At 38.6% G+C, this 69,975-nt stretch overlaps 3 protein-coding genes and 1 pseudogene across 3 annotated transcripts; 1 reads left to right on the top strand and 3 right to left on the bottom strand.

The window, feature by feature from the left end:
• Positions 1–3,570: 3,570 nt before the first annotated feature.
• On the bottom strand, positions 3,571–4,509 carry LOC129641576 (olfactory receptor 6C2-like). Its single transcript, XM_055566254.1, has one exon. It carries the CDS (start codon positions 4,507–4,509, stop codon positions 3,571–3,573), a length of 939 nt encoding a protein of 312 aa, XP_055422229.1.
• A 17,763-nt stretch (positions 4,510–22,272) lies between these two features.
• Positions 22,273–23,211, bottom strand: LOC129641574 (olfactory receptor 6C2-like). Its single transcript, XM_055566253.1, has one exon. The coding sequence runs from the start codon at positions 23,209–23,211 to the stop codon at positions 22,273–22,275; it is 939 nt and encodes a 312-aa protein (XP_055422228.1).
• A 15,787-nt stretch (positions 23,212–38,998) lies between these two features.
• Positions 38,999–39,954, top strand: LOC129646768 (olfactory receptor 6C2-like; annotated as a pseudogene).
• Positions 39,955–50,244: 10,290 nt separating this feature from the next.
• LOC129641573 (olfactory receptor 6C68-like) lies at positions 50,245–51,180 on the bottom strand. Its single transcript, XM_055566252.1, has one exon. It carries the CDS (start codon positions 51,178–51,180, stop codon positions 50,245–50,247), a length of 936 nt encoding a protein of 311 aa, XP_055422227.1.
• Between the last annotated feature and the right edge of the window lie 18,795 nt (positions 51,181–69,975).

Genomic DNA, 69,975 nt, shown 5'->3' with positions numbered 1-69,975 from the left:
ATTTTCAAGGATTGTCTCCATTTGTTTTTTATTTTAATAAGATAGGAAATAGAAATTAGATTTTTTCAGTCTTAACTCACTGTTTGACTTTTGTTATTTCCATTAATGACTTATTCCTTATTCCTGTCTCAGATTTTCTAAGGGCAAAACCTGAACTCAGCCACTTATCCCAGAGAATGAAGAGTTCATGGTTATTACTGGGCAGGCTGTTTCTTGGAAAAGGAGAGAGACTTGCCAAAACAAAATGGTGTTACCCCATCTGCTGAAGTTTAGCTACTCCTAGTTTTCTTTACTTAAAACCCATAGGTTAAGGACACAATCATATCAGAGTGTTAGGAAAGAGTGTTCTGTTTATCACAGAAAGCACTAGAGTGTATGAAGCAAGGTACTCACTCTGGGCACAAATTTGAGGAGTGGGTGCCAGAAAACTCAGTATCAACATAAATTCATACTTTAATGCAATATTCATTAAAAAAAAACAAAATTAATGCAAAAATATATTAGGAACAAAATATTTAAAAATATTTGCAAACCCTATACCTAATAAGAAGTTGATTTTCAAAATGCATAAAAATTCCACAACTTAAATACAACAAAAGGACAAAAATGGGTAAAAAGGACTTGAATAAATATTTCTTCAAAGATAATATACAAATGGTCAACAAGAAAATAAAAAGATGTTCAACATGACCAATCAACATAGAAATATAGATAAAACATAATTATGTATAGATCAGATCAGATCAGTCGCTCAGTCGTGTCCGACTCTTTGCGATCCCATGAATCACAGCACACCAGGCCTCCCTGTCCATCACCAACTTCCGGAGTTCACTCAGACTCACGTCCATTGAGTCAGTGATGCCATCCAGCTATCTCATCCTCTGTCGTCCCCTTTTCCTCCTGCCCCCAATCCCTTCCAGCATCAGAGTCTTTTCTAATGAGTCAACTCTTCACATGAGGTGGCCAAAGTACTGGAGTTTCAGCTTTAACATCATTTCTTCCAAAGAAATCCCAGGGCTGATCTCCTTCAGAATGGACTGGGTGGATCTCCTTGCAGTCCAAGGGACTCTCAAGACTCTTCTCCAACACCACAGTTTAAAAGCATCAATTCTTCAGTGCTTAGCCTTCTTCACAGTCCAACTCGCACATCCATACATGACCACAGGAAAAACCATAGCCCTGACTAGACAAACCTTTGTTGGCAAAGTAATGTCTCTGCTTTTGAATATGCTATCTAGGTTGGTCAGAACTTTCCTTCCAAGGAGTAAGCGTCTCTTAATTTCAGGGCTGCAGGCACCATCTACAGTGATTTTGGAGCCCAGAAAAATAAAGTCTGACACTGTTTCCCCATCTATTTCCCATGAAGTGGTGGGACCGGATGCCATGATCTTCGTTTTGTGAATGTTGAGCTTTAAGCCAACTTTTTCACTCTCCACTTTCACTTTCATCAAGAGGCTTTTGAGTTCCTCTTCACTTTCTGCCATAGGGTGGTGTCATCTGCATATCTGAGGTTATTGATATTTCTCCCGGCAATCTTGATTCCAGCTTGTGTTTCTTCCAGTCCAGTGTTTCTCATGATGTACTCTGCATATAAGTTAAATAAACAGAGTGACAATATACAGCCTTGACGAACTCCTTTTCCTTTTTGGAACCAGTCTGTTGTTCCATGTCCAGTTCTATCTGTTGCTTCCTGATCTGCATACAAATTTCTCAAGAGGCAGATCAGGTGTTCTGGTATTCCCATCTCTTTCAGAATTTTCCACAGTTTATTGTGATCCACCTCACACCTATTAGGATGGATAGTTTTCAAAAAATCAGAAAATAACATGTGTTAGCAAGGATACAAAGAAACAAGACATTTTTACACAGTTGATGGAATTGTAGAAATGGTGAAGCCTCTTGGGAAAACAGTATTAAGATTTCTCAAAATGAAAATAAGCCTACCATATGATCAAGTGGGCTTCGAAGGTGGCATTAGTAGTAAAGAACCTGCCTGGCCAATGTGTGAGACATGAGGGTGGATTCGATCCCTAGATCAGGAAGATCCCCTAGAGGGGGGGCACAGCAAACCACTCTGGTATTCTTGCTTGGAGAATCCCAGGGACAGAGGAATCTGGTGGACTACAGTCCATAGGGTCACAAAGAGTCAGACAGGACTGAAATGACTTAGCACTCAAGCACGCACCATATGATCAAGCAGTCTTACTTCTGGACAGATATCAAAATAAAAAAAATTGAAAGAAGTGTCTGAAAGAGATATTTTCACACTATACTTGTAGGAGCACATCTTCCTTTGTAAAATATTAGTGAAGATCATACTTATGCTTTTGCAATATTAAAGATAATCATTGAGAAAACAATTATGCTTTCATAATGAATTCCTTGTCTATAACCCAGGTGTTCTTTGTATTTTGCTGGCTTAATTTTCTTGACCTCTAGAGCTTTAATTTGCTGAGATTTGCTTGCTCCAGTTCTTCTAATTTACTATATTTAGGACTTGCATTGTATTATATATTTCAGCACTAACTTGTTTTATTATGTCAGCAGATTATATCTGATCTTGGCCACCAGAGTGATTAATTAACAGAGAGGTTGTGCTTTAGAATTAACAGAGAACATTGGGATACACGTGTCTCTTTCAATTCTGGTTTCCTCAGTGTGTATGCCCAGCAGTGGGATTGCTGGGTCATAAGGCAGTTCTATTTCCAGTTTTGTAAGGAATCTCCACATCAAATCACCAGTCCAGGTTTGATGCAGGATACTGGATGCTTGGGGCTTGTGCACTGGGATGACCCAGAGGGATGGTACGGGGAGGGAGGTGGGAGGGGGGTTTGGAATGGGGAACACATGTATACCTGTGATGGATTCATGTTGATGTATGGCAAAACCAATACAATATTGTAAAGTAATTAATCTCCAATTAAAATAAATAAATTTATATTAAAAAAATTAACAGAGAGGTTTTCACTTTAGAGAGAATCCAATGAATCTAAACTTCAAGTCTTTGGGCTTTAAAGTTTCTTTTACAAGGTCAATGTGGATTTCCAGGCGTCTAAAGTCATATATTTTCCTTTTCATGGTTAAAATTTATTCCTTTTTTGCTCAAATGAACTCATTTTTATGTTGAATACTTAATTCCTTCTTGAGAAGAGTAACTATAATTATATAAATGCATTTTGGATGTTTGGCTTAAAAAACACAATGGATACTATTTCTCCACTATTTTCCCATCAGTTCAAGAATTCAATTTTTTCCCATGTAAGATTTCATAGTTCTTTTATTGATCAGAACCAAGTTAAAATTTCAGTAAGGTCCTTTACATTCTCTTGATATGAGATGTCATCTTGGAGAAAGTTTATTTTCAACAAAAGTTGAAATAACTCAAGTTGTTTATTTCAACAGGCATTGAAAAGATGATTTTAGGCCCAAGATTCAGTAATAACAGTGGTATAATCCTGTTGATATGAACAGACAATATACCAGGATTTAATAGTTCATAAATGAAGATTATGACCTTGAGGCCCATTGCTCTTTTTAAATTGATATTTTATGTTTAGTTTCAACATTTCTTTACTTCTTTGAGATCAATGAAATACTTTTGATTAAGTCTGTAAAAGCTTGTCTCACTTGCTTGTTCCTCAAGCTATAAATAAATGGGTTTAACATGGGGGCAATTGAAGTAGTAAGCAACGACACACACTTATTAATTGTCACTTCACCCTTTGCTGAAGGTTTGACATAGATGAAGATACAACTGCCATAAGTGATTGAAACCACAATCATGTGAGAAGAACAGGTAGAAAAGGCCTTCATCTTTTGCTGGGCAGAAGGGAACTTTGTGATGGTCTTGATGATGTATATATATGACAGAACTACACACAGAAATGTCCCAATGTCAGTCAACACAGAAAGGGCAACAACCATTTGTTCTATGAACCATGTGTCTGAACAAGAGATCTTCATCATAGGAGAAGCATCACAGAGAAAATGATCAATGACATTAGAATCACAGAATTCTATGTTTAAGCCCAGGCAGAGTGGTGGAAATATGACCAGCCAACCTGCTATCCAGCAACAGACAACAAGCCATCCACAGACTCTGGCGTTCATGATGGTTGCATAATGTAAGGGTTTGCAGATGGCCACATAACGGTCATAGGACATGATGGCCAGGAGGAAAAATTCTGTTATTGCAAAAAGAAAGACAAAAAATAGTTGACTAACACAAGCATTGTAAGAAATAGTCTTGTCCCCAGTTGATAAGCTATATAAGAATCTGGGAATGCACACCGTGGTGAATAAGTTTTCTAAAAAGGAGAAGTGTTTGAGGAAAAAGTACATGGCCGTATGAAGGCAAGAGTCTACTAAAGTGAGTATAATGATGGTTAGATTCCCAGTGACACTCAATAAGTAGGATATAAACAGAAATATAAAAATCAAAACCTGCATTGGAGGATCATCTGTCAGTCCCAGCAATATGAATGTAGGTAATGATGTATGGTTTCTCATTGCTGACTTATACTTATCAAACTCCTCAGAAACTCAAGTGACATTGAACTGAGAAAACTTGCATGAAATTATGAGGCCATGGCTATTGGGTGAAAATATCCAATCACAGCAATGAACAGTTATTTTCTTCTGTGTGTCATGCTAATGATGAGTCAAAACTTCAGAATTCTCAGCTATTTTGATGTGCATTATAGGAATCCTTATGATCATGTTTTTCTGATATGTTTTTACTAGTGTTCATATACCACCTTGCATGCTCTCACATCTCTATTTTTCAATTAATCTAAACTCTGTCCTTTATTCTCTGAAATATATTAAGCTATAGAATTAGAAATGTCATCCATGTGATACTATTTTGTAGATTTTATAATGTTCTTTTGCTCCTAATAATTCTTCACTATTCACAAGTTTGAATGAGCGCACATGTTTTTTGAAGTGTGGGTTCCTGTTAAATGCAAATAAATGGCTGAGTTTGACATTTTATACCGAGTCTGAAGGTCATGTGTGCAGTATCTGAATGTTTGCTGTTACTGCAATGACCAAAAAAGTTATTTCATTTTATATATTTAACTTTTGGTATCAGAATTGTCATCCAAATAATACCCATTTGCTTTCCAGTCTTGCTATTCATCCTGAAGTTTCTACATCAATATCCAACTTTCTTTCCATTTTTCACTCTAATAGAACACAGTATTTGATAAGTACTACATAAACAAGTTTCCTGCTGCTGTATTGGGTAAAAAAAACTATTATATGCCAAACTAAAAACCCTGAAGAATTTAACCTCAATTGTTAGTACTTGCAAGGTCACAAAGGACGAGAGGAGACAGGATGAGACACAGATTGGAGGAGACTTAAGGACACATGACATTTCCTTTTCAAATAGTAATTTGTATTGGATCCTGCAACAGAAAATGACATCAGTGGTAAAATTAGGAAAATCCAAATAAAATAATTTTTTAATTAATTTATCCTAGGTAATCCTTCTTTCCTCTGAGACCCTGAAATCTTATGATTCCCAATAAGTCTCTTCCTGTGCCTCTAGGGACTCACAGGCCCCAGTGATGGAGGCAGCACTTTGCACATGCTCAGTCTGAGGGATCCCAGATGGAGAGTCAGTAGCCAGCATGCAGCCCCAGCTCTAGGCGGTGGTAGCAGGTGGCCAGGGAGCACAAAGGACCTGCTGCAGCAGAAGCAGCAGCAACCTAGGTGCCTACCCTAGCCTGGCCATGAATTGGATCCATCCTTAAATCTCCATTTTAATTATTAACATTTGTATACCGTGTATACAATGCTGTTAAAGTGCTGCACTCAATATGCCAGAAAATTTGGAAAACTCAGCAGTGGCCACAGGACTGGAAAAGGTCAGTTTTCATTCCAATTCCAAAGAAAGGCAATGACAAAGAATGTTCAAACTACCGTGATTCACATTCACAATTACACTCAATTCACATGTTAGCAAAGTAATGCTCAAAATTCTCCAAACCAGGTTTCAACAGTACGTGAACTGAGAACTTTCACATGTTCAAGCTGAATTTAGAAAAGGCAGAGGAACCAGAGATTAAATTGCCAACATCTGTAGGATCATGGAAAAAAAAGCAAAATTCCAGAAATATCTACTTCTGCCTCATACACTATGTTAAAGCCTTTGACTATGTGGATTACTACAAACTGTGGAAAATTCCTCAAGAGATGGGAATATCAGATCACCTTATCTGCCTCCTGCAAAACCTGTATGTTCGTCGAGAAGCAACAGTTAGAACGGGACATAGATAACAGACTGGTTCCAAATTGGGAAAGGAGTATGTTAAGCCTGTATATCGTCACCCTGCTTATTTAACTGATACACAGAGAACATCATGTGAAATGCTGGGCTGTATGAAGCACAAAAGGGAATCATGATTGCCAGGAGAAATATCAATAACCTCAGATATACAGATGAATCACCCTTATGGCAGAAAGTGAAGAGGAAAAAAAGAACCTCTTGATGAAAGTGAAAGAGGAGAGTGAAAAAGCTGCCTTAAAACTCAATATTCAGAAAACTAAGATCATGGCATCTGGTCCTATCACTTCATGGCAAATAGATAGGGAAACAATGGAAACAGTAATAGACTTTATTTTCTTGGGCTCCAAAATCACTGCAGACAATGACTGCAGCCATGAAATTAAAAGACTCTAGATCCTTGGAAAAAAATCTATGACAAACCTAGATAGCGTATTAAAAAACAAACATTAGCTTGCTGACAAAGATTCATAGAGTCAAAACTATGGTTTTTCTGGTAACCATGTATGGATGTGAGAGTTGGACCATAAAGAAGGCTGAGGGCCAAAGAATTGATGCTTTTGAACTGTGGTGTTGGAGAAGACTCTTGAGAGTCCCTTGGACACCAAGGAGATCATACCAGTCAATCCTAAAGGAAATCCACCCTGAATATTCACTGGAAGGACTGATGATGAAAGTGAAGCTCCAATACTTTGGTCACCTGATGTGAAGGGCAGACTCATTAGAAAAGACGCTGATGCTGTGAAAGATTGAAGGAAGGAGTAAAAGGGGATGACAGAGGATGAGGTGGTTGGATGGCATCACTGACTCAATGGACATAAATTTAAGCAAGCTCTGGGATATGGTGAGGGACAGGGAAGCCTGGCATGCTGCAGTCCATAGGGTCACAAAAAGTTGGATACAACTGAGTGACTGAGGAACACAATACAATGTTAATTCCTTGGCAATAATTATTGCACTATGATTATGCAGGCTGCCACCTTTAGGAGGGCTGTGTGAAGGATATCTGGGAACTGTCAGCATTAGTATGTCAAATATTCTGCAAGTACAAAATTATTTCATAATTAAAAATTTACCAAATAGAAATAAAAAAAGAAAGCCAAAAAAAGCAACAGTATGCTGGAGCATCTTCACATGAATTATTTATTTGGTACAGCATGATTTCTCTTCCAGTGGTTTCTGCTTCTTGAGTTGTATTTTTGGTGATGTCCATTTTATTCTCTCCATAAGTAGATAGGATATAATTTGAAATCAACATTTACAGTTAAAATTATAGTTTAATATTAATCTGCAATACCTGAGTTGCATGGATTCTATCGTACCTAAAAGCATGAATTTTAGCATCAACTAAAGGATGCTTGCTCCTTAGAAGAAAAGTTATGACCAACCTAGACAGCATATTAAAAAGCAGAGACATTACTTTGTTAGCAAAGGTCCATTTAGTCAAAGCTATGGTTTTTTCAGTAGTCATCTATGGATGTGAGAGTTGGACTATAATGAAAGCTGAGCACTGAAGAATTGATGCTTTTACTCAGCCATTAAAAAGAATGCATTTGAATCAGTTCTAATGAGGTGGATGAAACTGGAGCCGATTATACAGAGTGAAGTAAGCCAGAAAGAAAAACACCAATACAGTATACTAACACATATATACGGAATTTAGAAAAAAGGTAACAATAACCCTGTATACGAGACAGCAAAAGAGACACTGATGTATAGAACAGTCTTTTGGACTCTGTGGGAGAGGGAGAGGGTGGGAAGATTTGGGAGAATGGCATTGAAATATGTATAATATCATATATGAAACGAGTCGCCAGTCCAGGTTCGATGCACAATACTGGATGCTTGGGGCTGGTGCACTGGGACGACCCAGAGGGATGGTAAGGGGAGGGAAGAGGGAGGAGGGTTCAGGATGGGGAACACGTGTATACCTGTGGCAGATTCATTTTGATATATGGCAAAACCAATACAATATTGTAAAGTTAAATAAAAAAATAAAAAATGAATGAACTGTGGTGTTGGAGAAGACTCTTGAGAGTCCCTTGGACAGCAAGGAGATCCAACCAGTTCATCCAAAAAGAAATCCGTCCTGAATATTCATTGGAAGGACTGATGCTGAAGCTGAAACTCCAATATTTTGGCCACCTGATGCAAAGAACTGTCTCATTTAAAAAGATCCTGATGCTGGGAAAGATTGAGGGCAGGATGAGAAGGGGACAACAGAGGATGAGATGGTTGGATGGCATCACTGACTCAATAGACATGAATTTGAGTAAACTCTTGGAGTTGGTGACGGACAGAGACCTGGTGTGTGGCAGTCCACGGGGTTGCAAAGAGTTGGACATGACTGAATGACTGAACTGAACTGAATAAGACCTGAAGTGCTTTTTTGACCCACTGATAGTACACTCCTGTGATGAGAATGTTCATGTTTAGAATGGAAAATTATGTCAAAGAGCTCTTCACTGTTTCCACCAAAGTACTCGTTCATTTTCCACAAACCAAAACAATGTCTTGACACGTTTGAGTGGAGTCTGTTTCCTGATACAACTCTGTTCATTACCAGTTTCCCACTGCTATTTTTGCCTTCACTAAAGTGATACTGATGTATATAGACTTTTCAAGTTTTGGCTTAGTTTGACTTCCTGAGAAAAGCTTTCTAGCCTACTATGCTTATCTCTTTGCTACCTCTAAATATGTGAGTGTAATTTTGTTAGCATTGGGCTATGTTTTGTTCATTGAGATTCCACAACAGCTAGCCTTATTCAAAGTTTAGGGAGTGCAATAAATATGTTTATTATAAAATTTACAAATTTTATATGTACATGTGACTCAGAACAAGCAGCTTGCTTTCTCAACTAATGAAATTTTCCTTCTCTTTTATAGTAATAAGACCTGAAGGGCTTGGAATTCTTTAATATTAGTATGTAATCTCACATGGATACCCCCAGTCTTCTTCTACAAAGGGCCAATTAGATGCTTTTGTGGTTTAGATTTAGTGAGGTATAAATGATATAAAAAGGTACATACTTAATATATATGCCATATATAATCTCTGTTGTCCACTCTCCTTAATTTTAAAAATGAGGTCTTTAAAATGTAAAAATCATTCTTTGCTTCCTTGCAATCAAAAAAAAAAAAAGGCTGTATGTCATATTTAGTCTTATGTTAAAAGAAATTCATTTAAAATTCTTGCTTCAATCAAAAAGATTATATATTTGGTCTTCTCTCTGATTATTTACATCGCAGCTAAGTCAAATATTGCTTATCCTTCCAGCATTGTCTGGATACCCTGTCATTTTTATATGTTGCTGAGCCAAAAGGCATTTGGCTTAGAAGTTTCAGTTAAACAGTTACTTGAAGTTTCATTTGGTTCCTTTAAAAATTATCTTCCTAATCATTAAGAAAGGCTGGGGCTTCCTTGGTGGCTCATGGTAAAGAATCCACCTGTCGATACAGGAGATAAAGGAGACAAGGGTTCCATCCCTGGGTTGCAAAGATCCCCTGGAGGAGGAAATGGCAATCCACTCCAGTATTCTTGCCAGGAGAATCCCATGGACAGTGGAGCTTGGTGAGTTACAGTCCCTGGGGTTGAAAAAGTGTCAGATATGACTTAGCGACTAAACAATAATGGTGCCTAGTCCCACAGTTTAGCCTTAAGTGTTTAAAGGAAAACAGAGTAAAGGAAGTACAGGGAATGTTTTGCCTAAATGTTAGCCTACCTACCTCAACACCAGGTTAAAGGTCATACAGAGAAAGCACTGAGTTTCAAGTGGTGGGACAGGAATGAATTGTCTCTGCAGCCCGGGTGCCTCTCCCTAGTCCTGTCACCACAATCCCAGGTATCCAACTCACCCAAGCACCTCAATCAGCCTGGGTGTCCTAAGGAGACTAACCTTCCAAAAATGCCACCATTTTCTTCAGTCATTCATATTCTACCTTCTTAAGAACACACTCATGAAATTAACTAACATTGACCTTGATATATACGTTAAAAAGTGAGTTTCCTTTAAAATGTGAAATACTATTAATGAATGGGGTCACTGAATGATAATACATAAGTAAATATGTCACTCAATGGACCTAGAATTCACATATTTTATATGTAATTTTTGTTTAAAATAAGGCTGAGGTTATGGCAGAGAATATATAGAGCATCTGTCTTAAATTCCATTGTATTTACATGAACTTCATTGTATTGATATATGAAAACTGCTTATCAATGACAGCCTTGTACTTGCTAATCACATTGAGAAGTCACACTTTAGAAGTGGTTGTTGAAACCTTCATAAACTATTAAAATGACAAACCATATCAGTTACTTTGATAGAGATACTTTTCTCAAGGAAAGCATCATTCTGGAGTTCAGAAAAGGTAAGGAAAATGACATTAAAAAACAAACGAGGGTTCAGGATGGGGAACACATGTATACCTGTGGCGGATTCATTTTGATATTTGGCAAAACTAATACAGTTATGTAAAGTTTAAAAATAAAATAAAATTAATTAAAAAAAAAACAAAAAACAAAAAACAAACAAACAAAAACTTCTCTGATAGTTATAACCTCTGATGGTCACTAAACCCCAAAGTTGCAAAGGGTGAAAAAAATCATCAGAACGGTCTTATGGTGGAGAGAAAGGAGGGTGGTCTCTGCTCATTCTTAGGAGCACAGAGTCATACTCACAGAGGGCTCTGCAGTTGGAGAGTATCACTAAGTCATCCTCTACCCACACAAGATGAAGATTTTCTCTACAGAGAGTCTGCCTTCCCCTGAGTCCAGGAAGTCTTTACCCTGGAACTACAGAGCTAACTAATTTAAATGGCTAGGTAGGGATCTCTCTCTGTTGTTGGGAAAGTTGATATTCTGATGTCTCTGGCAGAGGGGCATATTTCTATACAGATAGAATTTCCCCTTTAAAAATGGACCTAATTTTTAATTAAGTGAAACAAACAAATATGTCCTTGGTGGCCCTATCTTAAGCATTACTAATGAATCTCTGGTGTAATGCACCAGATCTGGGGATAGAGAGGGGAGCACAGACCTGGGGAAAATGTCTTCAGAGAGGTACCTGTAAATAACATTAGCATCAGAACAGGCCAAGTATGCAATAATTACTACCAGATTACAAGACAAAAGGCAACCTGTTTTTTTATTTTATCATTGTTAGGCATTTATAATATGATAAAGACAATTTTTCCAATGTAGTAATTCTGCAAAAATGTGATTAATGGTTGGTGTTAGTATCACTATTCAGATAATGGAGAAAAAATCTTTTATCAAAAGAAAAGGCAAATTGATAACTTACCGTTGACAGTTTTCAGAAATACCTCCCAGATATTTATAATTCTTTGGCTTTCACATTTCATGGGCCTTTTCTAAAAAAAATCAGGTATAGTTGATTTACAATGTTATGTTAATTTCTGCTATACAGCAAAGTGATTCAGTTATAAATACACATTCTTTTCTATATATTTTTTCCTTATGGTTTATCCACCAGAGATTGAATATATTTCTCTGTGCTATACATTAGGACCTTGTTGTTTATCCATACTATATACACTAATTTGCCTCTGCTAACCACAAATTCCCACTCATCCATCCTCCAATATGCCCCTTCTTGGCAACCACAAGTCTTTTCCCCATGTCTGTGAGTCTGTTTCTCTTTTGTAGATAAGTTCATTTTGAAGAAAGCTGAGCACCCAAGAATTGATGGTTTTAAACTGTGGTGTTGGAGAAGAGTCTTGAGAGTCCCTTGGACTGCAAGGAGATCCAACCAGTCCATTCTGAAGGAGATCAGCCCTGGGATTTCTTTGGAAGGAATGATGCTAAAGCTGAAACTCCAATACTTTGGCCACCTCATGCGAAGAGTTGACTCATTGGAAAAGACCCTGATGCTGGGAGGGATTGGGGGCAGGAGGAAAAGGGGACGACAGAGGATGAGATGACTGGATGGCATCACTGACTCGATGGATGTGAGTCTGAGTGAACTCCAGTAGTTGGTGATAGACAGGGAGGCCTGGTGTGCTGCGATTCATGGGATTGAAAAGAGTTGGATGTGACTGAGACACTGAACTGAACTGAACTGAATAGGCACATTTCAGAGAAGACAATGGCACCCCACTCCAGTACTCTTGCCTGGGAAATCCCATGGACAGAGGAGCCTGGTAGGCTATAGTCCGTGGGGTTGCAAAGAGTTGGACATGACTGAGCGACTTCACTTTGACTTTTCACTTTCATGCACTAGAGAAGGAAATGGCAACCCACTCCAGTATTCTTGCCTGGAGAATCCCAGGGAGGAAGGAGCCTGGTGGGCTGCCTTCTATGGGGTCGCACAGAGTCAGACATGACTGACATGACTTAGCAGCAGCATAGGCACATTTTAAAATGCTCTGTCTTTGCTGCATTTTAATATACCAATGTGTAGTCTTCTTTGACTATTGCTTTTATTAGCTGATTGAACTTTTTAAGTGTAAGAAGTGTATGAGTTGATTGGGAACTTCCTCCCCAATATTTGACAAGTTTCCAGCCATAAATTATTTCTCTCCCCGATTCTCTCTTTTGCTTCTTCTGTGATTCAAATTACATATTAGATAGATTTTAACATTGTGCCATAGATCCCAGAATCTCTGTAAATTAAAAATAATCTATTTTTCACTTTTTGAGAATTACATAATTCAAATCTAATTTCAAAATTGTTGGGTTTTGTTTCTGTAATCTCTATCCAGTGATTAAGCCCAAAGTGTGATTTTCTTCAGAAACAGATTATATTTTGCATTTCTAACATTTTTCTTTTAATACTATGTGTTTTCTCTTTCTCCTCTGGGACATCTTAACTTTTCATTATCTTCCTTTATTTCATAAAGCATGGTTGTGTAAGATTGATTTAAAGCATTTGTGCAATGCTACCAATATCTGAGTCATCTTGCCCTTGGTACCAAGAGATTGTCATTTTGGTAGAAGAATGTCTTTTGAAATGGGTCACATTTTACTGATTGTATATCCAGTGATTTTGGATTGTGTCCTCACACTGTGGATATTTCACTGTGTAAACTCTGGGTTGTTTTATTCACCTGAAAGGTATGAAACTTTATTCACCTGGCAGGCAATAAACCCTGAGAGATTCAAACTACAGCTCTGTCTTGTCTTCTTTAGTGTTGACTGAACTCTGTTTAACATGTTAAGCCTTTGCTAAAATTGCTTTTCTTATTTTGTTGTTTGGACCATAGTTATCTGGTTCAGGGTTCATTCTAAATAATATGCATACTTATATACATACTTAAAGTCTGATCTGCTGTGACTCTCTCAGGAATTCCTGCATCTGTCTCAGACCTGCCCAGATACTTTACCACGTATCCTGTTATTCTATCGAGTGTTCTATAAATGACAATTAATTTCAGTTGGTTGATGAGTTATGGGGATCTTTTATATCCTTCCTGGTTAACTGTCTGATATTTCTATATAATACTGAGTGAGGAGTGTTTAACGGTTCAGCTATGATTGTAGATTTTTCTTTTTTTTTTATTTGTTATCTCATTTTTTTGAAACCTATACTTTGAAGTTCTGTTGCTGGGGATTCCATTGCTTGGTTAGTTTCCTTCCATAAAAATGTAACATCAGATCAGATCAGATCAGATCAGTTGCTCAGTCGTGTCTGACTCTTTGTGACCCCATGAATCGCAGCTCGCCAGGCCTCCCTGTCCATCACCAACTCCCAGAGTTCACCCAGACTCACGTCCATCGAGTCATTGATGCCATTCAGCCATCTCATCCTCTGTCATCCCCTTCTCCTCTTGCCCCTAATCCCTCCCAGCATCAGAGACTTTTCCAATGAATCAACTCTTCGCATGAGGTGGCCAAAGTACTGGAGTTTCAGCTTTAGCATCATTCCTTCCAAAGAAATCTCAGGGCTGCTGATCTCCTTCAGAATGGACTGGTTGGATCTCCCAGCAGTCCAAGGGACTCTCAAGAGTCTTCTCCAACACCACAGTTCAAAACCATCAATTCTTCGGCACTCAGCCTTCTTCACAGTCCAACTCTCACATCATACATGACCACAGGAAAAACCATAGCCTTGACTAGACGAATCTTTGTTGGCAAAGTAATGTCTCTGCTTTTGAATATGCTATCTAGGTTGGTCAGAACTTTCCTTCCAAGGTGTAAGCATCTTTTAATTTCATGGCTGCAGTCACCATCTATAGTGATTTTGGAGCCTAGAAAAATAAAGTCTGACACTGTTTCCACTGTTTCCCCATCTATTTGCCATGAAGTGATGGGACCAGATGCCATGATCTTCGTTTTCTGAATATTGAGCTTTAAGCCAACTTTTTCATCAAGAGGCTTTTTAGTTCCTCCTCACTTTCTGCCATAAGAGTGGTGCCATCTGAGTATCTGAGGTTATTGATATTTCTCCTGGCAATCTTGATTCCAGCTTGTGTTTCTTCCAGTCCAGCTTTTCTCATGATGTACTCTGCATATAAGTTAAATAAACAGGGTGACAATATACAGCCTTGACGAACTCCTTTTCCTATTTGGAACCAGTCTGTTGTTCCATGTCCAGTTCTAACTGTTGCTTCCTGACCTGCATACAAAAATGTAACATATGGTGTAGTAAAACAACAGAAATTCATCGTCTAACAGTTATGGATGCAACAGTTCCAAAATCAAGATGTTGGTAGATTGGTTCCTTCTGAGGAAGAGGAAGCTGAGGAAGAATCCCTTCCATGCCTCTCTCTGAGCATCTGGTGTTGTCAGTATCCTTGCAGTGTTTTATCACTGCAGTTTCAGATCTCTAGTTTTTGCCTCCATTGACACCTGGCCATCTTCTTCCTCCATATGTCTGTCTTTACATCTTCTCACTCTTCACGTCTGTCTCTGCATCCAAATTACCTTTTAATAAGAGCATCTGTGATATTGGCACAGAGCCCATCCTAATGACATCATCTTAACTTGGTAGGAGGTAGGGCTGGAGATATAGGGGGCTAGGGCCAGAGCCAGTGTGAGATAGGGCTTCTCTTCTGCTCAGTGGCCATCACTGTCTATTGGGGGTTGGGTCAGATTCCCAAGTTGCTGGAGCAGAAGACATGAGGGTTGGGTCTGAGCTGATCTGTTCCTTTTAAGTTTGGGCTTGCTTCTTTCCCCTTTCTGCCCAGTTCCATGTGGATCTTTCTTGAAGCCTTGGTTGTACATGATTCCTGCCAGTCTCTAGTTAACTCTCAGTGACAACTGTTCTTCATGTGGCTGTATTTTTCATGTGTTTGTGGAGGGGGAGGTGAGTTCCATGTCCTCCTATTTTCACATCTTCTTTTTGGGTAGAGTATTCTTGTTTAGGTTTTCTTTTCCTTTCATTATTTTGAATATATCATGCTGCTCCCTGTAGCCTGTAAAGTTTCTGCTTATAAGTCAGTTATACTTCCTTTGTAACTTCTAATATGCTGTTGATTCCTTCTAGTGTATTTAAAAATTTCAGTTATTGTATTCTTTATATTGGGCTTCCCTGGTGGCTCAGTTGGTAAAGAATCTGCCTGCAATATGGAAGACATGGGTTTGGTCCCTGGGTTGGGAAGATCCCCAGGAGGAGGGCATGGCAACCCACTTCAGTATTCTTGCCTGGAGAATCCTGTGGACAGTGGAGGCTGGTGGGCTGCAGTCCTGGGGTTGCAAAGAGTTTGACATGACTGAATGACTAAGCACAGCACACAACTTTCTTCATCTCTGTTTCTTCTTTATATTTTCTCTTTATTAAACTTCTCACTGTGTTCATCCATTCTTTTACTGAGTTTGTTGAGCATCTTTGTGATCTTTACCTTGAATTCTTTATCTGGTAGATTACTTATCTCCACATTGTTAACTTCTTTCTGGGGTTTTGTCTTGTTCCTTACTTTGGAGTGTATTCCTCTGTCCCCCTTTTTTCCCCTAATTCTTTCTATTATTTCTATGTATTTGGTAGGTCAGTTATATTTCCAGATCTTGGAGAAATGATCTTATGTAGGAGACATACTATGGTATCCACTCTCCTCTGGTCACCAGAGAGATATGCTCTAGAGTTGCCCCCTAGGTGGGTTGTATGGACCCTTCTTGGATACTCTCACTGGTGCCTGCTTGCAGGTTGGCAGGATCTTCTATTGGGACAGTTAGGTGCAGGGGCTGTGGAAGTTTGAAGCTGCTAGCAGCCTCCTGGAGGTTGGGTTGAGTCCCAGGTGGATGATGGTGAGCCTCAGGGGTTTCTGGGGCTGGTACTGGCTTGCTGAAGGGCACAACTTTGTCTTCTTTCATCTGGCTACTCAGTTTGCCAGGTCCCAGAATTGGTGGTGACCTGCTGGTTGGTTAAGCCCTCTGCACTAATGGACTAAAGGGAGGATTTCAATTTGGCATTTGCCAGCACATGTGTCCTCGTGATAGAACAAGTTTTCAAAAATATCTGCTGCCTGCCTCTGTGTGTGTGTGTGTGTGTGTGTGTGTGTGTGTGTGTGTGTCCCCAGGGACAGTCCAGTAGTAGCCTTCTGCCTCTGGAGGTTCTCCAAGATCAGAGCAAGTGGAGATCACCCAGGTTCCTTTCAAATTACTACCTCTGCTTTGGGAGTCAGAGTATGTCCTTTAACACCTGAAACTGTCCCATACTCAAGTCCTGCTGGCCTTCAAAACAAAATCTTCTGGGAGCTCATCTTCTGGGTGTAGGATCCCCAGACTGGGGACATTGTTTTGTGGCTCAGACCCCTGACTCCCTGGGAGGATATGTGCATTTGTTGGTCACCTACCCTGGGTTGTGGGTCTTAACTATACCTCATCTCTGCCCTTACTACCATTGTTGTTTCTTCCTTATATCTCTATATCTGTACCTCTATCTATCTATCTAGAGAAATAACTAGAAGCAAACTCAGGGTCTTCCTATCCTGCTATCTTAGCTTCAGAATGATTTTTTTTTGATTCATGAATCATAATGACTAATGTAGTTTTGACAATTAAAAAGGGCGGGGGGGGGGGGCGCAGGGAGGGAGAAAGAGAGAGGAGAGAAGATGGGAACAGATATAGAGGATTTGATACCAGGCTGACTGCCAAATCATTTTTGGCATGAAGTGATGAAAATCTTTAGGAGCTGAGGGTTCAAATCTTAATAATAAAACTTAAAAGCAAATTAACAGAGGCCCAGAAAAACTAGGCAAAACAGAGAATACAAAGCATAATTGAAATTGGCAAAATATTCTATTCCTTCATCTCAAGGAAGAAGTTTGAGTAAAAGGTGAGAAAAATAAAGACTTTCCATTCCCTGGTGGCTCAGTTTGTAAAGAATTTGACTTCATTAGAGGAGACCAGTGTTTAATCCCTGGGTTAGGAAGGTCCCCTGGAGAAGGAAATGGCAACCCACTGCAGTATTTTTGCCTGGAGAATTCCATTGATGGAGAATTCTATTGACATAGAAGTCTGGCGGGCTACAGTACATGGGGTTGCAAGAGTCGGACATGACTGAAGTGACTGAGTACCATTTCCGGCAAAGCCTTCACATGCTTACATGGTCATTTGAAAAAAATTCATATATTTTCAAATGAACTCAGTTAAGACCATTCATTAACCTGGATGACAAATAGTCTGAGGTAATCATCAGATGACTAAAGATTCCAAAGGTATTCTTTTTTTTTTTTTTTTTTTTTTGCTGCACTGAGTGGCATGTGGGATGTTAGTTCCTGGAACAGGAATGGAACCTGTGCCTTCTACAGTGGAAGCATGGAGTCCTAATCATTGGACCTCCAGGGAATTCCCTCCAAAACTATTCTTTTAATGATTTAAAATGTTTTATGAAGAAATAACCGTGAAAGCTTAATAAATCTTTACTAGTGTGAATTCTTGGAATGAATAAAAAGAGATTACTTCATTAATTATAGATATGGCTGAAATAGAAGGAATTGTTTAGGTTAATGATCCAAGTTACTTCAAAGATTTGTGAGCAGAGCAGTCTGAGGTTATATTGGTGGAGTTATTAAATGGTTAATAGCAGAGATTATTCAGACCCTGAGAGGGATAATTCTTCTATTCCCTCTTTGACTCACAATTAAAATAGTTCTTTTGATATGGGGTATTAGAAATGCAGACAACTTTAGATAGAATTTATGATGACAAGAAAGGTCTAAGTTAGTATTGTTCAGGCCATAGCAGTTGCTGTAATAGATGAGGTTCCCAGTCATGGGAATCTTTTTATCAATTTAGTCTCAGAAAATTAAATGAATATTCAGGAGACTGTACTTGAATGACTAGCTCAGTTATCTCATAGGGTAAAAATAGCTATGATGGGGAAAAAAGAAGATTTATGTTATCCAAAAGAGAAGTAAAAAGGAAGAAGTGAAAGATGGAGTTGGACATAATAATTGGATAAATCAGTAAGCAGTTCAGACAGCTTTTGGAGAATAACATGAAAAAATGATGTTATTAGGATTCAGTAAATAATTAATAGTAAAATATAAATTGTAGGGTGTGAGAAGTCACTTTGGCTCCACACACACATCTTAAAAAGGTCATTCAGACTTACTGAATTTATTCTAGCCTGGAAGATTGTGACTGCAAATTTTTGTGTACAGGGCTAAGTTTAGTCCCTCAGTTAATTTTATAGAACCTAAAAAGAGATTGGCTGAGGACCAACATCTACTTGCACATACCCTTAAGGGTTTCTTGAATATATTTCCTCATTAAATAATATAATTCAGTGTACCATAATGACCAATGTACATAAAGTGGCAAGAAAAGCAAAATATTGCATAGACATGTTATAGTCTATAATGTCTTCATCACAGTGGACTGACTAAAAATTGGAAAGGGCAATTTAAACACTGGTTATTTAAAATAAGTGGTTGATGAATATTGAAAGGCTAGAATTTTATTTAAAAATTGCCTACTTACAGTGAAATGAGAGGAGGTAATACAAGTACTTCAGTGGAAAGTTTTATAGGACCAGAAGATAAAAAATAGGATAGGTAGTATTGCAGCTTTTCAACTTAGCATATAGTATTTTTCGTATGATTTTTCCTCATATGTTTGTGCTGGGCCAACTTTGAATCTATGTGCATCTGAATCTGAGGAGGAGGCTGCCAATAGTTAAACTATAATATCCATACCATTGAATTTACCTTCATGTACTTGTGATGATGGGCTTTCCTGGTGACTCAGATGGTAAAGAATCTGCCTGCAATGCAGAAGACCAGGGTTTTATCCCTGGGTCAGGAAGAACCCCTGGAGGAGGGCATGACAACCCACTCCAGTATTCTTGCCTGGAGAATCTCATGGAAAGAGAAGCCTGCTGCTGCTGCTGCTAAGTCGCTTCAGTCCTATCCAACTCTGTGTGACCCCATAGACGGAAGCCCATCAGGCTCCTATGTCCCTGGGATTCTCCAGGCAAGAACACTGGAGTAGGTTGCCATTTCCTTCTCCAATGCATGAAAGTGAAAAGTGAAAGTGAAGTCGCTCAGTCGGGCCCGACTCTTAGTGACCCCATGGACTGCAGGCTACCAGGCTCCTCCGTCCATGGGATTTTCCTGGCAAGAGTACTGGAGTGGGGTGCCATTGCCTTCTCCAACAGAGGAGCCTGGTAGGCTACAATCCGTGGGGTCACAAAGAGTCAGACACAAATGGTGACTTAGTATGCATTCACACGCTAAGTGGCAGGAATATTTCTGTGACACTTTACCTTTCAAATGTGATGACAACTCCTTGCACATGGGCCAGAGGAGAAGCGTCACCAAGCTGCTGTCATTGTGCATCCTGTGGGTGAAGACTATAGCTAACACAGAAAACCAGTCTCATTCATCATCCATGTGAAGCTTACAAGTCACTTTAAACATGGGCATCTAGCAGATAGGAGAGGAAAAAAGGGTGGGGTGGATGACATAATTGAGCATAATTATAGGCCAGGTCTGGGCTTCTCAGGTGATGCTAGTGGTAAAGAACCTCCCTGCCAATGTAGGAGACATAAGAGATGTGGGTTCAGTCCTTGGGTTGGGAAGATTCTCTGGAGGAGGGCTTGGCAACCCACTGTAAGTAGGCAATTTTTAAATAACATAGGATTCTTGCCTGGAGAATCCCATGGACAGAGGAACCTGGTGAGCTACTGTCCATGGGGTCACAAAGAGTCTGACATGACTTAAGTGACTGAGCACACACAGCACATAGGCAAGTTCTAAAAATGAACCACATATTTCCACACCCCTCTGTTAGCTATAAAGTGGCCTACATAGCCATACCTGACATCTCCCATATTTGAATATGGGAGAAAATGTGGTCTGTTGTGTTTCCAGGGATAACAATCAACCTGTTTGGAAATAGCAATTTCTGCAAGATTAGAGTAAACATCTTCAGAGTATATTGTTGTTGATTGTTGATTCTTGTTTCTTTCTTTTTTTTTTTTTTGGCCATGCCCAGTGGCATGTAGGATCTTAGTTCCCAGATCAATGACGGAATGAGTGCTCCTGCAGTGAAAGCACAGTCCTAACTGCCGGGAGCCGGTGAGAGACATTCCACTCATGACAAAGGTCATGAGGAAGGAGGCTCGGCATACGCAAAGGCGGGATCGAGCCTCGGGAGTGCCCCGGATATTCTCGAGCATCTACCCCCCCAAAAAAACCAGAGTCTGCCTACTTTATTGCTTTGTGCTCTCACCTCTGACTTTACTGGGGGCTGTCCCCCACCACCATCTCACTCTCTCTGTCAAAGAGTTAACTTACCCCTCCAATTAATAAAGTTCCTGGGCAATTAGGAGTGTTTAAATCCAAACCCCTCAGATGGCTCTCTAACTCGCCTGACAAGTTTACCCAGACACCTACAGCTATGCATACTATTGTTTACAGTCTCCCAGCCTCGAGAGGCACGGGAAGCTTAAGATATTCAAATAGCTTAGAGCCTCTCAGAGAGTTAGAAACTGTCAGAATAAAACTAGTAAAAGATTTCATTGATGAGCCAATGTTTGTAGCCAAGTTTTCACATCCCCTGAATTGTATCCTTGAATGTGTATTAATTAATATAGTTGGTATGTAGAAAAAATAAGTAGTGGCCTTGGTGTTAGTAACTTTAGACCCTTAAGGTAATAAATTCTTTCCTTTGTAAACCCATTACACCTCCGCCCTATAGGAAGGCAATTTTATCTTCGAAAGATGGCGCCAAACATTAAAATAATTACTCTTAGAGAAAATAAGTCTTTGTTGATAAGTCCTTGTCAAGAGTCATAAAATGTTAATAGGCCTTCTGGCCAGAAGATGATGTAAATCACCTAAACCATTTGTATATGATAAATTTGCAGGAAAGAAACCCTGGTTTTTGATAAGCATCAAAGACTGCTGACTTTGCATCCCCTATTATCCTCTATGTGTAACTTAGGGTATAAAAGCCCCTGTTGAAAATAAAGCTATGGGCCTTGCTCACCAACGCTTGGTCTCCCCATGTCATTCTTCCCTTTAACTTCCAGCTGAGTGTCCATCTGGAGCGCGGATATCCTCTGCGACCTTTTATTTGCCTGGGCTTCTAAGACCCACTCTAGAAGGTGTCTAAGGTGGGGCACCTTCCACTATTCGAGAGGGCGCCTGCGGCCTCTGTGGTCAGAGCTAACCTGGTGTCATGGGTTATATTGATTTTCCGCGTAAACCAAGCCACTCAGCTTCTTTTCTCCACTGAATTTTCCTACTAAGCTGTCCTCATTCTATTACTCTTTATTATCTCTAATTAACATTTGAATAGGTCGCCTAGCTGTCTCTCCTTCGAATACCCTGGGTCAGCCGGGGCTGGACCTCGGCACCTAACCACTGGGCAACCAGGGAAGGCCCAACGTTTAGTTTTAATGAAGAGTAAATGATGGAATAGACAACGTTCACAGTAAGCACGTTTAAAGAGAAGTGAGAATGTCAATATGACTGAGAATAAATTGTATAGAGACAAATAGTATCAGTAGCTTCAGATTTTGTGCCTGTTCACCCTTCCTTTTAACTGGATTCATTGACTTATTTTTTCTCTATATCTTTGAGCAGAATACAATGTTTTTAATTGAGTGAAAAAATGCTTGCTTCACTTGCTTGTTTCTCAGTGTATAAATAAAGGGATTCAACATGGGTGAAATAGAAGTAATAAGGAGCGAAATTCCTTTGTTAATAGCTACTTCACCCTTGGCAGAAGGTTTGACATAAATGAAGATGCAGCTACCATAAGTGATGGAAACAACAATCATGTGGGAAGAACAAGTGGAGAAGGCCTTCTTCCTTTGCAGGGCAGAGGGAAACCTTAGAATAGTACTGATGATATAAATGTAGGAAAGAACTACACATATGAGGGTGATGATGAAGGTCAACACAGCACACACAATAACCATCTGCTCTATCAGCCATGTGTCTGAGCAAGAGATCTTCAGGATAGGAGAAGCATCACAGCAAAAGTGATCAATGATATTAGAGTCACAGAATTCCAGTTCTAAGCCCAGCATAATTGGTGGGAGTATGATGATCAGTGCTGCTCCCCAACAGAAAAGGATGAAGTTCCTGCAGACTCTAATGCTAATGATGGTTGTGTAATGTAGGGGTTTGCAGATGGCCACATAGCGATCGTAGGACATGATGGCCAGGAGGAAAAATTCTGTCACTGCAAATAGATCTGTAAACAACAGTTGACTGGCACAAGCAGCATAGGTGATGGACTTATCCCCAGATGATATGCTGTACAGGAATCTGGGAACACAAGCAGTTGTGAATGAAATTTCTAATAAGGAGAAATTTTGGAGGAATAGATACATAGGTGTTTTAAGGTGTGAATCAATCAGAGTGAGGGTGATGATACTTAAGTTTCCAGATACACTCAAACTATAGGACAGAAATAGGAAAATGAAAAGCAAAATTTTCAGTCGAATGTCATCTGTCAACCCCAGCAAGATGAAGGTTGTTATTGAGGTTTGGTTTTTCATCTGTGATGGTTATCTCTTGCCCAATCTGCTTGAAAAAATAAAGACTTTGCATGAAGAACTTCAGCTTCCTGGCTGGTTTCTGATGTCAAGAGAAGTAAATCCGAGAGTGACTCTGATACAACTGGTCATTGGAGAAGCAAGCACATAGCACATGACAATGTTTCATCACCTCTTTGTGTCACATAAACTGCATATTCATTTTTAAATTGTGTTATTTCACACTACTGCTTCTAATGAATGTACACTTAGCTGCTAATTGGTCATTCAACATATAAATATCAATGGAAAAAATGCCTCTATCGATATACTGTTTGAGTATCAAGAAGTCTGTTTTCCTGAATGTCCTATCTCCATATATGCTTCTAAGTTAACACCCCTTTCAAAAAAAAAAAAAAAAAAAAAAGCAAAACTGTGGTCTTTAAGAAAATCCTAGCATTAAAGCTTACATGTGTGTTAGCTATTATACTGGCAATGAATTACTTATCACAGGATAGTTTATCCTGTTTCAGCTTATCCAGTCCAGCCTCTTCAAGGCATGTTTAAAACTTTTTTACTGGATATATTTTCTGAAAAATGTATTTAAATGTGTTACAATCCAAACACTAAGAGTTTTTCCTCATAGAAAATTTATTTCAAAGTATATTTGCAATATTTGCCTTTGACTGTGCTTTACAGCTACTGTTTGATTAAAATATATTATGTATTTTCATGCTTCCTAGGATATGCTTGTGCAACAAAAATTTCTCCCCAGTTTGCAAACTGTATTCTGGAACTGTATCATTGAGTGGATTACTTAATTTCTGATTCCCTTGCCAATGAAAATTAAAGCCTTCTAACTAGAGTCTACAGTTTCGTATTCTATGTGCTGTTCTGTGCTTAGTCGTTAATTTATGTCCAACTCTTTGTGATCCCATGGACTGTAGCCGGCCAGGCTCCTCTGTCTATGGGGATTCTCCAGGCAAGAATACTGGAACGGGTTGCCATGCCCTCCTTCAGGGGATCTTCCCAACTCAGGGATAGAACCCAGGTCTCCTGAATTACAGGAGGATTTTTTAACCATCTGAACTACCAGGGAAGGCTTAGCTCATGAGAATATTCACTTTTTCCATCAAAGGGGTCTCATTAAAAGCAATTTTTGATATTAAAATTATAAGCTGAATTCTATTATTTCTTTCTAAACACATTTGACAATGAAATCTGCCCACCATGTGTAATTTTTTTTTAGTAATATTTTGCTGCAAAATTTATTACAGAGAAAGGAGGGAATGTAAAAGTATGTTCATAGAGCTGAAAAACCATATCCATGACTTTTAATATGTTTTTGGTCAACCTTATTTCAGCTTGAAATACACTCAACCACATTATTATGAATGACATTTAGCAGTATCTAGTTTAACAAAACTTTGACAGTTCTTAATGATACTTCTACATTTGCCTTCCACCTATATGATAATTGTTTCCTCTGTCTTTTTAACCATTTATATATCAACTCATCTGATTTTTGCACTAATTAAACTATTCTTCACAAGGTCACCACTAGTCTGTCTCATTTCACTCATTAAACACAATTCAGTCTTCATTTCACTCAAGCTCTCAGCTTCATGATGATGGCATAATTTCCCCTATCTCATATTTTCCTGTTTCTTTCTACCATTCTGGTCTGTTTTCCAGTCTCCTTGATGGTGACTTCTCTTTTGATAACCATTCTGTTAATGGATTGACCTGCAATTTCTTTTCTAGGCAATCTGTTCTTTCACTCTGTTTTCTCTTGAAGAGATTCTCATAAATAAAGTGACTTCCTTTAGGTTTATAATTCCCAAATTTATATATGAAGGGAAAATGCTTCCTACAGTATTCGGACTTCAACATTAAACTTATTCTTGGACATATAGATCACACACAGAGGGTTTGAATTTAGACTTTTCCTTGGACAATTGACTTCTGTATCTTGTGCTTTTTTCAAGTGCAAATTGAGATGAAAATAATGTATACATTTTAGGATTGTACTGATAAATGTAGATAATACATACAATATCTACAATATCTATAGCTGTGACCGGAACATGGGGAACACTCATTACTATCTACTATATTAAGCATTCCTATTTCATTTCTTCATTATTTCCTTTTGAGTGACCTCTAGATGTGTCCATTTTGAGATTTTAAATATGGCACTCATTTAAATATCACAGAGAAGTATTTCCTTCTCTGTAAATCCCTAGTCTTATGAGGACATCTAATTCTTCCTCTTTCTTTACTCTCATCTTCAGTTTATTATCAAGTCTTGTGATTCCTTAAATTTTTCCTTGCATTTCTTACACACTTTTTCCTTTTTAGCCTGTTTCTCCCATGACAATTTTACCATGGGTATCTTTATCTCATAGCTGAAATATTGCAAAAGTATATTAACATATGCTCAGCATATATCATTACTTCTTCTGTTCAAGATTTTAAAAGCAACACAATCAGAATCACTTTTCTAAAGCCCAGAATATGAAAATTCTTTCCTAAGGGTTGTGAAAATAATGATCTGAAGTTACCCCATACTAGATATTTCCTTAAAGCTCATGGAAGTTAATTCATTTAGGCTCTAGCTGAGGTTTCTGAAGAGGAAGATACAGAACATATTCTTGTATTTTGAATTTCAAGTGCATAGCATTTAGGTTGTTTTAAGGTAATAAATATTTGAGTAAACAAATGAATATTATATTTGCCTTAAACATCAAACATAAAGTATTTTTCTTTAAAATGATTTAGTGGGTTTTTAGAGCGACTTTTAAGAAGATTTTTAAATTTTTATATGAGCCTAATTGGTAAAATTCAACTGATCTTTTGACTGCCTTTACTATTAAGCAGATATGAGTGACTCTCTGTTGCTTTCCTGTGGACTGATGTGTAGGGAGAGGAAGTTTACTTCCTGTGGTTTTTACACAGCTTGTGGAGTGAGATGCAGTGTTTTTATTTCCCCTTTTCTCTTTAGCCTGTTTCCCCCATGATGCCAAGTATATGGAGTTATTGTGCATACTGATTGAGATAATCCATGCAGAGTGACCGGTAGATGGTGAGTTAAAGTCACTTCCTCTACTTTTTCTCTCCTTCATTTTCTTCCTTCTTCTCATTTTCTTTTTGCTCCATAACTTATGCTAACTGTTACTTATATTGATGTATGATGACATTAGGGGCTTCCCTGGTAGCTCAGTTGGTAAAGAGTCTGTCTGTAATGCAGGAGACCTGGGTTTGATCCCTGAGTTGGGAATATCCCCTGGAGAAGGAAACGGCAACCCACCCCATTATTCCTGTTGGGAAATCCCATGGACAGAGGAGCCTGGTGGACTACAGTCCATGGGGTCGCAAAAGCTGGATATGACTTAGCAACTAAACCACCATGATGACATTAATCCATAGAGCTCTTGTGTTCCTTTCCTGTGTTCTGTCTAAAGTTATAAAGTTGGTGGACTTCCATGCCTCTGTCAACCTGTTCAGTGCTCTGTGGAGAAGTACTAAGGGCAGATTCCAGAGACCTAAAATTTTGAACACAAGGCAATAGATATTCCACATTTCTTTCTCAGCTATCATTGAGTAATTATTTGGGCAGCAGTTTTCTTTTGTAAATGTGGAGTTTATGCCATTTTCCCCCTTCATTCTAAGGAATAAAAGGACTTCCCATGGAAAGATTAATTCATTTGTTATGTGAATCATTTCACTTATTTTGCAGTCTATTCCACAAGAACCTAGAGATGTGTTCTGTTAAGGCCTAGTGAATGAAGGCTTGTTATTTCTATCAAGACAGTAACAAATAACATCATCAGACTGCAATAGATAGGAAATCACCTATGGTTAATAAGCATCTCTATAGAAAAGAGGCACTAATCTTGGCTTGAGAGGAGAAATAACTAGCTAGCAATCAGGTAAACTTTTTGATAGTATCATAAACGAATTGACACTCTGAACTAAGCTGAGAAAATTCTAAAGCTCTCAGTGCTTTGCTGTGGCATCCTAACTCAGACCATAGTTCAGGATTCCCAAACTCTCCTGCCTTTCTAGTTACTGATTCTTATCTTCTGTGATCCAGGTGTTAAGTGAATGCTCTGATAAATCGCTTTTGTTCATGTGAATTTTCTTTGTAATATATTTCAAGGATCATTTGCTTTTATAGTTAGCTCACTATAATTTGATCACTAATCACAACATTGCTGGGAATTTGGCACTTTAAGTATCTTATAGTTACATATGGGCATAAATGCGTATTGATTCATTAGAGTGACATAGTAGGATAGGTCACTTCTGTTTATCACCCTAGTTCTTATGAGCACTCATGAATTGATTTGAAACATATTTATTGAGACTTATGATTTGGCTGGTTCTACTGTAGATACTGATAAAAAAGAGGGAACAGATAAGTAACCCATCTCTATGATGTATGTAATTAGTATTTCCAGTGAGTCTAATCCCTTCATATTTCATTCTTCTGATACTAAAAAACATTCAATTCAGTCATTCAGTCGTGTCCGATTCTTTGCGACCCCATGGACTGCAGCCCACCAGGTCTCCCTGTCCATCACCAACTCCCAGAGTTTACTCAAACTCATGTCCATTAATTCAAAAACACTAGAAATAACTATTTTCTTTTTGGAGATATCCAAATTAATTCATTGCTATCTCTGATGCTTATTTAAATAGGTAAGTCTGATATTTTGCAGAAACTAAGGAACTAGTATGTTGAATGAAGAAAAAAAACTGATACTACCAAAGAAGAACATACTTACTCTAGAGGAAGGTAACCATGGCTTTAGTTGACTGTGTAATCTTCATTGTCCCCAAGATGAAACTGAAATTATAAGTGGTCTTAAATACATGCACAAATGCCCCTCTCATGAGGACATACACGTTCACCATTTTTGCAGTGGATAGTACTCTCTGAGTTGTCAACAAACTCTCATTAAGGATTCTATTCCACTTTAAATCTAGGAAACAATTTTTATGTCTCAAAGCTGAAATAAAAAGTCATTTATTTTTAATGTCTGAGAAATACATTTGTAGATTTGGAAAATATAATTTCTGATATCTCTTGGCAAAGATAGTTTTTTACACAGTGAAGTAAGATGAATGTTTTATTATCTTAGAGTCTTACGGATGTTCAGGTTTCCTCTCTGTGGATAAATAAAGTGTGACTAAAGCTCAAAAGTGACTAATGAGTCTAATATGTACTGAATTTTGGCAAAATATGTAACAGAGGCAGCAGTGGGAATTGGGTCCTTGGAGACAATAAGATGCACCAATTTTATTAGATACATTCTAAGTGTAAAACAATAATGTTTTGATGGAAAGATATTTCTGGGTACTCTTCAACTCATATAATAAAGCATTAAGAAAACAGACCAAAGTTGCTTTATGTCTATGTTTTCATGGGAAAATATTTACATATGTATATTTTATATATATGATAAGCTGTATACATAAAGTCAGTTTCTAATCAATATCTGTAATTATTTCCATGGTAAGACACATATTTGCATCACAGTTTTTCTGTATCATACTCTTTTAATGGCTAAGCCATTATTTAATATAGCTTCTGATATTTAATTACTATAAATATAATATTAAAAATTTTATATAAGCATCCTTATTTCCTTAGCTTAATATTATCAGAAGAGGAATTCCTGAGGCCTACATTTTAGAATTCTGAAGTGTATTGTTACATTTTGCTTCCAGTGTGTAATACAACTTGTTTATCATGAAAGCATTCGGGTCTTTCTTTGGTACTGCTGGGATTATGGGATCTGATGAATTTCACCCTTATTTCTTATTTGAGTTCTGAGTCAACTAAAGAGAGAAAGTAAGCAAGTAAATGAAGATTAAAATATCAGTTGTATTCTATAAGTATTGAAAAGATCGCTTTGAATATCCCAGTAAAAAAATCTCAAGTTATTGAGTTTTCTATTTCCCTAGATAGAGAGTACTAGAAATCTAATTCCACCCTACTACTTGGGACAGACCGTTTAAATGACTTTGAAGAGTCTGAAATATGTCTGTAGAAAAGGCAATGTAAAGAGGAAATGGAATAGGATGGATGTAATATATCACGTTGTTCAGTCACTAATTCATGTCTGACATTTTGTGCCCCCATGGACTGCAGCGCGCCAAGCTTCCATGTCCTTCACTATCTCCTGAAGTTTGTTCAAACTCACGTCCGTTGAGTCTGTGATGCCATCCAGCCATCTCGTCCTTTGTTGTCCCCTTCTCCTGCCTTCAATCTTTCCCAGAATCAGAGTATATCATGTGCTGTACTTAATTGCTCAGTCATGTCAGACTCTTTGCGACCTAAAGGACTGTAGACCGCCATGCTCCTCTGTCCTAGGGGATTCTCCAGTCAATAATACTGGAGTGAGTTGCCATGCCCTCCTCCACGGAGGTTATATCATATTCTTGTTCAAAATCCACCCATCTCAGGCAGAATAGGTAGAAGTCCAGAAATTGCACGAATAAATGATTGGAAGAAATGTCCAAATCTTAGCAATAAAATAGGAAAGTGTCTGCCTTTCTTTACAATCTAATTGTAAATATATTCATCTAAAATCATTTAATTATCAGGAAAATGAAATTACTTTCTCCTTCAAGTTCAGACACTGTGAAGTGATACATAAACTGGCGCGATTTAACATTTAAATAGTTAAATAGCTATTTAAATAAATAGCTATTTAAATAACATTAAATCCTTATGGCACTGTTTAATATTAATTAAATTCCGTTCAGTTTCTAATAGATACTGAATAGCAGTCTTTTCGGAGAAAGCAATGGCACCCTACTCCAGTACTCTTGCTTGGAAACTCCCATGGAGGGAGGAGCCTGGTGCTGCAGTCCCTGGGGTCACTGCGAGTCGGACACGACTGAGCAGCTTCACTTTCATTTTTCACTTTCATCATTGGAGAAGGAAATGGCAACCCACTCCAGTGTTCTTGCCTGGAGAATCCCAGGGACGGGGGAGCCTGGTGGGCTGCCGTCTATGGGGTCGCACAGAGTCGGACACGACTGAAGTGACTTAGCAGCAGCAGCAGCAGTCTTTTGATTATATGCTGTTCCTTGATTTCTCCTCTGAAACGGCAGTCATATGATTGCTTAAATTATTTTAAATTAGTAAAATAAAATACTGTACATGTGTTCATTGAATAATTGTATGACTCATGTATTTTCTAACTTCTGAAAATTATTATATAATAGGAAAAACCTCCACTTAGGGAGAATATGGAGAGTAGAGACCATATATTTCTTCCTAATATTTACCACATTTCCAGTAACTATTTTTCTTAATCAAATTGGCTTCATTTAAGCCAATGGTTAACAAATCATATGATTATACCCCTCAAGAGAGAAGATCAGTTCTCTTTAAGACTAAACAACTTCTACCTTTACCATTTTATTTTCGCATCATCAGTTCCTTTGAATATTTTTCTGAGTCTATGGTGGATATATTAGAATTTACTCCCAATAAGGGTACTAAATAAATTGCCAAGGCCACTCTAAACCCATCAATTAAAATTTGTGTCCTAATATCTTTCCAATGCCTAGTATTTCGATATTATATCTAATACACATCATCTAAGATCAAATGACAGTATAGATACTCTAGTGATGACCCCGAGGGATGGGATGGGGAGGGAGGTGGGAGGAGGGTTCAGGATGGGGGACACATGTACACCCATGACTGATTCGTGTCAATGTATGGCAAAAACCACTACAATATTTAAAGTAATTAGCCTCCAATTAATGTAAATAAATTAGTTAAAAACAACCTCCATAACGTTGATGTCCCAAGTTTAGAAGATTAAATATTCTTCCAGTGTATAGGTTCATACAACTTATAGGTACAGATTTCTTAGAAAATATTCCTAGAATGTTAATTTGTGAAATAAAATTATTTAGCACCAGTGCATTAAAAGGGTAAAGAAGATTACAAATTCTCCCCAAGTTTCAATTCTGCTTTTTTCAGCAGCTTTATTGGGAGGTATAATTGATGTACAAAAGTGTGCACATGTAACATATACAATTTGATGAGTTTGCACTTATGCATACATCTGTGAAACCATTGCCACAGTCAAGGTAGATGACACATCCATCAGCCTCATTTGTAAGGAGAGGGTAGCTGATGTTTGGGTAGAATTTGGATTTTTTTCTTTTCAAAGGTTAAAGCCTGGATTGGTATCTTCTAAACTGGATTAATTCCTTCAAGGACTTAAAAGATGTAAGTCTAACTTGTCCAGACTTAAAGAGTCTGAAGTGATAATAAAACAATGGAATATTATAGGACTCTTTCTATTCTTTATTTTCAGATAAAGGAAATTTACAGAAAAGAAAAACCTTAATCTTTTTAACTGTTATGCCAGGAAATATTACTTTTCCCCAGAAATTTTTCTTGTTTTAAAAGTTCTCTCTATATTTAAATACTGTAAGGTTTTATTATTATCACAGAAAATGTGTATTTAACTTTTTAATTTATTTTATCTTTTATGCTTTATTAATTACAGCACTTTCAAGAATACATATCATTATTTTTATTAGTTATAAAGGACACTTTATTACTTTTTTCTTTTAGTGTTGGTATACTGGTGATGAATTCACCTTGTTTTTGTTTTTCTGGAAATTTCTGTTTCACTTTTAACAATATATTGGTATATAGCACATTACTATCAGGGCAAAAAATTGAGTTTTACTGGTCAACTACTCTTTATAAATATAGACAACCATATAACCACCAACAATCAAAATAACTTTATTTTAACCTCTGCCAAGATTCAATCAAAAGTAGCTGCTATTCTAAGTTCTATTACCATATATTACATTGGCTTGCTTTTGAACTTCCTCTAAAATAATTAATACACTATGTATTTGTATGCATCTTGTTTTGTGCAATAAGTTTTGTTTGTGACATCCAAAATCCCTATCAAATTACCATGGTGTTTTTCACAGAACTAGAATGAAAAGTGTTACAAGTTGTATGGAAACACAAAAGACCCTGATTAGCCAAAGCATTACTGAGAAAGGAAAAAAAAAAAAAGGCTGGAGGAATCAACCTTCTTTACTTCAGACTATACTACAAAGCCACAGTAATCAAGACAGTATTATATTGGCAAAGAAGCCAGAAATATAGATCAATAGAACAAGACAGAAAGCTCAGAGATAAATCCATCCACTTAGGGGCACCTTATCTTTGACAAAGAATGGAAAAATATACAGTGGAGAAAAGACTGCCTCTTCAGTAAACGGTTCTGGGAAAAGTGGACAGCCATGTGTAAAAAAAAAAAAAAAAAAAAAAATGAAATTAGAGCACTTCTTAACACCATACACAAAAATAAACTCAAAATGGATTAAGGACCTAAATGTAAGACCAGAAACTATAAAACTTTTAGAGGAAAATATAGACAGGAAAGTTTGATGTAAATTGCAACAAGATCTTTTTACATTCATCTCTTAGACTAATGGAAACAAAAACAAAAGTAAACAGTTCAGTTCAGTTCAGTCGCTCAGTTGTGTTAGACTCTTTGCGACCCCATGAATCGCAGCATGCCAGGCCTCCCTGTCCATCACCAACTCCCAGAGTTCACCCAGACTCACGTCCATCGAGTCAGTGATGCCATCCAGCTATCTCATCCTCTGTCGTCCCCTTCTCCTCCTGCCCCCAATCCCTCCCAGCATCAGAGTCTTCTCCAATGAGTCAACTCTTCGCATGAGGTGGCCACAGTACTGGAGTTTCAGCTTTAGCATCATTCCCTCCAAAGAAATCCCAGAGCTGATCTCCTTCAGAATGGACTGGTTGGATCTCCTAGCAGTCCAAGGGACTCTCAACAGCCTTCCCCAACACCACAGTTCAAAAGCATCAATTCTTCGGCACTCAGCCTTCTTCACAGTCCAACTCTCACATCCATACATGACCACTGGAAACACCATAGCCTTGACTAGACGGACCTTTGTTGACAAAGTAATGTCTCTGCTTTTGAATATGCTATCTAAGTTGGTCATAACTTTCCTTCCAAGGAGTAAGCATCTTTTAAGTTCAGAGCTGCAGTCACCATCTGCAATGATTTTGGAGCCCAAAAATGTTGGGAGCCGCATTAGGCATTACTGACAAAATGGAGGCACGGTCCCCAGCCCCCTCTCCTCATTCCGCAGGCACGGATCCCGGGATGAAGTAGTTAGGCCTTGTAAATCTGACTTGTCTTTTCCTCTCCTCAGCTGAGTTGACTGAAAAGGAATATTAAGGTGCTTATTGGTCTTGAGAGGAGCATGAGAAGGCACAATACCTTCTGCAGTTGTGCTCAGAAAATAATTCATAAAGTTAATCATTGACATTTGTTCAAGGACTTTTACAAAAGAGTGTTCCAGGATGAGCACATAGGCCGTAGCTTGAGGCCATGGGAGGGATTGATATCTGAAGCCTATTTGTGAGGAGAATGTTTATGGCAAAGGAGTTTGCTGAATTTAGGGCTTAGGAATAATTAAGATAGTTAGATGTTAAAGATTTTAGGAATGTTGTAAAGTTAGCATATTTTACTATAGCTTATAGAAGTTAGGAATTTTTAGAGACACTATAGCTAGAAGCCTTCTTAAGAGATAGTGAGCTCCGGATGTTAAGGGCAAACAGGATTTATGAAGATAAGTAGTAAACTGAGGAATGTAGCATGAGCTACAATGTAATCACAAGTTAACTATAGGACACATTAGAGGAGGTAGATAATAGATGATAAGGCTAATTCCAAGAGAATCACTGAAGCAGGAACTCTGTTTGAAGAGCAACAATGATTTATGGAGATAATAAATCTGGGAGAGGGGGAACTGAAAATGTCAAACCTCTGGCCTAATGTTTTTGTAAAAGTATAAAAGAGAATCTTAAACTTGAAATAAACAGGCAGTCCATAGAAAACTGAGAGGCTGTCTCATTTCTCTCGCCGACACAGTCCATCTTTTCAGGTTGAATCCCTGGTTGCTGGAGTTGGACAGTCTGACACTGTTTCCACTGTTTCCCCATCTATTTCCCATGGACACAATTAAACTTAAAAGTTTTTGCACAACAAGGAAATTATAGACAAGAAGACAAGGCAACACTCAGAATGAGAGAAAAATATTTGTAAACAGAGCAGCTGACAAAGGATTGATCTCCAAAATATACAAGCAGCTCATGTAGCTCAATATCAGAACAACAGGCAACCTAACTAGAAAATGGTCAGGGACTTCCCTGGTGGCTCAGTGGTAAAGAGTCTGCCTGCCAATGCAGGAGACAGGGGTTCGATCCCTGATCTTGGAAGATCCCAGATGCTGTGGAGCAACTAAGCCCATTCACCACAATTATCAAGCCTGTGCTCTACAGCCCGGGAGCTTCGACTACTGAAGCCAATGTGCTGCAACTACTGAAGCTTGCGTGCATAGAGCCTGTGCTTGGCAACAGGAGAACCCACTGCAGTGTAAGCCTGCACACCGCAATAAGAGAGTAATCCCTGTTTGCCACAACTAGAGAAAAGCTTGCACAGCATGGGAGAGACAGCACAGTCAGAAATAAATAAATAAGTAAAATTATATAAAAGTGGAAGACCCTAACAGACATTTCTCTAAAGAAAACATACAGATGGCCGACAAACACATGAAAAGATGATCAACATCGCTCATTCTGAGAGAAATAAAAATCAAAACTACAATGAGGTATCACCTCACACCAATCAGAATGGCCATCAACCAAAATTGACAAACATTAAATGTTGGAGAGGATGTGAAGAAAAGGGTATCCTCTTGCACTGTTGGTGGAAATGTAAATTTATGATACAGCCACTATGGAGAACAGTATGGAGATTCCTTAAAACTAGGAATAAAAGTACCATATGACCCAGCAATCCCACTATTGGGCACACATACCCTGAGAAAACCATACCTCAAAAAGACACACGTACCCCAATGTTCATTGTATCACTATTTACAATACCAGGACATGGAAGCCACCTAGATGTTCACTGAGAGATGAATGGATAAAGAAGTTGTTATACCTCTCCTTCCCTAGCTTTGCCCACAAGTCCTTTCTCTATATCTGTGTGGCTATCCTGCCCTGCAAATAGTTTCATCAGTACCATTTTTCTAGATTCCATATATATGGATTAATATATGATATTTTTTTTCTGTTTCTGACTTATTTCACTATTTATAATAGGCTCTAGGCTCATCCACCTCAGCTCAGCTAACTCAAATTTGATCTTTTTCATGGCTCAAATTCACGTCCTTTGATTGAGTGATGCTAGCCAACCATCTCATCTGTCCTCCCATTTCCTCCTGCCCTCAATCTTTTCCAGCATCAGGGTCTTTTCCAATAAGATGGTTCTTTGCATCAGGTGGCCAAAATGCTGGAGCTTCAGCTTCAGCTTCAGCATTAGTCCTTCCAAAGAATATTCAGGGTTGATTTCCTTTAGGATTTACTGGTTTGATCTCCTTGCAAGCTAGGGGACTCTCAAGAGTCTTCTCCAGCATCACAATTGGAAAGTGTCAATTCTTTGGTACTCAGCCTTCTTCATGGTCCAACTCTCACAACTGTACCTGATTATTGGAAAAACCATAGCTTTGACTATAGGGACCTTTGTTGGCAAAATGATGTATCTGCTTTTTAATATGCTGTCTAGGTTTTCCATAGGCTTCCTTGGCAGTAGCAAGTGTCTTTTAATTTCATGGCTGCAGTCACCATATACAGTTTTCTTGGAGACCAAGAAAATAAAACTTGTCTTTGCTTCCCTTTTCCCCCATCTATTTGCCATGAAGAGAAGGGACCAGATGCCAAGATCTTAGGTTTTTGAAAGCTGAGTTTTAAGCCAGCTTTTTTACTCTTCTCTTTCACCCTCATCAAGAGGCTCTTTTGTTACTCTTCACTTTCTGCCATTAGAGAGGTATCACCTGCATATCTAAGGTTGTTATTATTTCTCCCAGCAATCTTTATTCCAGCTTGATTCATCAAGCCCAGCATTTAGCATGATATACTCTCCATAGAAGTTAAATAATCAGGGTGACAGTATGCAGCCTCTTGCAGTCCTCAATTTTAAACCAGTCCATTGTTCCATGTCCGCTTCTAACTATTGCTTTTTGACATGCATACAGGTTTCTCAGGAGGCAGGTGTGGTGGGCTGGTATTCCCAACTCTTGAAGAATTTCCCAGTTTATTGTGATCCACACAGTCAAAGACTTTAGCATAGTCAATGAAGAAGAGGTAGATGCTTTTCTGGAATTCTCTTGCTTTTTCTATGATGGTAGCAATTGGATCTCTGGTTCTTCTGCTTTTTCTAAAGTCAGCTTGTACATCTGGAAGTTCTTGGTTCTCATACATTGAAGCCTAGCTTGAAAAATCTTGAGCATGACATTGCTATCCTGTAAAATTGGCACAATTGTAGGGTAGTATGAAGCATTCTTTGGCATTGCCCTTCTTTGGGACTGGAAAGAAAACTGACATTTCCAGTCCTGTGGCCACTGCTGAGTTTTTCAAATTTGCTAACATACTGAGTGCAGCACTTTCACAGAATCATCTTTTAGGATTTTAAATAGCTTAGCTGGAGTTCCATCACCTCCATTAGTTTTGTTCATAAGAATGCTTCCTAAGGCCCACTCGATTTCACACTCCAGGATGTCTGGCTCTAGGTGAGTGACCACACTATTGTAGTTATCTGGGTCATTAAGACCATTTTGTATAGTTCTTCTGTGTATTTTGCCACCTCTTCTTATTCTCTTCTACTTCTGATACATCCTTACCGTTTCGGTCCTTTATCATGCTCATCTTTGCATAAAACGTTCCCTTGATATTTCCAGTTTTCTTGAAGAGATTTCTAGTCTTTCCCATTCTATTTTTATCCTCTATTTCTTTGTGTTGTTCACTTAAGGAGGACTTCTTATCTCGCCTTGCTATTCTCTGGAATTCTGCATTTAGCTGGGTATATCTTTTCCTTTCTCCTTTGCCTTTCATTTCTCTTCTTTCCTCAGCTTTGTAAATCCTCCTCAGACAACCACTTTCTTTTCTGCACTTTTTGTCCTTTGGGATGGTTTGGATCATCGCCTCCTGAAAATTGTTACGAACCTTCATCCATAGTCTTACAGGCACTCTTCTATCAGATCTAATCCCTTGAATCTATTTATCACCCACACTGTATAATCATAAGGGATTTGATTTAGATCATACCTGAATTGCTTAATGGTTTTCCCGACCTTATTCCATTTAAGCCTGAGTTTTGCATTAAGGAGCTCATGATCTGAGCCACAGTCAGCTCCAGGTCTTGTTTTTGATGACTTTATAGAGCTTTTCCACCTTTGGCTGCAAATAAAATAATCAATCTGATTTCAGTGTTGACCATTAAAGTGATGTCCATGTGTAGAGTCATCTCTTGGGTTGTTGGAAAAAGGTGTTTGCTATGAACTGTGCATTTTCTTGGCAAAACTCTGTTAGCCTTTGCCCTGCTTCATTTTGCACTCCAAGGAAAATTTGTGTTATTGCAGGTATCTCTTGACTTTGTACTCTTGCATTCCAATCCCATATGATTAAAAGGACATCCTTTTTTGGTTTTAGTTCTAGAAGGTCTTGCAGGTGTTCATAAGACTGTTCAACCTCAGCTTCTTTGGCATTAGTGGTTGGGGCATAGACTTGGATTACTGTTATACTGAATGGTTTGCCTTGGAAACAAACTGATGTCATTCTGTCATTTTTGAAATTGTACTCTACTAAGCATTTCAGACTCTTTTATTGACTATGAGGGCTACTCCATTTCTTCTAAGGGATTCTTATCCACAGTAGTAGATATAATGGTCATCTAAATTAAATCCGCCCATTCCCATCTATTTTAGTTTACTGATTCCTAAGATGTCAATGTTTACTTTTGCCATCTCCTGCTTGACCTTGTGTGATTGACCTTGATTAATAGACCTAACATTCCAGGTTCATATGCAATACTGTTCTTTGCAGTACTGGACTTTACTTTCACTGCCAGACACATCCATAACTGAGCATTGTTTCCACTTTGGTCCAGCCACTTCATATTTTTCTGGAACTATACATAATTGCTCTCCACTAATATTTTTAGATAAACACATTTACAATTAGATTGTAAAGACAGGCACTCTCCTGCTTCATTTCTAAGATTTGAACTTTTTTTCAATTATTTATTTGTGCAATCTCCTGACTCTCTCCCATCTATCTTTCCCCTGATCTGTGGATTTGGAACAAGGATATGATATATTAGATACATCTTACATACTTTACTCTTTTATATTGTGTTTTTGACAGTTTTCAAATTCTACAAAGTCATTTGGCAAAAGCATCTTTCCCACGTCATGATGTAGTTTTGGATTTCTATCACTACCTATCTGTGTGTGTGTGCATGTGGCAGTCGCTCAGTCGTGTCCAACTTTGAGACCCCATGGACTGTAGCCCACCAGGCTCCTCTGTCCAAGGGATTCTCCAGGCAAGAGTATTAGAATGGGTTGCCATTTCTTTCTCCAGGGAATCTTCCCTACCCAGGAATCGAACCTGAGTCTCCTGCATTGCAGGTAGATTCTTTACCAACTGAGATACAAGGGAAGCGACTTATTAATATGATGCACATTAAAAGAGCTGAGAATTCCAGAGTTATGATCAGTCATTGTCAAGTCAAGGAAGAAAATGACTATTCATTGCATTGATTAGAATTATTTTTTACCCAATGGCCATGGCCTCATAATTTCATACAAGTTTTCTCAGTTCGATGTCACTTGACTTTGTGAGGAGCTTGAGAAATACAAGTCAGCAATGAGAAACAAGACCTCATTACCTACATTCATACTCCTAGGACCGACAGATGATCCTCCAATGCAGGTTCTAATTTTTATATTTCTGTTTGTCTCCTACTTATTGAGTGTCACTGGGAATCTGACCATCATTATACTCACTTTAGTAGACTCTTGCCTTAAAACTGCCGTATACTTTTCCCTCAAACTCTTCTCCTTTTTAGAAAACTTATTCACCACGGTGTGTGTTCCCAGATTCTTATACAGCTTATCAACTGGGGACAAGACTATTTCCTACAATGCTTGTGCTGCCTAACTAATTTTTATCATTTTTTTGGAGAACAGATTTTTTTTCCTCCTGGCCATCATGTCCTATGACCGTTATGTGGCCATCTGCAAATCTTTACTTTATACAACCTCATCAACAGCAGAGTCTGTGGAAGACCTGTTATTTGCAGGTTGGCTGGTCATATTTCCACCACTCTGCCTGGTCTTAAATCTGGAATTCTGTGACTATAATCTCATTGATCATTTTCTCTGTGATGCTTCTCCTGTGCTGAAGATCTCTTGTTCAGACACATGGTACATAGTGTTTCCCTTGCTGTGTTGACTGACATTGGGCCATTTCTGTGTATAGTTCTGTCATATATATACATCATCAAGACCATCATAAAGTTTCATTCTGCCCAACAGAAGCTGAAGGCCTTTTCTACCTGTTCTTCTCACATGATTGTGGTTTCTATCACCTATGGCAGTTGTATCTTCATCTATGTCAAACCTTCAGCAAAGGATGAAATGGTAATTAATAACGGTGTGTTAGTGCTTACTACTTCAGTTGCCATCATTTTAAACCCATAAATTTATAGCCTGAGGAATAAGCAAGTGAAACAAGCTTTTACAGACTTAATCAAAAGAATTTCATTGTTTCAAGGAAGTAAAGGAATGTTGAAACTTTTATTTTATAAGCATAAAATATAAATTTAAAAAGAGCATTTAGCTTTAAAGTCACAGTTTTCATTACTTAACTAATGTACCCTGGTCTATTGTTTGTTTATATTAACATTCTTATACCACTGTTATTATTTAATCTTGGATCCAAAACCATCTTTTCAATGCCTGTTGAAATAGACAAGTTGTGTCATTTCAACTTTTGTTGAAAACAAACTTTCTACAAGATGACAACTCATATCAAAAAAATATGGAAGTGGATTTCTAGGAAAAGGGCCTTACTTAAACTCTAATCTCACTGTGACCAATACAATAACTAGTAATTCTTGTGTGGAAAAAAAATTGAATTCTTGAACTGATAGTAAAATAAGTGGAGTGATAGCATCTATTGTCTTGTTTTGCATGTAAATGTTCAAAACAGTATATATATATATATATATATATATATATATATATATATATAATTAGAATTGTTCTTTTCAAGCAGGAATAACTAAAGATAATAATGGATTAATTTGAGCAAAAGGAAAGGATTATTTTGCTAGAGAGGAAAATAAGAGTGTAGACACCTGAAGATACACATGTACCTTGTAAAAGAAAGTTTAAAGCCCAAATATTTAGTTTAGATTCACTGGATTCTCATTCAAGCGAAGAATCCTATACACTAATTTATCACTGAGGTGACAGTGATTTTATAAAAAATATGCTGAGAAAATAAAACCATCCTTGTGATGATAAATCAAGACTAGTACTGAGACACAATACAGTGGAAGTTCTAAATATAACTAATTTAAGTCAACATGAGCCAGCAAATCACAGCAAACTAAAGTCCTTAAACATCAAGAAAATTAAACCAGCAAAATACAAGGAAGCCTTGTGATACAGACAGAGCATTCAATATTAAGGCATAGATTATCTTTGACATTGAAAAAACAAGGTATGGCCTTTACTAATATTTCTCAAGGAGTGATGTTCTACATCTGGTTGTTTTGTCCCTTTCACATTTCTCACCATTAACTGCAATGGTCCAGACTGGAATGTTCTTGACTTTCATCTCAAGGCCTGCAAGGCATCACCTCTTACAAAGGATTCCTTCCCTGCATCCCTCTCTAGTGCTCTGTGTGGAACCCCGTGTATGGGCAGCTGTCACTTTCTGCATTTCATTATTATGCAATAACAAATTATCCTCAAATCAGTGGTTTAAAACTTGAGTTTCTGAGTCAATGGAGTGTTTCTGTCTATTTGAGCAGATATCAGCTGATCTTGGCTGGGTTTGTTTATAGGACTGTCACTAAGGATAACTACGTCTTGTTGTCAGGTTGGGCCTCACTCACAACTTTAGAGGTTGAGTGACTCCTTCCTAAGATAAATGAACCCTCTTCCAGATGGTGTTTTATCTTCCAGCTAACAGTTGTTCACATGGTAAGATCATGAGGCTCCAAGGGAGAGAATGGAAGCAGGCAAAGTCTTTGAAGTCCTAGACACAATATCCCCAGCTCCAATATTTTGGCCACCTGATGCGAAAAACTGACTCATTTGAAAATCCTGTGAGCTGGGAAAGATTGAAGGTGGGAGGAGAAGGGAACGACAGAGGATGAGATAGTTGGATGGCATCATTGATTCAATGGACATGAGCTTGAGTAGGCTCCAGGAGTTGGTGATGGACAGGGAAGCCTGGCTCTCTGCAGTCCATGGGGTCACAAAGAGTTGGACACGACTGAGTGGCTGAATTTAACTGAACACACAATTCTATTAGGCAAGCAAGTCATGGGACCAACCAACATTCAAGGGAGAAAAACGGAATCACTTGTGCATGAAAGAAGCTCGGACACACATTGCAGAGGGTGTAGATACAGAGAGAGCAAGCCATCTTTGCTATCTAATTTCCACAGAAACTATGCTTCCCCTAAATGTCATGAATTCCCCATCTACTTTTTCTCAAGTATTACTATTATGTGTTTAGTGTACATATGAATGTCTGTAAAGCCAATGATGATCAATATTGCTTTTTAAAGAAATGTTAGTTGAATAAATCCCATATAAAACATGAAAGACTAATCTTTGAGAGAGGGAACATCTATAAAAATTCTAACTTTGAATAAGAACCATATAGAGAGAATAAGATGAGTGCAATTTTTGTGAAATGGAAATAAATTTTATTCATAACAAAGTGTTCCACATATCTTTTAATTTTAAAATGTCTTTTCACATTTTTCACTCATAGAAATGCTAATCATACAATGAGTAATAAATTTTTCCATAAGATGCATTTGCAAATTCTCAAAACAAGTCAGTCTCCTAGGTAAATTTTTGAGGAAGGGTAAAATTGAAGTTTAATGATCCCCATTTCCTTCTTCTGTGTAGACAGTTGAAAGTCATGTCTCTTGGACCTTTTTGTATTATAATCATCTTTAGATATTCCTATTCCTTTATTTTTTAAAAAAAAATTTTTCTCTTGTATCTCCATTTCTCATTCCCATTCTTCCATTGGCAACCCTCTTTATTGTTTTTAAAGTTTATTTTTTATTTGCATTTGTTTTTATGAAAAATATATTTGAATAGATCTAGCAAAGCTATCTATTGCTAGTAATTGCTGGAAAATATTATTTGCACCCAGCAGCATTCATCTCCAAGGTATATGTCCATTCCAGTGTATGGTACAGCCTCTCCCATATAATAGAAGTGTAATTTCAAGGAAACTCTTTAAAAGTTTATGTGTATTACTTTTTTAAAACATCAGTTAAGACACTGATGCATAAAATAGTCTTCAGTAATATTGATAAATTATTTTTAACAATGACAACATAACTATAAAAATACAGTAGGATGTTTTAATTGAAAAGTGTAAAATGTATTATTTGGGCTTCCCAGGTAGCACAGTGGTAAAGAATCTGCCTGTCAATGCAGGAGATGCAAGAAATGCAGGTTCAATCTGGATCTGGTAGATCTGGTAGATCCCCTGGAGTAGGAAATGGCAACCTGCTCTAATATTCTTCCCTGGAAAATTCCATGGACAGAAGACCCTGGCAGGCTATAGTCCAAGGGGTCACAAAGAGTCAGACATGACTCAGAGCACACATGTACACACTCATAAATGTATTATTTAGCAATAAGTGATTGCAGTGGGAAAATATACACTCCGAACTTTTGGAACTATGAAATTTTAAAACACAAAAGGATGCTTCATAATATAAAGAAAGCAATTCAAATTGAGAAGGGAGAGAGTGAAAGCAGTCATGTATTACCACTCTCTTGACATCAAAGCTCAGCCTCTGTACACTGGTGCCATGTTAAATCTTAGAGACAGAGTCTTGGATGAAGTAGAAAGAAATAGCTCATTGGTTTTTCAAGTAAAGGGAACTAATGTCCTCAAAAGTGTGCATCCCCACCTGAAGAGGGTAGTAAGGAGTTTTATTTTTTTTCTTTTTTAAATATAAATTTATTTATTTTAATTGGAGATTAATTACTTTACAATATTGTATTGGTTTTGCCATACATCAACATGAATCCACCACAGGTATACACGTGTTCCCCATCCCGAACCCCCCTCCTCTCTCCCTCCTTGTACCATCCCTCTGGGTTGTCCCAGTGCACCAGTCCCAAGCATCCAGTATCATGCATCAAACCTGGACTGGCGACTCATTTCATATATGATATTATACATGTAAGGAGTTTTATAGTAAAGGTTCAAAGAGCAAGGCACGGTCAACTTGTGGACTTTCTTCTGATTGGATGTTGTTGAGGTAATGGGGAGTTAGCATTATCAGCCTTCTGGGTCTAAGGAGTCATGTAAGGTCAATGTACTTGTAAGCGGCACACAGTTAAATTCTTCCATATGGTGGGGGTTTCAGTATCTGAACAACAGGTCAAAGGACATGGTTCAAGATTATTATCTATAGTCTTGCAGGAAGAACTAAAGGTCCTTGACTTTGTTAAATGGGTAAAGTATCATTATTTTGTCTTGCTTGACTGTTATAATTCTGCATTTATTCACTGCTCTGATTCAATTTGTTCTTTGACTAATTTTTTTTCTATAGACAAAAGTTAGACAGAGCACAAGGTTGGTGTTTTTTCAGGAGGTCTCATAAGGTCTTGCTTAGTGACACTCCTAAGTTTTATGTCAAACTGAAATAAATTAAAAATTGAAGAAATATATACATGCATTTCAAAGTTATGTTTTCCCCAAGCACAACTTATAAATACTATACTTAGAAAGGGAAAAAGTTAAAAAATCAACTGTAGCTGACCAATTCTAATGATTGCAGAACTTTGTGGTATCTGTTTGTGCTAACTTGCCATATAGTCTTTTAACTGGTTCTTAAGTTTTTGTTATTGCTTGTTTATTTCATTTTCTGCTCCACTTGGACCAAAGCACAGATTAAATAAAGCCATTTCTCTACAGTTTATTCTCTATTTCATTTCTTTCTGTTCTAATCTTTATTATATTCCTATACTTCTATATTATCTTACTTTCCCATGTTTTAGGTTTAGCTTTTCCTTTGTCTAGTTCTCCAAATTGTAAGGTTATGCTCTTGATTTAAGATCTCTCTTCTTTATTGATGGGTATTTACATACCTAAATTTCCCTTGAGCACTGCCTTTCTTGTCACTTAGGCCAGTTTTGAAAGTTATGCTTTGATTTACAGTCGTCTCTAAGTATTTTCTAATTTCATTTGTGATTTCTTCTGTGGCTTATTAGTTGTTTATTTTGTTTTGTTTAAAATTTTTTTTTTGTTTTTTTTTTCATTTCATTTTATTTTTTAACTTTACAATATTGTATTGGTTTTGCCATATTTTATTATTGATATCTAGCTTCATCTCATTGTAGTCAGAGTAAATACATTATATGATGTCAATGTATTAAATTTGTTGAGACTTGTTATGTGACCTTCGATGGAAGTGAGTAGAGAGGCCAACCTTGGGGGCTAGAGATGCTGCTGCCACTGGGGGTGAAGAGACAACTTTTGCTGGATCGGATTCTGCAGTTAACCTTCAGCAGTTTCTGCGTTGAAGCTATAGGAGATGAGGCTCTCCTTCAGAGCAAAATGGAACCTTTAGGTCATAAATGCGGTACCTGAGCTGGGAATTTGAATACCCTATCTCCTCCTTTCCCTCACTACTTTTATTAATGACTTTAAGACTAACCACCCAAAGTCATTATATCCCTTAGTTTTCAAAACATGTTCAAAAATATCAGAGTCACTTAGCTTCTTTGTTTTTATGTTTAGTGATTTATTAAGAGTTGTTCTTGTTGTTCAGTTTACCCAGTCATGTCTGACTCGTTGCAACCCCATGGACTGCAGCATGCCAGGCCTCTCTGTCCCTCACCATCTCCTGGAGTCTGCCCAAGTTCATGTTAATTGCATCGGTGATGCTGTCCAGCCATCTCATCCTCTGACACCCTCTTCTCCTTCTGTCCTTGATCTTTCCCCGCATCAGGGACTTTTCCAATGAGTTGTCTGTGCACATCAGATGACCAAAAATACTGGAGCTTCAGCTTCACCATCAGTCCTTTCAGTGAATATTCAGTGAATATTCAGTGAATCTCCCTTAGGATTGACAGGTTAGATCTTGCTGTCCAAGTGACTTTCAGGACTCTTCTCCAACACCACATTTTGAAGGCATCAATTCTTTGACATTCTGCTTTGTTTATGGTCCAGTTCTCAGAACTGTATGTGACCACTAGGAAGGCCATAGTCTTGACTATTTGGATCTTTGTCAGCAGAGTAATGTCTCTGCTTTTGAACACACTGTTGCTTCTTGATCCACATACAAGTTTCTCAGGAGGCAAGTGAGGTGGTCTGGTTTTTTAAAATTCTCTTTTAAGAATTTTTCAGAATTTGTCATGATCCACACAGTCAAAGGATTTATCGAAGTCAATGAAGCAGAAGTAGATGTTATTCTGGATTTCCTTGCATTTTCTGTGATCCAATGGGTCGTTTGATCTCTGGTTCCTCTGCCTTTTCTAAATCCAGCTTGTACATCTGGAAGTTCTCAGTTCACTTACTGATGAAGCTTAGCTTGAAGGATTTTGAGCATAACCTTACTGGCATGTGAAATGCGTGGAATTGTATGGAAATTTGAACATTCTTTAGCATTGCCCTTCTTTGGGATTGTAATGAAAACCGACTTTTACCAGCCCTTGGCCGCTGATGAATTTTCCAAATTTGCTGGCATATTGAGTGCAGCATTTTAACAGCATAATCTTTTAGGATCTGAAATAGCTTAGCTGGAATTCAATCACTTCCACTAGCTTTGTTCATAGTAATGCTTCCTAGTGCCCACTTGACTTCACACTCCAGGATGTCTGACTCATGTAGATGAGTGACACTATCAAGGTTATCCAGATCATTAAGACCCTTTTTGTATAGTTCTGTGTTTTCTTGCCCCCTCTTCTTAATCTCTTCTGCTCCTCTTATGGCCTTACCATTTCTGTTCTTAATTGTGCCCATCCTTGCAGGAAGTGTTCCCCTGATATCTCCAATTTTCTTGAAGAGATCTCTAGTCTTTCCCATTCTACTGTTTTCATCCATTTCTTTGCATTGTTCATCTAAGAAGATCTTTTTTTATCTCTCCTTGCTTTTTTTTTTTTTTTTTGGACCTCTGCATTCACTGAGTATATCTTTTCCTTTCTCCCTTGCATTTTGATCCTCTTCTTTCCTCAGTTCAGTTCAGTCAATCAGTTGTGTCCGACTCTTTGTGACTCCATGGACTGCAGCACACCAGGCTTTCCTGTCCATCACCAACTCCTGGAGTTTGCTCAACTCATGTCCATCAAGTTGGTGATGTCATCCAGCTATCTCGTCCTCTGTCCTCCCCTTCTCCTGACTTCAATGTTTCCCAGCATCAGCGTCTTTTCCAATGAGTTGGTTCTTTGCATCAGGTGGCCAAAGTATTGGAGCTTCAGCACCAGTCTTTCCAGTGAATATTCAGGACTGATTTCCTTTAGGATTGAGTGGTTTGATCTCCTTGCAGTCCTCAGCTCATTGTAAAGCCTCCTCAGACAACCACTTTGCCTTCCTGAATTTTTTCTTGGGGATGATTGTTCACTGCCTCCTGTACAATGTTACAGACCTCAATTGATAGTTCTTCAGGCACCCTAGCTATCAGATCTAATCCCTTGAATCTGTTCATCATCTCCACTGTATAATCATAAGGGATTTGATTTAGTTCATACCTGCATAGTCTAGTGGTTTTCCCTACTTTCTTCCTTTCAAGCCTGAAATTTGCTATAAGGAGCTCATGATCTGAGTCACAGTCAGCTCCAGGTCTTGTTTTTGCTGACTGTATAGAGTTTTTCTATCTTTGGCTGCAAAGAATATAATCAATTTGATTTCTGTATTGATTATCTGATGATGTCCATGTGTACAGTCATCTCATCATGGTAAACTCTATGAAATTGAGCCATGCTCTAACTCTATGAAGCTATGAGCCATGCTGTTCAGGGCCACCCAAGATGGATGGATCATAGTGAAGAGCTGTGACAAATGTGGTCCACTAGAGGAAAGAATGACAAACCACTCCAGTATTATTGTTCATGGGGAGAACCCCATGAACAGTATATAAAGTTTTATCCTCCAATTAAAAAAAAAAAAAACACTTGAGGCATATTGCAGTAGTTCTTTTTCAATGTGGTGTAACATCTCAGTGTACAATTATGCCAAAATTGATTGGTACTGCTGTTAATGTACACCGAAGATACAAGCTCTTGGTTAACTCCAATAATTGTGTACATTTGTGGTGGTAACATACCTAAGATTCAGTTGTTAGTCATGCAGGATATTTTATAAAGTGCGAGTACCAATTGCACTCCTGTGAGAAGTGTGTAAGGATTCTTATTTCTCCACATCTCCCTGGGGGCTTCCCTAGTGGATCAGATGGTAAAGAATCTGCCTGCAATGCTGAAGACCTGGGTTCAATTCCTGGGTTAGGAAGATCCCTTGGAGGAGGGCATGGCAACCCACTCCAATATTCTTGCCTGGAGAATCCCCATGAGAATGCACATCTCATTAAGAATCTTTATGGATACCTCTTGGTCTGTCTCATTTTCATATGCTTAATTGCCATTTAGTTTAGTTTTTTTTTTTTTTCTTCACACCCTGCATGACAGACTATTTTCTTGGTCTCCAAAATCACTGCAGATCATGACTGCAGTCATGAAATTAAAAGACACTTGTTCCTTGGAAGAAAAGCTATGATGAAACTGGATAATATATTAAAAAGCAGAGACGTTACTTTGCCAACAAAAGTCCAGATAGTCAAAGTTATTGTTTTTCCAATATCATGTATGGTTGTGAAATTTGGACCATAAAGAAAGCTGAGCGCAAAAGAGCTGTTGCTTTTAACTGTGGTGCAGAAGAAGGCTCTTTAGAGTCCCTTGGACTGCAAGGAGATCAAACCTGTCAATCCTAAAGGAAATCCACTCTGTATATTCACTGGAAGGAATGATGCTGAAGCTCCAATACTTTGGCCACCTGATGCGAAGAATTGACTCATTAGAAAAGACCCTGTTGCTGGGAAAGATTGAAGGCAGGAGGAGAAGGGGAGGACAGAGGATGAGATGGTTGGATTGCATCACCGACTCAATGGACGTGAATTTGAGCAAGATCCAGGAGATAGTGAAAGACAGGGAAGCCTGGCATACTGTAGTCCATGGGGTCACAGAGTCGGACACAACTGAGCGAATGAACAACACAATGGCGTGAAAGATATTAGTTCCCTGACCAAGAATGGACCTGTGCTTCCTACAGAGGAGTGTGCAGTCTTAACCACTGGACAAGCAGGAAAATCACAAGATATTTATGTGAAGTACCTCCTGAAGATATTTTCTTTGCTTTTAAAATCGATGTTATTAGAGTATAATTTATACACAATGAATTGCAACCATTCTAAGTATAAAGGTTGAGAAATTTTGAAAAATACATCTATTTAAATAATCACCACACACCAAGTTGCTAAGACCTATGATAACTGTGTTTAACTTTTTTTTTTCAGTTTTTATTTTTTAACTTATTTACTTTAATTAGAGGGTAATTACTTTACAATATTGTATTGCTTTTGCCATACATCAACATGAATCCGCCACGGGTGTATGCGTGTTCCCAATCCTGAACCCCCCTCCCACCTCCCTCTCCATACCATCCATACAATATACTAATTCATATATATGGAATTTAGAAAGATGGAAGCAATAACTGTGTTTAACTTTATGTGAAGCTGTATCATTTCATGTATGCCCAACAGCACTGCATGATAGTTCCAGTTTCTCTCTGTCCTCGTTATGACTTATATTTGACAATACAGCCTACATTCTAATTGTGACCATTCTAATGAGTGTTAGACTTGTTTCAATTTGAGTATTCTAATGTTAATGATATTGAGCTTCTTTCCATGTGCTAATTAATTTGCTATTCATGCAATTCCTTTGAAAGTGTCTGCTAAATTTTCCTGATAATTTTTATTTATTTGTGCTTTGATAGTAAATTGTTAAGGATGTTTGCATGTGTGATCATGAGGGGTTTTGGCCTACAATTTTAGTCTTATAATTTCTTTGCCTAGTATTTGTATCAGGTTTATATCAACTTCACAAAAGACTAAAAATGTATAATTTCTTCATGTGTTCTGAAACAATATTCATAGAATGCATTATTTATCCCTTTGATGGTATTCATCAACGTCATTTTGAGTCAATATGATTTTGATGTTTTCTTTGGGAAAAGATTTTTAGATATTAATTCAATTTCTAAAATTGAAAAGTATCCATATTTTCTGTTTACTTTTGGGTCACTTCTCAAATTTTATCTTTTAACTAACTATTCTATTTCATCTAAGTTTTGACTATATTGGTTTAACATTCTTCATAATCTTCCCTTATTAATATGTTGATATCTGGAGAATCAACAGATGGATTGTAGCTAGACATATTGTGGTGATGATTTTACCATGTATAAAAATATAAAATCATTCTGTTGTACACTTGAAAGTAATAAATACTGTATATCAATTATAATTCAGTAAAAATGGCTTCCCCCCTATACCAATATTATGAAATGTCTGGGAAAATCACTTAAAGAAGTAAAAGGAATGACTTGATCATGGTAGGTTCTCATTAAAGAATTGTGAGTGAAATATTTTGTTCCTCATAAAGCAATATTCAATAATTAGTTGTTTAGTATATGAATGGAAGGGGAAATTAAAGATTAAATGGTTCTGAGATCAATCTGCTTGGTTATAAGCTAAGAAGTTACAATATAGTTTCTTGGCTTTATGTAAATGATAAGATAGATGTGTATCTTTCAGTTGATTTATCAACATGTTTATTTTACTTTCTTAAGAGAAATGCAGTTTTTTTCAGTGAGTTATTAAAAGCTTGTTTAACTTGCTTATTCCTCAAAGTATATATAAAAGGATTCAGCATTGGTGATATGGAAGAAATAAGCAGTGACACACCTTTGTTAATATTTCCCTCTCTTGCAGATGGTTTGACATAGATGAAGATGCAGCTGCCATAAGAGATGGAAAGTACAATCATGTGGGAAGAACAGGTAGAAAAGGCTTTTTTTCTTTGCTGAAGAGAAGGGAATTTTAGAATAGTCCTTATGATGTATATATAGGAGAAAACTACACATATGAGAGTGATGATGAGGATCAGTACAGAACAGGCTATTACCATCTGCTCAATTAACCATGTGTCTGAGCATGAGATCTTCAGGAGAGGTGATGCATCACAGGCAAAATGATCAATGACGTTAGAATCACAGAATTCCAGATGAAAACCTAAGCTGAGTGGTGGGAGGATAGTCATAAGTGCCACCATCCAGCAGCAGATGATCATTGTTTTGCACAGTTTGTTGCTCATGATTGTCATATAATGCAAGGGTTTGCAGATGGCCACATAGCGATCATATGACATGGTTGCCAAGAGAAAAAATTCAGTTACTCCAAAAAGATATGTAAAAAATAATTGAATCGCACATGCATTATAAGTAATGGTTCTGTCCCCAGTTGATATATTGTATAGGAATCTTGGAATACAGGAGGTTGTAAATGAGATTTCTAAGAAAGAGAAATTTTGGAGGAAAAAATACATGGGTGTTTTAAGGTGAGGATCTACCAATGTTAGGGTAATGATGGTCAGATTTCCAGTTATACTCAAAATGTAGGTGAGAAATAGAAAAATAAAAAGCAAAACTTGCAACTGAGGATCTTCTGTCAGTCCTAGAAGAATGAATACGGTTACAGTGGTGTGGTTTCTCATTATTGACTCCTGGATTTTGCCAAACCTACCTGTAAATGTCAGAGATGTTTGAACTGCAGAATTCAATGACATCAGCCAATAATGAACACTCTGTTGCTTATTTGGCTCATCCAGCATCCATGGTTTTTACTTGTTGATTTGAATGATACATTTCCTATTTTACAGTGAGCTGAGCCACCCAGTCTATTTATACATAATGACCAAAGGAAATTATTTTATAAATGTGAATTTGGAGATCCAACCAGTCCATCCTAAAGGAGATCAGTCCTGGGTATTCATTGGAAAGGCTGATGTTGAAGCTGAAACTCCAATACTTTGGCCACCTGATGTGAAGAGCTGACTCATTTGAAAAGACCCTGATGCTGGGAAAGATTGAGGGCAGGAGGAGAAGGGGATGACAGAGGATGAGATGTTTGGATGGCATCACGGACTCAATGGACATGAGCTTCGGTAAACTCTGGGAGTTGGTGATGGACAGGGAGGCCTGGCGTGCTGTGGTTCATAGGGTCACAAAAAGTTGGACACGACTGAATGACTAAACTGAAGTGAATTTTGAATTACAGTCCAATTTTATATTTTTAGAAGTTTTTTTTTTTTTTTTTTTTAGATTCCAGATATAGTTGACACCATAGGATGTTTTTCTTTCTCTGTTTAACTTATTTCACAAAGCTTTGAACAATGTCTTTCCCATTTTTTTCTCAGCAAGTAAATCCTGTCTTCTGCTACTATTGGTCTAGTCGACTGGGTGAAGTGTCCATAGCTGACAGACCCCCATCACAGACAGGAATATTAATTGAGGCTCAGGGTAGATAAAACTTGATGGAAGACTGATACCCTCTTGGGCAATGCATTGTCATCTGTTGGTGACCATAACTCACAATGCGAATCTCTGTCTTTTTAAAGTCCTTTTTCACCACCAGTAGTTCCCTTCATTGGAGAAGGCAATGGCACCCCACTCCAGTACTCTTGCCTGGAAAATCCCATGGACAGAGGAGCCTGATAGGCTGCAGTCCATGGGGTCGCTAGGAGTCAGACACGACATAGCGACTTCACTTTCACTTTTCACTTTCATGCATTGGAGAAGAAATGGCAACCCACTCCAGTGTTCTTGCCTGGAGAATCCCAGGGACGGGGAAGCCTGGTGGGCTGCTGTCTATGGGGTCGCACAGAGTCAGACACGACTGAAGCGACTTAGCAGCAGCAGCAGCAGTTCCCTTCATATTTGATTCAGTTTTGCTTGGGTCTTAAAACAATTTCATCTTTAAAAATCAATCTTTTGCTTTTATCTGCATTCAGTCTAACATAAGTATTAAATGTTTATTAATGATCATGTATTTAAATTGACTAAAATCTGCCTTAAGAATTTAACTTTCACAAAATATTTTAATTTTGCAAAAGATCAAAAATGAATAAAATCTCTGCTATTGCTGTGTGCAGGTGTGCAGTGGATTTTATTTTTGTGTTTCTTTAGGGATTTTATTTCTGAATATTCAGCAAAAATCCTATTAATGGTTTCTAAGAGCCATCATTCTAGAAAAATGGCTGTGGGTTATTCCTGTCAAATGCTAGTATTAGTATTCATTGCAGTGTTTGGCTATTTAAGTATTACACGGAAGAGAGGGATAAATTGGAAGATTGGGACTGACATAAACGCACCACTATATATAAAATAGATAATGAGCTTGTGCTTGGTTGTGTCCGACTCTTTGTGACCCCATGGACTGTAGCCTGCCAGGGTCCTCTGTCTATGGGGATTATCCAGGCAAGAATACTGGTGTGGGTTGCCATGCCCTCCTCCAGGAGATCTTCCCAATCCAGGGATCAAATCCAGATCTCCCACATTGCAGGCAGATTCTTTACCAACTGAACCACTAGGGAAGCCCAAGAATACTGGAGTTATACTGGAGTTGGTAGACTATCTCTTCTCCAGGTTATCTTCCTGATCCAGGAATTGAACTGGGGTCTTTTTCATTGCAGGCGGATTCTTTACCAGCTGAGCTACCAGGGAAGCCCAGAGAAGTAGTAAGGATTTATTGTATAGCACAGGGAACTCTTCTAAATGCTCTGCAATGGCCTATATGAGCAAATGATCTTAAAAAGTGTGGATATATGTATATGTTTAACTTATTCATTTTGCTGTACAGCAGAAACTAACACAACAATGTAAATAAACTGTACTCCAATAAAAAATTGTTTAAAAGTGAATTAAAAATTCTAACTCTTTGCTTAGAGAAATCTATCATAACATTCCTCATCCACCTCCCACTTTCTGCTAGAATACACATGTACATACTGTGTATATAACTGAAGCAGCAAACATTTTCATACTTACCCTTTAAGCAGTAAATTATTTCATGGCACTTGTTGATAGTTTGTTTGAAGATACACACGCTGAACAGGAATATACCAGAGGAGACGTGTGACTGCTAGGTTTTCTTAGGGAACCACACTCAGCTAGAAAATCCCTGAAAATGCTCAGAGCCCTCCTATACCATACAGAGCTTCCTCTGTGAGAGGCCCTGTGCCATTTTACTCTGAGAATATATGTTCTTCTCTTGCTAGCTAAAAGGAAGTAATGTCTTGTCTAATGGGCTAGGTGTACCATGGGTGACTAAATAATTAGAGATAATTGATCTGCTGAACTTGTTGATCAGGAAAACATATTTGGCACCAAATATTATGGTTAGTTAATTTATGTATCCCATTCATAACAATAGTCAATAGAATCAACAAACAAAAGAGTCCTTAGAGACCCAGGTTTAAAAGTCACTAAGGGATAAAAAGTTTTGGCATCCAACCTCACACAGGCAGCAATGAGGACAGTGCCTTTGAGAACAAAAAAATGCAACAATTTCATTAGACACACCAAGATGGTGCAGGATAATAGAAGTCAAGTGATATACTATTTGATGTTTTCCTTGCAGTAGTAGTAAGGCAATGCAATTGGCATAAGAAGACTTCTGCCACTTTCTTAAGTATCTTATGGATACTATGAAAAATATGAAGGTAGAAAGGAAAAAAAGAATGACATAGAGATTGCCATCACAGATTATTTTACAAAAGTAATGTCAGAGATTTTCCAACTCAAGCATGAGTACATAAGTAAATTTGTAAAAACTATTGTGATCTACCATTTACATGCACTCTATCTTTAATTATCCTCATACAGATATTTTATAGTAATTTTTCATGACAGAATTTATGTAGTTTTAATGTTTTTGATAATAAGTACCATGAGTTTGGAAACGTCTATTGTTTATATTTCTTCTTTTTATAATAAAAAATGTTGCTCTAAGTTTTAATATATCTTTATACATGTGATTGCTTATGTACACAAGACCAAAGGAGGCATTCTTAGTTTTAGGTAGAAAAGTTTTTATATTTGCATAGTTTTTGATATATATTCCACACTAGATGTATTAAAAATATATTTGGTCTCAATCTCAGAGAAGAAATCTCTAGAATGAATGTGATTAGATAGATGATCTTCATAGTTTTTTTAAAAAAGTCTTAGCATCTTTGTACCAGAAAGAGTTATCTTCAACTACACAAAAATAGATGATTAATAGAGAGTTCAGTTCATAATTTTGTTTTCCTTAGTCTAATTAGACTTCCTTAGTCTAATATCTATAGAGGACCCTGGGAAGAATTGCTTCCAATAATGATTATAGGAATCAGAGAATCAAAAACCAATACTGCTATAGCAACAGACTATTGAGAGGGTGTGTGACTTTAAGAAAAAAGCCAGCAATGTGCACTTACCTCATTGAATGCTTTCTTATTTGTATACTCCAGCTACTATCACTTCTTTGCTTTTTTTTTTTTTTTTTTACATTTTATAAAGCACACTGTTAATTTATTGTCAATATTTATTGAGAACCTACTCTATATTCTGTGCCCTCTATCTCTTCAGGTTGAGGTGACTTTGGCTGAAAATGAAAGCCTACTTTTATGCAAATGCAGGGCATACGGCATTGTGATGACTCAGCTAAAGGGCATCAGAGAGACATTGTCCAGCTTTGGGGACAACAGCTTTCATTTACGGCACATGAAAAAATTTAGTCAAATGATGGGCAGATCATTCAGGTGCCTTGACTAGGAATAGTAGACATAGGGTGTATACTCCTGTGACTTGACTTTGAATTACGCATATACAATCATGGGAGTTGTAAATAAATCCATTTTTCTCGGGAAAGGTTGAAGTGAAATTCAATATTTATAGGAGTTTGTGTGCTAAACAAAATTTTATATTAAGTGGCAAAGCAATTTAGTTCCCCATATGTGATAAAACATTGAAGTGGTTCTAACTTTAGTTGTCAGGGGAAGTGTGTAATTTCCTCAGTTCTGTCTCATCACAACAAAAATTTGAAGTGATGGACCAGCATTACAGCCCTTGGACAGACCGTGTCACAGCTCTCGGATAGATCAATGTTATAGCTCCGTGTTACAGCTCAGTTTAATTTAGAAAATAAAGGAAAATACATCCTTGAGGCATTAGGGCATGCCGACCCATAAGACATGAAGAAGAGAGAGACAGAGAGCATGTGCATGCAAGAGAGCGAGACTGACCCAAAAGACTTGAAGAATAGAGAGAGAGTGTGTGAGAGAGAGAGCGCCCATGAGGGAGAGAGTGGAAGAGAGCAGGAGATAAACCTCTGGTGCTTTGGCTCCTCTTTTTATATGTTTTTTTCTCCTGCCCTGGGTCTGCCCTATGCAAATTGTGCTAGCCAGGAGTGCTGTTTGTTCTACCTGATGTCCTAACTCCAGTCCTTCGGTCTTCCTTTGTTCTATTTTTGCAGGCTTTTCCCTTCCTTGTCTTTTAGCCACTGCCATTCTGGACTCTTTTTTTCCTATTCTGACTACCTAACATTCCCCTCTCAGGAGATGAGAGGCCCAATTCTTTGGGATTAGGGGTGTCGAGGTCTTTCTGGCTACTTCCTGCTGAACTGGGATGGCAAGGGGCATTGGGCCTCCCCTTCTTGCTAGTCTCAGTCCTCAGAGTCCTTGTAGTGGTGTCCTTCTAAGAGTGAGTGATATTTTCTGTGGTTAGCTGTAGTTCTGCATATCCTTGTTGAACTGGCACTTTATGTTGTAGCTTGTTGACCTGGGCAGAAACAAAACCGGTTAGACAATTGATAGTACATGGAGCAATCATTAGCAGCATCAATATGATGATAACAAGCACTAGTAGGGGCATTAGTCAACTCCAAATTTCCGTCACCAGGAGGATCCCCCAAAGAGAGATTGTAGCAACCCTGAGAACTCTCCAGCTCATTCTTTGAGGTCCAGAGGGTCTGAATGTTTTTCTTGAGGACTGTGAGACTTTCTTTAACTTAGCTGGAGGTATTTACCCAGAAAACAACATGTCTCATTCAAGATGGCTCAAGTTCCTCCTTGTTCAGGGATCAGAAGATTTATCTCCTGTCTGTTTTGGAGTGCAACCCCTGCCAAGCTGTGTTGGCTCTTTAGAGCTGTCCTGAGGAATCTTATCCCCAGAAACTTGATTTTGGGGGTGTTCATTAAAATGGCACTCATCTGTAGTTCTGAATAGATATCTGCGATCTCCCAGAGGCTCACAGGTGTATCAAGTATCCTCTTCTGTTTTCTTTCACAGCTTGACTTGTGAGTTGTAAATACAGGAGTCATGTCCTGGTACCTAGACTGCTGTGGGGGTAGAAAGTATTACAGGGTAGGGGCCCTTCCATTGGGCTGGAGTTGAGCCTTTGGGGACCCATCTTTCCAGACTTTAATTAGGACTTGGTACCTGGAGCATATAGCGGTGACTCTTTAGAATCTTTTGGGTCCTGGTTGACACCCCACAAGCGTATATTCTGTTGAGATTGCCCAATGGCCATGGTATAAGACCAGAGGGTCTGAGCCTCTGGATCTAGGAAGAGGTCATTGACATAAACAAAAGGTCTCCCATATAGCATCTATAAGGACGAAGACCAACCTATTTCTTAGTGGCTATATGGGTGCGGAGGACATTGGTAAAGCCTCCTTCCATCCCAGGGAAGTCTCTGGGTTATCTTTTTTATCGCTGATTTTAAGAATTGGTTGGCTCTTTCTACTTTTCCTGAAGACAGAGGCCTCCAGCACAATGGAGATAATAAGTAATGCCTAATGCTTTAGAGACCCCTTGGGTGACCTTAGAAGTAAATGATGTCCCATTGTCACTATGTAATGACCTGGGCAGACCAAATCTCAGAATGATTTCTTGGAGTAGTTTTTTTTTTTTTTTTTTTTTTTTTTACCATCTCCTCAGCTTTTTCATTCTGGGTGGGAAAGTCTTCAATCCATCCTGTGAATGTATCTATCATGACTAATAGGTACTTATACATTTGAGAAACTGGCATCTGGGTGAAGTCCATCTGCCAGTCTTGTCCTGGGTAGGTCCCACGTGGTTGGATAGGCTGGGCCAGCTGGGGTCTTCAAGCTCCTTTGGGGTTGTTTAATTGGGAAGTGGGACAAGAGGAGACCACTTGCCTTACAGTCATTTGGAGGCATGTTCCTCTGAAGGACCTTTTTAGTAATCTTTGGAGGGCCTCTTCCCCTAAATGAATGGTGGCATGTAAAGAGTTAACCAAATTCCACTGGAGGTTCTCAGGTAGAAAAAAGAGTCCCTCCTTTTGGAACAACCCCGTATGATCTTCTTTCTTTTTTTTTTCAGTTTGAACTTAATTTTATTCACCATTTGCTTTCATCTCAGATGTTTTTAAATTTCTTCAGTATTGATATAAATCTAGCAGAATTATGTTCAGTCTACTAAAGGTACAAATTAGGTATAAATTAGAAGTTTATTATTTCCTTTTTATTTTCTTTAACTTTTAAAAATTGAAGCATAGTTAATTTACAATGTTGCATTAGTTTCAGGTATACAAAAAAGTGGTTCGATTATAATTAATTAGTTTTTTTAATGTCCCAACTTTCTGTTCTTAGTTTCTGTAATGTTCTTGTTGCTGTAGTTATAAATTCTTATTTATTCAATATGACAGTGTCTGCCTTATAATTGGAATGTGGATCTTTTACATTAGTGTAATTGATACGGTTGGATTTAAATCTATCATTGTATTATTTGTTTTCTATTTAAATAATTTCTTTTTTTCAATTCCATGCAATTTTTATTGAGGGTTTTTTTTTTTTTTTTTTTTTTAAACCTGAAACCCTCACTCTTAGCTTTGAGTCTCACCTTCAGTATATGAAGGAGTTTCTGGGAAATTGGTCTATGGTGGCAATCCTTATTAGATCATTGTTCTGTAATGCTGGTCTCTTAGCTGCCTAATCAGCTGCTTGGTTCCCTTGTGCCACTTCCGTGATCTCTTTTAGTTGTCCTTTACAGTGGGAGACTGAAACCTCAGTGGGCAGATGGACTGCCTCCAAGATTCTAAGGATTTGATCACCATATTTGATTGGGGACCCTCGGGTTGTCAAGTGGCCTCTTTCTTTCCAAATAGCAGCATGTGCATGTAGCACCAGAAAGGCATACTTGAAATCAATGTAATTGGCTACTCTTTTTCCTTTTTCCAGCTCTAAAGTTCAAGTCGGGGCTATGAGCTCAGCTAATTGGGCTGAAGTACCTGGTGGCAAAGGTTTAGCCTCTGTGGTCTCAAAATTGTAGATTACTGTATATTTGTCTCTTCTTTTTCCATCCAAGACAAAGCTGCTTTCATCAGTGTACCATATTTCCTCAGGATTGGTCAGAGGATCTTCCGACAATCCCTCTCAGGGTTTTGTTCAGTGGCCCAAGGTTTTTAGGCAAGAGTAAAAGGGGAGAGAGCCCTTGGGGGTAGGCAGGAGGGTGGCTGGGTTAAGAATCTCACAAGGGTATATAGTGAGGCCTGGATTTTCCATCAGCACTAGATATCTGAGGATTTTTTGATCAGACATCCATAAATGGCCTCTCCAGTTTAGGAGTTGTTTCACTTGGTGACTAGTAAAAATAGTCAGTTTGCCCTTAAAAGAGAGTTTTAAAGCATCTTCCATCAGGACTGCAATAGCTGCAAGATTTCAAAGGCAGGGAGCAATTTCTTCCCAATAAGGGAGGACAGTCAGGGACCGCTAGAAACTGGTGGGAAAATATTTGTCTATCCCAGCAACAAGTGCTCAGGTGAATCTTTTTGTAAATGTTTTTCCTGTAGCACCCAAAATGGTATAGGTTTGGGAGGAGAAGGCTCCGGAGTAGGAGGTCAGGACAGAGTAGGTAGCCTGTGTGCCTACCAAGAAATTCTTGGACCTACCTGCCACATCCAGTTGCACCCTTCACTCCAGTCCCATGATGGTTATCTGTGACAGGCGGGTTGGCTGGAGCGGGCCGCTTCAGTCCTGTTGAACCATCGTGAGGGAAAGCTTGGCGCTTGATTTTGAGGCTCTTGGGTCCCAAGGGCAGAGTGCCGCCCAGTGTCCCAGTTGTGGTATTTGTAGCAAGCCATTTTAGGAGACTTGTCACAGGTGTGGACACTCTTTGACCCAATGCCCCGCCTGTCTACAGATTAGGCATTTGCCTCGTGCTTTGTCCTTCAAGGACTTGGGGTTTGCCATAGCACTTCTCTGGAGGGCGGCCAGCATCTGGGCATGCCTTGTCTCTTTCTTTTTCTCCCTCTCCTGGGCCTCCCTTTCCTGTTCTCTGTTACAAAAGGTATTGGTGGCTGGCTGGACCATCTCATCTAAAGAGGCAGCAGGGTCCTGCTGCTGTAGCTGTTATAACTTTATCTTGATGTCTGATGCACATTGGGGCAGGAATTTGTCCTTTAAAGTCACCTACACCTTGTAAGAGTCTAAGTCCAGATTAGTAAAGTTTTGGAAGGTCTCTTTTAGCCTTTCCAGAAAGGCAATGGGGTTCTCATTGGGCTCCTGAGTTATTGCTGAGACTGGGCACAGTCCCACAAGTAAAAGGCTTCCTTCTATTTCCATGGGTGGACTTCTTTAGGGGTGAGTCTTTCTGAAGCTTATCCTACCCAGTACTGTTGCAACCTGAGAGCAGGGCGTCCCTGGGTCAGGGTGCAGATCCTCAAGCAAGCTGAGGCATGACAGCCTCCTGGAGACTGAATCCTTGGGCAGGTCGAAGCATATTGACTTCCTGGGACTCCTGGACTGGCAGATCCCCAAGCAGGTTGAGGCGTGACAACCTTTCGAGGACCAGATCCCTAGGCAGGTCAAAGCATTTTGACCTTCTGGGGCCCAGCTCCCCCCCCACCTCCTCCCTCCCCCGGACTGGTGGATCCCTGAGCACGTTGAGGCATGACAACCTCTCAGAGACAAGATCCCTGGAAGTTTGAGGCAGGTCAACTTCCTGGGATCCTGGGCTGATGGATCTCCAAGTAGGCTGAGGTGTGACAACCTCCTGGGGACTGGATCCCTAGGCAGATCAAGGCAGGTCGACCTCCTGGAACCCCTGGGCTGGAGTTGGGCATTGCCAAGGTCTCCAGCATGACCAGTGCTGGGTAAGATTAAGGGGTTGCAATTTTAACTTATCGCCAGTTTGTTCACCACAGATGGGAATAGATATCATGATGAAAGCAATCCAAGCCTGTGCCCAGGGACTGGGAACCTGGTGAAACAGTCATAAGCCTTATCCTCTTACTACTCTAAAGGATTGTAAGTCACTGATTTCCTCCCATAGTCCTCTATAAGAGCAGTTTAGGGTGTCTCCAATGGTAAACATTCCATTGTCATAGACCCACTTTAGGTAATAATAGAAGTAAAGACAAAGGAGTGGGTTATCTGGCCCTGTTAGGGGGATTAATGTATTTTAATAATAAGCAGGGTGAAGCAATGTTGCCCACAAGGGGGCAGGGTCCTGGTTGTAGGAGTTAGTAATTGGCTTAAGAACAAATTGATAAGAGGCAATAAACCAGATGTTCCATAAAAGTGGAGTGGAGATGCTGGGAGGGATTAGGGGCAAGAGAAAAAGGGAACGACAGAGGATGAGATGGCTGGATGGCATCACTGACTTGATGGACATGAGTCTGAGTGAACTCCGGGAGTTGGTGATGGACAGGGAGGCCTGGAGTGCTGCGATTCATGGAGTCGCAGAGTCGGACACGACTGAGCGACTGATCTGATCTGATCTGATGCTTGTAACGTTAGGAGAAGGATGATAAGGTTTTGGGCCCGAACAGCCTGCAGGGCTAACCCCCAAAGTGGCAAACATTATCCCTGGAAGCCCAATTGCCTTTGAAGGGATGCCAACAGATAGACTTCTAGCAAGCATTGTGTGCCTGTCTCCCACCCTAGCAGGTTCACTGAGAGATGCTGATGTTGCACATGTTGTAGGAAACATGGAAGATGAGGGCCTGATTATCTAGAGGGATTGGATACTATACAGTATTTTCCTCCCAAGGGCCAGCTATTTTCTGGTTGTCCCTCCAGAAGATTGTAGAGGCAACATTGTGGACCTGGATGGGGCTCAGGAAAAGAGCATGAAACAGGAGGGAAGGGGGCAGGGCACAACTTTTGAAAGAATGACATAGCACAAGGGCATGAATTTTTGCAATGAGACATCAGAGCCTGAGATTCATTAGGTCCTGAAGCCAGGCATCATGGGTTTTGGCAGGGCTCAAGTCCAGGGAGAGAGGAGCTGTAGGATGGGAGGAAAAAGTAGTGGGAAAAACTTGCCAAGGAATCCCCTTCATAACCTGCCAGAAAATCTGCTAAATACCTGACCTGTGCTCACAATTTTCATTGGCCTGATCCTTGGCATAAAGAAGATTAAGGATAGGAGAACCCCCACTGGCTTGGGTAATGGCTACTGGGGCTCAGCAGATAGTGGAGCCTTTGGGACATACTGAGAAGTAGCCTCTCCAGAGTCCCTCAGTTGCATCCACTTACACTTGCCTGTTCACAGGGTAGTTCAAGGAAACAAGAAACAAGAGGTTGTAAAGGAATTAAGATTTTGCTAGGTATATGTCCTTCCAGCCACAGGAGCAACGACTGCCTACCTTAACCGGAGGTCTTCTGGAATGTAAGACAGCTGTGTGAGCTTTCTGCTGAGTTCGCTTTTCTCTGTCCTGGTTTTCAGCACGCTGGGCTTCTTGTCACTTCCCCTGCACTGGGTTTTCTTTGTGTTCAGCTTCCACTGCGGGAGCTTTTGTGGAGTTGGTCTCCTGCTGTGCTTGGCCTCCTCCTTGCAGGGGCGTGCCAAGGTTGTTTCAGCCAGGTTACATCAGAGTCAGGGCACCATAGATGTCATGGGAATATATAATTTCCTCAGTTCTGTCTCATCACAGCAAAAATTTGAAGTGACGGACCAGGATTACAGCCCCCAGACAGATCGTGTCACAGCTCTAGGACAGATCAGTGTTACAGCTCCGTGTTACAGCTCAGTTTAATTTAGAAAATAAAGGAAAATACATTCTCAAGGTGTGAGAGCATGCCGACCCAAAAGATGTGAACAGAAGAGAGAGAGAGAGAGAGACAGAGAGAGCGCGAGCAAGAGCAGAAAGAGTGGGAGAGAGCAGGAGAGAGCAGGAGAGAGACCCCCGTCCCTTTGGCTGCTTTTTTATATGTTTTTTTCTCCTTCCCCTGGGCCTGCCCTATGTAAATTGGGCTAGCCAGGAGTGCTTTTTGTTCTACCTGAGGTCCTCACTCCAGTCCTCGGATCTTCCTTTGTTCTATTTTTGTAGGCTTTTCCCTTCCTTGTCTTTTAGCCACCACCATTCTAGACTTCTTTTTCCTAATCTAACTATCTAACATAGTTATTCAGAGAAGGCAATGGCACCCAACTCCAGTGTTCTTGCTTGGAGAATCCCAGGGATGGTGGAGCCTGGTGGGCTGCTGTCTATGGGATCGCACAGAGTCGGACACAACTGAAGTGACTTAGCAGCAGCAATGGCACCCCACTCCAGTATTCTTGCCTGGAAAACCCCATGGATGGAGGAGCCTGGTAGGCTGCAGTCCATGGGGTCGCAAAAAGTCCGACACGACTGAGCAACTTCACTTTCACTTTTCAGTTTCATGCATTGAAGAAGAAAATGGCAACCCACTCTAGTGTTCTTGCCTGCAAAATCCCAGGGATGGAGGAGCCTGGTGGGCTGCTGTCTGTGGGGTCTCACAGAGTCGGACACAACTGAAGTGACTTCGCAGCAGCAGCCCTATTTAAAGTTTGTCAAGAGCTCAATAAATATATTTATTGTAAAATTAATAAATTTTATATGTACAGTTGTGACTCAGAATAAGCAGTTTGTTTTCTCAGTTAGTGAAATTTCCATTCTCTTTTTGGTCCATTTTTAACAGAAGTATGTAATCCCAAGACGGTTCCCCAATTTTTTCCTAAAAACAGTCAATTGAATTCTTCTGTGTTTTAGCTTCATTGAAGTAGAAATGATATTAAAATGTACATTCATTATGTATGCCATATATAATCTCTGTTGTCAATTCCATTTCATTTTAAAAATGAGATCTTTAAGATATTAAAATAATTCTTTACTTTCTGGCAGTACACAAAATGCTACCTGATATACCTAGTCCTAGACCAAAAAAAAGTTATTTTAAAAATTTTTTGATCAAAAAATATTATGTATGTTGCATTCTCTGATTACTTAGGGCTTCCCAGGTGGCTCATTGGTAAAGAATCTGCCTCCAATGAAAGAGACTCAAGAGAAGCAGGTTTGATCCCTGGGTCAGGAAGATTTCCTGGGGTAGGAAATGACAACCACTCCAGTATTCTTGCCTGGAAAATTCCACTGATAGAAGAATCTGGCAGCTACATTCTATGGGGTAACAAAGAGTCCAACAAGACTGAGCACATAACACACACACATGCACACACACACACACACACACACACTCTGATTACTTACATAACAGCTAAATGTTTCCTATCCTTCAGTTGTTATCTAGATACCTCATCACTTTCCTATGTTACTGAATCAAAAGGCATTTGACACAGAGGCTTCACTTAAATGGTTACCTGGAGTTTCACTTGGTTGCCTTACAGAATTCCCGTTCTTATCATTAAGAAAGGTGAATTTAAGCTCTTGCTTGGCACCTACTCCCATTTAGCCTAAAGTGTTTATAGAAAAAAAGAAAAAAAAAGAAAAAGTTTTGCCTAAAAGTTAGCCTCCCCACCTCAACAGGAGCTTAAATGTCATACAGAAACAACACAGCATTTCCAGTGGTAGGACAAGAATGAATTTTCTATGCAGCCTAGATGCCTCCTAGATGCTATCACCCAACTCCAGGTATCTGACTCTCTCAAGGATCTAACCTGTGTGTCCTGAGGAAAGAGACTAATCTTTTATTCCAAATTTATCACTATTTTTTTCAGTCCTTCGTATTCCACCTTCTTAACACTTCAACGAAACTAATCGACACTTATACTGATATAGATGTTAAAATACTGAATTTTCATTACAATATGAAAGACTATTAGGGGATGGAGTCACTGACTTGTAAGCAAATAAGTCACTCAATTCGCGTATATTACACACAGTTTTTGTTTAAAATGATGGAAAGCTTATGGCAGAGAACATGTAGGTGCATTTCTCTAAACTTCCTTTGTATTTAGATGAACTTCACCATATTGATACATAAAAACAGCTTATTAATGATTGCCCTATATTTGCCAAACATATTAAGAGGCCGCACTTTATAAGTAGTTGTTGAAACCTTTCATAAAATATTAAAATGACAAATCATATGAGTTATTTCGGTAGAGATACTTTCCTCAGAGGAAAGCATCATTCTAGAATTCAGAAAAGGGACAGGAAATGATTTACAAATATTTCTTTGACAGTCATAACCTCTGATGTTCCCTGAACCCCAAAGTTGCAAAGGGAGAAAAAAGAAGTCACCCAGGAAGGTCTTATGGTGGATAGAGAGGAGGGTGATCTCTGCCCATTCTTAGAAGCAGAGACTCCTACTCACAGAGGGCTCTGCTGCTGATGAGTTTTCAGTAAGTTGTCCTCCACCCACACAAGGTGAAGATTTTTCTCAACAGAAGGCCTGCCTCCCACTGAATCCCTGAAGTCTTTACTCTGGAACTGCAGAGCTAACAGTAATTTAAATGGCTATGTAGGGATCTCTCTCTGTTCTTGGGAAAGTTGATATCCTAATATTTCTGGCAGAGGAACATATTTCTAAATTGACAGAATTACCCTTTAAAAAAATTGACCCAATTTTCAATTAAGTGAAACAAGCAAACGTGTCTTAAACGTTACTAATGAGTCTCTTGTGTAATAGACTTTGGGGACAGATAAGAGAACACAGGCCTGGGGAAAATGTCCTCAGAGAGGTGCCTGTAAATAACATTAGCATCAGAGGAGGCCAGGTATGCAATAATTAGTATCAGATTATAAGACAAAAGGTAATCATCTGTTATTTTATTTTAAAATTTTGTGAGGCATCTTAAGATGATAAAGACAATGTTTCCAGTTTATTAAACTTGTAATATTTGTAATTAATGGTTGAATGTGGGCTTCCCTTAAAGCTCAGTTGGTAAAGAATCTGCCTACAATGCAGGAGACCCAGATTCGATTCCTGGGCTGGGTGAATCCCCTGGAGAAGGAAATGACAACCCACACAAGTATTCTTGCCTAGAGAATCCCAAGAACTATAGCCTGCCAGGCTCCTCTGTCCATAGGGTTGCAAGAGTCAGACACGACTTAGCAACTAAACCATCACCAATGGTTGAAAGTGAAAGTCAAAGTCACTCAGTTATATCAGACTCTTTGCTCCCCATGGACTATACAGTCCAAAGAATTCTCCAGGCCAGAATGCTGGAGCAGGTAGCCTTTCCCTTCTCCAGGGTATCTTCCCAACCCAGGGATCAAGCCCAGGTCTCCTGCATTGCAGGCGGATTCTTTACCAGCTGAGATAACTGAGCCTCAGGGGAAGCCCAAGAATACTGGAGTGGGTAGCCTATCCCTTCTCCATCAGATCTTCCCTACCCAGGAATCAAACTGGGGTCTCCTGAATTGCAGGCGAATTCTCTACCAACTGAACTATCAGGGAAGCACAATTAAGTGTCAGTGTAAACAATTCACATAATAATAGAGAAAAAATATTTTATCCAAAGAAAAGGCAAAGTGAAAATGTACTGTTGATAGTTTTCAGATATACCTTCCAGATCTTTATGATTCTTCTGTTTATACATTTCATGGGCCTTTGTAAAAAACTGAAGTATAGGTGACTTACTGTTGTATTAATTTCTGCTGTAAAGTGGTTCAATTATACACACATATGCAATCTTTTTCATATTTTTTTTCCATTATGGTTTATCATAGGATATAGTTCCCTGTGCTATAAATAGGACCTTGTTGTTTATCCATTCTATGTATATACTAGTTTGTGTCTGCTAATCCCAGACTCTTGTACTATCCCTCTGCCTCTCTTCTCCCCACTTGAAAACCATGTATGTTCTCTGTGTATGTCTGTTTTTATATGGGAGATAAGTTCATAGGTGTTATATTTTTAATTCCACATAGAAGTGCTATCATATGGTATTTGTCTTTCTCTTTCTGACTTACTTCACTTAGTATGATAATCTCCATCTACATCCATGTTGCTGCAGATGGCATTATTTCATTTTTTATGACTAAAATCTAATTGTATATATATGTTGCACCTTCTTTATCCATTCATCTGTTAGTAGACATTTAGTTTCTCGTGGGCCTTTTTAGTTCTATATTTATTTATGATCTTATTCTATTTCATTTACATTTTAATACACATTTTTATATTTATGTTTACATATATTTTATATTTATTCATGTTCATGTATTTTTATTTCAGTTTGTTTTATAGAAACATTTTTAAATGCTTTCTCTATGAAAAGTGAAAGTCACTCATTTGTGTCCTACTCTTTGCGACCCCATGGACTGTAGCCTGCCAGGCTCCTCTGTCCATGAAATTCTCCAGGCAAGAATACCAGAGTGGGTAGCCGTTTCCTTCTCCAGGGGATCTTCCTAACCCAGGGATTGAACCCAGGTCTCCCCCATTGTGGGCAGATTCTTTACCATCTGAGCCACCAGGGAAGCCCAATGTTCTAAATCTGGTTAATAGCCTCTGTATGTGCATGCTAAGTCGCTTCAGTTGTGTCCGACTCTTTTCAACTCTATTTAGACAGTAGCCCACCAGGCTCCACTGTCCATGGGGTCTCTCCAGGCAAGAATATTGAAGTGGATTGCCATTTCCTTCTCCAGGGGATCTTCCTGACCCAGGGATAGAACCCACATCTCTTATGTCTCCTGCATAGGCAGGTGGGTTCTTTACCAATAGCGCCACCTAGGAAGAGCTAAATTTTAATCGTTTGGTCACACTCCAGGGCATGTGGGATCTTAGTGCCCTGACCAGGGATCAAGCCGGCGGCCCCTGCCCTGGCAGCTCAGAGTCTTAACCATCGAACCACCAGGGAAGTCCCTAGTGCTTTGATTTTAATATGTCTCTGTGTAATTTTCTTTGAACATCACTTTTATGAGTTGATTAAACTTCTTAAATGTATAGATTTACTTCTAACATTTTGGAAAGTTTCCAGCCATAAATTATTCTTACCTTTTTTATGTCCCATTCTCTCTTTCTCTTCCTCTTGCATCCAAGTTACACATCTGATAGACTTCAACATCGACCATTGGCCCCAGTATCTTTGTAAATTGAAAAGTTCACTTCTCCCTTTTATAAGGATTACAGTTTCTATTGTTGTAATTTTCAATTTATCACCTTTTTCGTCTGAAATCTTTATCCAATAATTAAGCCCAAAGTGTGACTTTCTTCAGAAACATACAGCATTTTTTCATTTCTAACATTTTACTTTTAATACTACATGTTTTCTCTTTCTGTTCTGAGAAATCTTTGATTTTCATTATCTTCCTTTATCTCATAGCACAGTTGTATAGATTGATTTAAAATCTCTGTGTAATTCTATCAATATCTGAGTCCTCAGGACTTGGCACCTGCAAGATGTCACTTCAGTAAATGATTTTTTTTTTTTTTTTTTTGGAATGGGTCACATTTTACCCATTCTTTATATATCTGTGGTTTTGGATTCTATCCTCATGTTTTGAATATTATACTACATAAACTCTGAATTCTATTTTATTCACCTGGAAAACGTGAATTATTTTTTTAAGCTAGCAATAAATTATTTGAGACTCAAACTACAAGCTTAGTCTTGTCTTATGTCATATGGCTGAACTTTCAGTTTAGTAATTTAAACCTTTGCTACAACTGTTTTTCTTTGTTGCTGTTGTTGTTTGAGCCATGGGCCTCTGGTTCAGGGTTCATCTTGAAATATGCATATGCTTATATATGTTATTAAGGTCTGCTCTTCTCTAAATCTCTCATGAATTCCTGCATTCCTGTCAGACCTGCCCAGAGACCTTACCATGTATCCTGCTATTATATAGCATATTCTGCTAATGACATTTAGTTTCAGTTGGTTTATGGGTTATTGGGACATTTTATATCCTTATTGACTATCTGTCTAGTATTTTTATCTGCTACTAAGTGAGTAGTACTTAATTTTCCAACTGTAAATGTAGATTTTTTTAATTTTTCATTTATTATGTTATTTTTTTGCTACATGTACTTTGAAGTTCTCTTTTTAGATGGTTTATTAGGTTGCTCCCTGGAGGAAGGCATGACAACCCACTCCAGTATTCTTGCCTGGAGAATCCCATGGACAAAGAACCTTAGTGGGCTACAGTCCATGGGGTCACACAGAGTCAGATACGACTGGAGAGACTTGGCACCTTCACACTCATTAGTTTGCTTTCATAGCAATATAACATAATCCTAGAATAAGACAACAGAAATACATTGTCTAACAGTTCTGGATGCTAGAATTCACAAATCAAGATATCGGTTTCTTCTGAAGAAGAGGAAGCTGAGGAAGTGCCTCTTCCATGCCTCTCTCTGAGCTACTGGTGCAGTCAGTGTCTTTCGTGTTCCCTCACTGCATATCTCTAGTTTCTGCCTCCATTATCACCTGGCCATCTTCTTCCTCCATGTTTCTGTCTTTATATCATCTTCTCATTATTTGTGTCTGTCTTGCATCCAAATTTACCCTTTTAATAAGACCACTTGTGGTACTGGAACAGAGCCCAGCCTAACAACCTCATCTTAACTTGGTAGAAGGTAGAGCTGGAGAAGAGGAGCTAGGGCTGGAGCCAGGTATGAGATAGGGTTTCTCTTCTGCTCAGAGGCCATCATTGCCTATTGGGAGTTGGGTCAGGTCCCAAGTTCCTGACTCAGAAAGCCCAAGGGTTGGGTCTTAGCTGGTTCATTCCCTATAAGTTTGGTCTTTCTTCTCTTCCATTCCTACCCAGTTCTGCATGGATCTGTCTTGCAACCTTGGTTGTACATGACTCCTGCCTGTCTCCAGTTAACCTTCAGAATGAGAATCATTCTATATGTTGTGTTTTCAATGTGATCCTAGTTGGGGAGGTGAATTCCATGTCCTCCAACTTTGCCATCTGGAAACACAAGTTTGAAACGTTTTTAAGTTTGTATTTCTATACACCCTTGCCAATATTCATCATTTTTGGACTTTTTTGAAGATTAGTCATCCTGAAACCTAGGAGGTGTTCCAGGTATTGCTATGGGTTCTTCTTATTTTAAATGTAAGCAATAATTTGAGAATGAAGAATAAGTTGTTCCTCATCAAATTATTTTTATATTGGTTTTCACCTATACAGATTTTCTAATTCCATGATTACATCTATGTTTGTTGGTTCACATGTGACTATAAGAAAAGTTTTTGTGGTTTTTATATATTTATTCATTTCACATCATATTTTTATCTTACTCTATGAGTTATAAAGCATAGCTTTGTTTCTCATATGATTCTCATTTTGTTCTAGA

Source organism: Bubalus kerabau, chromosome 1 (assembly GCF_029407905.1).
Source record: "Bubalus kerabau isolate K-KA32 ecotype Philippines breed swamp buffalo chromosome 1, PCC_UOA_SB_1v2, whole genome shotgun sequence".
Taxonomy (NCBI): Eukaryota; Metazoa; Chordata; class Mammalia; order Artiodactyla; family Bovidae; genus Bubalus; species Bubalus kerabau.
This window is presented reverse-complemented; position numbering and strand designations above follow the sequence as displayed.

What these genes read in the sequence shown, in the direction of transcription:
- LOC129641576 (XM_055566254.1), bottom strand. Translation starts at nt 4,509, where the DNA reads ATGAGAAACCATACATCATTACCTACATTCATATTGCTGGGACTGACA.
- LOC129641574 (XM_055566253.1), bottom strand. Translation starts at nt 23,211, where the DNA reads ATGAAAAACCAAACCTCAATAACAACCTTCATCTTGCTGGGGTTGACA.
- LOC129641573 (XM_055566252.1), bottom strand. Translation starts at nt 51,180, where the DNA reads ATGAGAAACCACACCACTGTAACCGTATTCATTCTTCTAGGACTGACA.